This window comes from Amblyraja radiata, chromosome 13 (genome assembly GCF_010909765.2).
Source record: "Amblyraja radiata isolate CabotCenter1 chromosome 13, sAmbRad1.1.pri, whole genome shotgun sequence".
Classification (NCBI taxonomy): domain Eukaryota; kingdom Metazoa; phylum Chordata; class Chondrichthyes; order Rajiformes; family Rajidae; genus Amblyraja; species Amblyraja radiata.
Window position 1 is genome coordinate 41,783,875 of NC_045968.1, and position 72,089 is coordinate 41,855,963.

Below are 72,089 nucleotides of genomic sequence, written 5' to 3' on the forward strand. Positions count from 1 at the left end.
GTAAGGCGGCTGAAGCAGCTCCTATTTACTCGGTCACGAGTGATGGCTGGGGCAGCCTGTCTTCTCAGGCAGCTAGCTCTGCATGATTGTATGGGAAGTTTGTGAACAAAATATGTGAGCTACTTTTAAACGGAAGTAACAGAGGTTTGTGTGGCTTTCAGTTTGGGCTTAGAGAAGCATTTTTGTGATAGCACAATTTGCTGCTTTGTCATTCTCTATAGTACCATAAGTGGGACAATAAATGATTGGTTATTCACACGCTGTTCACTAACGTTATGCAGGGTGTCTTTTATATGACCACTCTAGAAGCCTACACTCATTGTAGTGTGCTATGTATATCAATAAATTATTATGCAAATATTCTTCTACTGTATTCCTAATGGGAGCAGTATTTTTTAAGTTTATTATGCTTTTAGCAACTGATTTCAGCACAAAGAACACTGTCTGTACTCAATCTCTGGCTTGGTCTCTGGGTCATAACTGACATTAGGGTAGCTTGTTATGGGAATGATCTCATAAGCAAAATGGGCATGATTGCATACATTTGAAGTTGACAGCATACCCACCAGAGCGGAGATTTGGGGTGTCATTAGGTATACAAGTACACTGAGCTTGCTAGTACCTATAAGATGAAAGATAGTTTCTTTATGGTTTTTCAAAAGTCTCTCAAGATATTGCTGATGGCTCATTAGCAGCCAATAGAATGGATTATTCCCTTTCATCATACAGCAAGAGGCTTACATAGTGCGTGTTAATAAGTTATAAACTTGGGTTGAATATGTCTGGATATTTGCAGATAGAATTTTGCACCGTTTTGCATGAGTTATTGTCTAACTCAAGGTCAATTGAGACTATGGTCCGGTTAAGAACAATGGTCATGTACGCAAGTTAGCATCATGGTATTAATAGCCCATGCTTTTCTACCATTAATGTTTTATCTGCTTAAGTGTTTCACACACAGATTGGATTACTGCATGAAACCACAAAGCTTTGAAGGCTTCACGTAGTCACTCACGTGACTTCGATATAAAATAGAAAGATTAAATGAGAACTTACCATTTGAAGTTTGATCTTTATTTTATGAGAAGTTGAAGTGAGGGAATACGTGCCCTCCACTCCCAACCCTACTTCTCATAAAGATCATTCGGTAGTTCTAAGGTCGTTAATCTTTCTATAGCTTAAGTTCAGCAACTAGTCTGTGGTTTCATACAGCTGCTCTGCAGATTGACGCGCATGCGGGCTGGTGAGGTCTTCATGTATTCCCTCACTTCAACTTCTCATAAAATAAAGATCAAACTTCAAACGCTAAGTTCTCGTTTAATCTTTCTATTTTATTTTCCATACTTCTCAGAGGAGATGTTAAGTGGAGCCAAATGCACTGCTGGGGTTGTGGGACAGAAAATCAAAGTCAGACATAATTTGAGCCAATTATATGTCTGGTGCAATGCCAGGTACCTACATGCAAACAGTTTGTATACAGTAACATTTAGTTTATGGAATGGTGGAGTGAAAGGCCTTGAAATGGTACAATAAGATCAAATCAAGTGTTGATCAGCGTGATATTGAAATTTACTTTCCAGTTTAGGATCCTCGTTGTTAAGTATTTCACATAACAAGGTCACCAGAAAAAATTAATGAATGTTAAGTATAGCCAAATTTTGTATTAACTCGTTCATGAGGGAATAATCTGTAATCCTGATCCTAAAGATGACCACTACTGAAAATTACAGGTGATGGTGTTTGGTTTATTGTGGGTTTTCTCACATGTTTCTGTCTGAGGTAAATTTACATGCAAATGTTCTTTGCTTACTAAATAAGTGGACATCTAGGCAATATGCCAACTATTCAAATCATCATACATCCAACGCCTTCTCTTAATTTACCAGTCTCCAAATATGTTTTGGACTTTGTTTAAAACATAGTACTCACTAGCTTTAACATGAAGATTTGCACTCCATGAGAGCATCCAAGACATCAGAATGTCCTGAAGCATTTTGCAGCCAATAAGCTTAGACTCTGTTGCATTGTTTCCTTTAGACTTTAGACTTTAGAGATACAACGCGGAAATAGGCCCTTCGGCCCACTGAGTCCATACTGACCACCACGCACACTAACACTATCCTTCAAGCCAAGGCCAATTTACGATTTTACCAAAGCCAATTAACCTACTAACCTGTATGTTATTGGAATGTGGAAGGAAACCGGAGCACCCAAAGAAAACCCTCGGGTCGCACCGAGAACGTACAAATTCCACACAGACAGAACCCTTAGTCAGGATCTAACGCAGTTCTCTTGCGCTGTAAGGCAGCAATTCTACCACTGTGCCACTGTGCCATTGTGCTGCCCAAATTGTTGTCATCTTTATTCATGTTGACCAATGTTCAATGTTCATCTTAAGCAGTTACACCTCAAACACTTTTCAGAGAACTTGACTGAAACAACTGCTTTTGCTTTCATTGGGATTAATGCAATATCCCAGGTGGTTCCTGCAAATCTCTAGACATTGTAAACTCAATATGGAGAAGGAACTTTTGAGAATCATATTAAACAATGAGTGAATGCATCAGCAGCACAAATGGATTCCATGTAAAGGGTGGAAAGAGTGCACTTTTACACAAATTACTCACCCACCACCTTGCCCATCGGAGTGCCTGCTGTTCAAAGTCATCTCATCAAACACATCAGATCCCACTCAACCAGCATGGAACGATGTCATCCTCAATCCTGACGAACAACATAAAAATATAATTCCACATATTCACCAATTAGGTGAAAGATTTCTGATAGCTAACTACATGAGTTTTCAATTTCTAAATACCTCCTGTTGGAGTAAATTGTCCATTTTATACCTTGCATTTTAGTGTTTGTACAATGTTCTATTTTTAATTTAAAATATCTAGAACGTGCTGTTTTAAAAAAAATCTTTCTATTCTTTCTTTCAATTACCGTCTAAAAGCATTCCAGGGGATTTGAGAGACAAACCTACAATAAATCTGTGACGACCACTTTTGTCAACTCTGATCTAAATAATTGATACTGGCCCATCTAATGCACTCCTCTATTTGTTCCACCATAGGTGTTAGGTTAACGGGCTATAATTTTCAAGTTCATGCCTCATGACTTTTCTGAATATCTACGATTATGAATTATTCATATGCGTAGCATACTTACAATACCTTGCATTACTCTTCCTTGTATAAGATAATATAATCAGTAATTACCGCTGCTGTATCATTAAAAAAAGATTTCCGCAGGATATGGGGGTCATTACACTTTATTGCCCCCTGGACAACAAAATGAATTGGAAAATTACTCCACAGAAAATAACTTCTTCCCAACAATACTTGGATTTAAATTTCCTTGATTTGGTACCTTGTAGTAGAAGTGTTGTGATTATGTATGAAAATAATATTTTCTCAATATTATGAGGCATTCACTTTGTTGGGAACCTAGTTGGAGGATTGATCTTCTTTTGGCCAACATCATGCTTTGGAGGGAATTGGGTCACAAGTCAACCATCTTAAAACTTATTTTAATTAACATCCCCCCCTTCCCCTCTCTCTTTCCTGAGGCCCACTTCTGCCCCCAGTCCAGTGCGCATCCATTTCTCCCATCATCTGCTCTTCTTTCCCTCTCCCCTCCCCTCCACACCCACACCCCTCACCTCTCCACCCACCATCCCCTTTGCCCATATTCTTAATTCTGACTTCAATCATCCATCTTCTCCCCTTATCTGACACTTTTTTGTATCCTTTTCACCTCCAGTCTTTATCATTTACTCCACCCATTTTTCAATCAAACCCTCCGTCGCCTGCACCACCTATCTCTTGCCAGTCTTTGTCCTGCCCCCATCTCTTTTCCAGCTTTCTCCCCCTTACTACAACCAGTCTGAAGAAGGGTCCTGACACAAAACTTTGCCTGTCTATTCCCTCCGCAGAAGCTGCCCGACCCACAGAAGCTGAGTTACTCCAGTACTTAGTGTGTTGATCCTGAAATCAACTGTTTAAGTCATTTAAAGTAAAAGGAGTGCAGTTCACCTGGGGAAGAATGAAGCAAGTGAAATGGTTCTTTATTTTCAGGCTCTTACTGGACAACTCCATGAATGGTGTTTCTATAGTTGGCTCCATAGAAGAGATTTCAGAGGGTAAAATGTGGATTAAAAATGACCAATTTCTGGAAGCTGTTTATTCCCTTGGACAATTATCTTATCGAATACTACAACAATGTGGCTGTTGTTCATTTATTTCCATTCCTGATAAAAAAAAATCCATTCTGTACCATTCCCTGCTCATTGTTTTTCACTATTTTATTGTGAGAAGATGTGTCAAAACAAGTTCTGGCTTGGGCCTGAACGATAGGGGACACATAAAAAAAAGAATGCAGTGATACATAAGGGTCCTAAATGCACATAAAGGGAATTTGGAGCTGAAGTTAGCTCTGGTTTATATTGCAAATCAGTAAAACAATGGAGTTAAAGTGCACAAATGCTTTGGGACATGTTCTTGGAATTTCAGTAATTGACCTTTTATGTGTAATATTGACCCAAAGTATAACCATATATCTAAATGAGTTATGAATGTCTGGAGCAATACTCTTGACTATAAACACCTTGGATGTACATAATTGCTCCAATTTCCAACTCTGTATTACATGGAAGGGGAAAATGAATGGATAATTCCAAAACATAAAAATACATGAGTAAGGCATATTTATTGATGCAATAAAATGTTGAATTAATTGCCATTGCAGTAGTATACTTCCACCATTCCAGAAGTGAGCGATGGGACTTACGAAATGCATTGGCTCTCTAAATGAATTATGCGCTTCATTTCTATCTGCTGGAATTTCCATTTCCCTTTTACATTTATTTTTTAAATGCACTATTATTTTGTGTTAAATGCTGTCAGTGCATTCCACATTTCCCAGTGTTTTGAGTATGCCGTTTACAAAGAAGGAACTGTATTTTCATAGTTTTATTGCAGTACCAACGACCTTTTATCCTCTTGAGTCAGCCCCATTTCCCTGCTCTTTCCCAAAGGCCTGTAAATGATATACTGTATCATCTGAACTGTACTATTTAACCTATCATGTATCTTCTTTCTCTTTCTGCCAACACTTCCCAATTCACTATTTGTATTCACATGCAGATAGAGTTTATTCCATGATGCAAATTACTTGTGGCTTGCAGATGGTGGTGAGGCTTTGGGGTGTCAGAAGGTGAGTTACTTGCGGTAAGGAAAACTAGTTTCTGACCTGCATCGATCACCATTATATTTATGTTGTTGGCCAGTTTAGTTATTGGCCAATAATGACTACTAATGATAAAAGGAGAGGCTGGATGGGCTCGTTTTTTTCCCCCCTTGTCTTACAATTCTTACAGCGTCAGATACCCGGTTTCAATCCTAACTATGAGTGCCGTCTGTATGGGGTTTATATGTTCTCCTCGTGACGTTTGTGGGTTTTCTCTGAGATTTTCAGTTTCCTCCCACACTCCAGAGACATACAGGTTTGTAGGCTAATTGGCTTGGTAAAATTGTAAATTGTTCCCTGAATGTGTAGGATAGTGTTAATGCGCGGGGATCACTGGTCTGTGTGGACACGGTGGGCCGAAGGGCCTGTTTCCATGCTGTATCTCTAAACTAGACAGGGATGAGTTGGGCTGAAGGGTCCATTTCCATGCTGCAGAGCTCTGACTATGACTCTTTGACCTGTCTCATCAAGTGATTCAGGTAGATTAAAATAGTGATAGAATTGGGAAGCGAAAAGAGGCAGGTGATATATTGGATAACTCACTAGGGGCAATGTACAGCGGCCAATTAACCTACAAACCCGCATGTCTTTGGATGCGGGAGGAATCTGGAGCAACCAGAGGAAACCCGTGTGGTCAGAGGGAGAACGTGCAAACACCTCACAGAGAGCACCCTAGGTTTGGGTTAAACCCAAGCCTCTGGCATTGTGAGGCAGCAGCTCTACTAGCTGTGCTTAGACTTAGCCATTTTGTCCAAAGGTAATGAATAAACTCTTGCCATGGGAGACAGTGGAGGAGGAATATAAGAATTGTGAGAGTCTTATACTGCAGAGAATGTTCACAGTAGCCTCACAATCGGTTAGCTTGCTCTTTGCTGTCGTCAGTATTGTTTTCACTTTATGGAAATTATAGTGCATATTATAAGAAATTACAGCTGGTAGCAAGTGAGTGCAATTTAATCTTAGGGTTTAGATGTCATCCAAGCATGCCTAGAGCAAATTACAGACTTATTAAACTCTCAACCATCCATAAATCTATTAATCTTCTGCTTTACGAAAGAGCAATTTAAATTGTTTTTCTTCCTTTGCAAAGCCCGTGTTTTATTATACGCCTAATACTTTAAATCTCTGGCATACAGATATATTGGATAAAAGAACAAATGTTGCTCTAATTATTAAAACTAATTAATTTCATCTCATGCTCAACACTCTCTGGTTGAAGGACCAGGCTTATTCCCAGGCTTCTACCAATGTTACTCTTAAATAGAGTGCAGGAATGTGTGCCACAAGAGCTAGGCAAGACTGGTTCTCTACTGCAGAGATATTAAAAACTGCAATGATGGAATCTAGAGCAAAAAACAAAGTTCCGGAGTAACTCAGCAGGTCAGGTAGCATCTGCGGAGGGCAATGATGACATTTTGGGTCTTAACCCTTCTTCAGACAGATTGGAGTAGTGGGGAGAAAGATAGAAAAGAGTGATGGGGACCACAAGGCCTGGGAATTGATAAGATGATACCGGTGAAGGGGTGATTGTCAGATGGTTGGAGTAAGTTAGAGAATAGAAGTGAAGAGTAGACATAGTGGTAGAGCAGCAGTCGAGTTGCTGTCTTACAGCGCCAGAGATCTGCGTTCGATCCTGATTATGAGTGTTGACTGTGCAGAATTTATACGTTCACCCTGCAACCATGTGGGTTTTCTTCGAGTACTCCGGTTTCCTCCCACACTCTAAAGAGAAGGGTCTTAAACCAAAACGTCACCTATTCCTTTTCTCCAGAGGTGCTGTCTGACCCGCTGAGCTGTTCCAGCATTTTTTGCCTATCTTCGGTTTAAACCAGCATCTGCAGTTCCTTCCTACACATATCCATTTTAACTCCCTTTCCCATTCCCAGCACCTGATTTTCACCTTGGGTAGCTTATCTCTCAACGGTATTACAATTGAATTCTCCAATTTTGAGTATACCCATCCAATCCTTCCCCTGTACTCCCCACACCCTATTAGGTACATATTCCCTCCACAGATGCTGCCTGACCCACTGAGTTCCTCCAGCACTTTGTGGTTTGTTGTTCTCTACCTTTTTCTCCCTCCATGCTTATGATGATGGGGGGTTGTAGAGTGAGATAGAAAAATATTGATGCTTATAACTGTGCTTGCATTCTTGTTGTAAGGCAAAGCAACTGTGTGAAAATACACACTTCTGTTTAAGTGGACTACATGCTGTGGAGACACACACAGCTCAGAATCAGGCTCTTTGGCACACGGAACCTGTACCAACTCTCAAACACTGATTAAGTGCCCTATGTAATGTGTTACTTCTATCCAATGTCCACAACATTTCATAAAATAATTTTTGGGCTGACCTCACTTCACATTGATCAGTGATCCAACCATGATGTCAGGAGCAGAGGCATTACACTGTCGTCCAGAATTTGTTTTGGAATTCTGACCCACATTGCTTAAGAAGTGTCTACACAATGAAGAATTCAAAGGTATGATGAAGGTTCAGCAACAGAGTTTTGCCCTCTTGTTATCCTTCTCAACATCTCTGCAGTCTTTAAAAGAGTTGATTAAGTTCCTTTCTTGCTGTTGATATCGTTGAGAGCAAATGTCTATTTGAATCAATATTGTTGATGGGATGAGGGGGTCTCAGAATATACCATGGAATGCTGGCTGTGCCTTCTGTTCCCTTCCTGCACTTATCTCAATCAGATCTTCCAGTGGTTACTTCCTGTAAAAATGGCAACTCGAATATGGTGAAGAAGAAACTGCAGATGCAGATGGAATCTTGAGTAATACACACAGTGGTGGGGTACTGGAGTAACTCGACGGGTCAGGTAGGATCTTGAGAAGAAATGGGTAAGTGACATTTTGGATCTGGACCCTTCTTCAGAATGTGAATTCTTCAATTTGCAGAAGAATCCAAACCCGAAACTTCATCTATCCATTCCTTTCACAAATGCTGCTTGACCCCTTGAGTTGCTCCTGCATTTTAGCTCTGAAATGGTCAATGTGTTGAGGGATTCCCCGCCTAATGTGACATTGCTTGGGTGAGGTTGAACAAGTTCTATCCACAGAAATTCTTTGCCAGCCACTTAACCCAAATCCTTAGGCTTAACCATCTGTCAAAGGTACCATACAATATTGAAAAAGATATAAACGACCAAAAATCTATGGAAAAATGTGACAATATTTAAGAAATAAAACAATTAAGTGTGTAATTATTGAAAAAATAATAGTGAATTATCGGCAACATTTTTTTCTCTCACAGCAGTTCTGTTCATTGAAATAAATGGAGTTACTAATGTAGCATGAGTTCAGTGGGCAGATTCCCCAGAGTAGCCCTCTGGGAATTGAGTGCAGTTTATGGATCTAACATTAGACACACATAGCAGATTAGTGGGCAAAATTAGGGCACATGGTTTTGGGGGGAGAGTGCTGCCATGGATAGAAAATTGGTTGGCAGACAGGAAACAAAGAGTAGAGATTAACGGGTCCCTTTCAGAATGGCATCAGTGACTAGTGGGGTACCGCAAGGCTTGGTGCTAAGACTGTAGCTACTGACAATATATATTAATGATTTAGATGAAGGGATTACAAGTAACATTAACAAATTTGCAGATGACACAAAGCTGGGTGGCAGTGTGAACTGTGCGGAGGATACTACGAGAATGCAGGGTACATAGAATACATAGATACATGGAAAATAGGTGCAGGAGTAGGCCATTCGGCCCTTCGAGCCTGTACCGTCATTCAATATGATCATGGCTGATCATCCAACTCAGTATCCCGTACCTGCCTTCTATCCATACCCTCTGATCCCTTTAGCCACAAGGGCCACATCTAACTCCCTCTTAAATATAGCCAATGAACTGGCCTCAACTACCTTCTGTGGCAGAGAGTTCCAGAGATTCACCACTCTCTGTGTGAAAAAAAAATTCTCATCTCGGTCTTAAAGGATTTCCCCTCTATCCTTTAGCTGTGACCCCTTGTCCTGGACTTCCCCAACATCGGGAACAATCTTCCTGCATCTAGCCTGTCCAACCTCGTAAGAATTTTATACGTTTCTATAAGATTCCCCCTCAATCTCCTAAATTCTAGCGAGTACAAGCCGAGTCTATCCAGTCTTTCTTCATATGAAAGTCCTGACATCCCAGAAATCAGTCTGGTGAACCTTCTCTGCACTCCTTCTATGGCAATAATGTCCTTCCTCAGATTTGGAGACCAAAACTGTACGCAATACTCCAGGTGTGGTCTCACCAAGACCCTGTACAACTGCAGTAGAAGCTCCCTGCTCCTATACTCAAATCCTTTTGCTATGAATGCTAACATACCATTCGCTTTCTTCACTGCCTGCTGCACCTGCATGCCTACTTTCAATGACTGGTGTACCATGACACCCAGGTCTCGTTGCATCTCCCCTTTTCCTAATCGGCCACCATTTAGATAATAGTCTGCTTTCCTGTTTTTGCCACCAAAGTGGATAACCTCACATTTATCCACATTATACTGCATCTGCCATACATTTGCCCACTCACCCAGCCTATCCAAGTCACCTTGCAGCCTCCTCACAGCTAACACTGCCCCCCAGCTTAGTGTCATCCGCAAACTTGGAGATGTTGCATTCAATTCCCTCGTCCAAATCATTAATATATATTGTAAATAGCTGGGGTCCCAGCACTGAGCCTTGCGGTACCCCACTAGTCACTGCCTGCCATTGTGAAAAGGACCCGTTTACTCCTACTCTTTGCTTCCTGTTTGCCAGCCATTTCTCTATCCACATCAATACTGAACCCCCAATACCGTGTGCTTTAAGTTTGTATACTAATCTCTTATGTGGGACCTTGTCGAAAGCCTTCTGAAAGTCCAGATATAACACATCCACTGGTTCTCCCCTATCCACTCTACTAGCTACATCCTCGAAAAATTCTATGAGATTCGTCAGACAGTATTTACCTTTCGTAAATCCATGCTGACTTTATCCAATGATTTCACCACTTTCCAAATGTGCTGCTATCCCATCTTTAATAACTGACTCTAGCAGTTTCCCCACTACCGATGTTAGACTAACTGGTCTATAATTCCCCGTTTTCTCTCTCCCTCCCTTTTTAAAAAGTGGGGTTACATTAGCTACGCTCCAATCCTCAGGAATTACTCCAGAATCTAAAGAGTTTTAAAATATTATCACTAATGCATCCACTATTTCTGGAGCTACTTCCTTAAGTACTCTGGGATGGAGCCTATCTGGCCCTGGGGATTTATCGGCCTTTAATCCATTCAATTTACCCAACACCACTTCCTGACTAACCTGGATTTCACTCAGTTCCTCCATCTCCTTTGACCTGACTTGGACAGGTTGGGTGAGTGGGCAGATGCATGGCAGGTGCAGTTTAATGTGGATAAATGTGAGGTGATCCTCTTTGGTGGCAAAAACAGAAAGGCAGATTATTATCTAAATTGTGTCAAGTTAGGAAAAGGGGAAGTATAATGGCATCTGGGGGTCCTTGTTCATAAGTCAATGAAAATAAGCATGCAGGTACAGCAGGCAGTGAAGAAAGTGAATGGCATGTTGGCCTTCATAACAACAGGAGTTGAGTATAGGAGCAAAGAGGTCCTTCTGCGGTTGTACAGGGCCCTAGTGAGACCACACCTGGAGTATTGTGTGCAGTTTTGGTCTCCAAATTTGAGGAAGGAATTCTTGCTATTGAGGGAGTGCAGGGTAGGTTATTCCCGAGATGGCGGGACTGTCATATGCTGAGAGAATGGAGTGGCTGGGCTTGTATGCTGGAATTTAGAAGGATGAGAGGATATCTTATTGTAACATATAAGATTATTAAGGGTTTGGGCACGCTAGAGGCAGGAAACATGTTCCCGATGTTGGGGGAGTCCAGAACCAGGGGCCACAGTTTGAATAAGGGGTAAGCCATTTAGAACAGAGACGAGGAAACACTTTTTCACACAGAGCGTTGCGAGTCTGTGGAATTCTCTGCCTCAGAGGGAGGTGGAAATTTTCATGAGAGAGATAGATAGGGCTCTTGAAGATAGTGAAGTCAGTGGATATGGGAAGAAGGCAGAAACGGAGTATTGATTGTGGATGATCAGCCTTGATCACATTGAATGGCGGTGCCATATGGCCTACTCCTGCATCTACTGCCTATTGTCTATTGTCTATTGTCTATTCAAGTCCAGTGATTAAATCCACGTTTACATCTCTCAGGAAGTTTGGAACTTCCCCATCAATGTATATTCCCCATCAATGTTCAGCAACATAGAAAGGATGTTACTGACGGGTTAGAAAAGATAGAGAAGTCACGGCTTCCAGGCAAGTAGAGGTTATGGTGTTTGCAGTTTGGGCTATTCCCTAGGTCAGGGGTTCCCAACCTTTCTCGTCCCGTTTGCCCCTGGCAACTTTTCTAAAGTAAATTTACCTCCACCCTGTTTTGTTCAGTAATTTGAGTTTACCCTTCTACCATAATAAAGCAACTGACAAAGGGGAAATTTTAAAATACTGTTTTTAACATTATTATTTTAAGTTCAAATAACAATAATAATGGCACATAACAATGTTATTTCACTTAATTATGAACAACTAATGATAAACCAAACACAGTCAGTCAATGAGATCACATCAATCAATGAGACTTTTGTTCTTCCTTTTCACCCACGATTTTGGAGATTCTTGGCGCAGTTGTTGAACAATACACATTTATTGTCATTTGAGCCCCAGTGAGACTCAAACGAAATTTTGTTTCCACAGCCATACAAACAAAAACAATGTCCTACAGACATACACACAATTAAGTTCACACAAACATCCATCACAGTGAACCCACTGTGATGGAAGGCAAAGTCTTTTCTCTCCCCTGCTCTCAATTTCTCTCCCGATGTCCAAGCTCCAGGCGGGTGATGATAAGTCCCACAGCCATTTTAGGCCGCGCGGGGCGATTTACGGCCCCGCTCCCGGTCTGAAAGTACAATGTCGGAGCCCCAGCGTGCGATGGTGAGTCCCACGGCCATGAAGCCGCGCCAGATGATGTACGGTCCCGGTCCGGGTCGTTCCAACCCCGCGACACGGGCTGGAGAAGTCGTGTTGCGGGAGCTCCGGGAAGCGGTCTCTCTCTCCCCCCGGACCCGCGAGCTCCCGATGTCCCAGTCCACCGGACCTGCGGCTGCGTTGCTGGAGCCTCCGAGCCCCAGGAGTCGAGTCGCAGCAGCGAGTCACCGCCGCTCCCCACGTTCCGAGGCCGGCCAGCCCCACGATGGTGAGTAGTCCGCAGCGCAGTCTCCCGAGCCCCCGGGTCGTTCAGGTTGGAGGCCGCTCCACGGTGCTAGGCCCCAACGACAACGGAGACCCGACAGGGAAAAGGTCGGGTCTCCCGAACAGGGAAGAGATTTAAAACGGTTTCCCCCTCCCCCCCCACCCTCCACATATACACATTTAAAACCAAGCTTAAAAAAACACAAACACTACATTTAACTAGACAAAAATAAAAAAAAGACAGACAGGCTGTAGGAGCCGCTGCAACGAGTCGCGCCGCCACCAGGAAAGAGCAAGTCTCATGTCTTCTTTGGGAACTAATCGAGATCGGTGCTTCGTTTTGATGGCCACCAATGTTGAGAACCCTGCCTCACACAGATAAGTAGTTGCAAATGATTTCGAAAGCTTGCTTAGTCAACAAAGGAAATCCTTCGGTCAATCCACTCTAAAGCTTCGAGAAGTCTCCAAATGCAAGAGTTAAATTTGTCATGAAGAGTTGTTGAAGATTGAAGATCAATCAATTCATCTTTACATGTCATCATCATTAATATCTTACAATTTGGTCTCGAAGGGATGAGTTATCCAAGAGGTAACATTATCAAACATCGTACCATCAAAATAATCATCAAAGTTAATTTTTTAAGCAACCAGTTGCTGACAACTTTCAACGTCAAGTTCAAGAATATTGTCACCGCTTTCGTTCACCTTCCAATCATCAAATTTGGGAAAATATGCGTGATTGCAGCTCTGAACCCTCCGGCTCCACAGATCCAATTTTGCCTGAAAGCCCTGCACTTTATCCCGTGCATCAAAAACGGTAACACTCCTTCCTTGCATTTGAACATTGAGCTGATTTAAATGAGAAAAAATATCTGTCAAGCGAGCTAATGCTCCAATAAATTTCTTATCGCAAAAGTGTTCACTCAAAGGGGATTTCCCTTCTCGAAGAAAAATCTCCATTTCAGTCCGCAATTCGAAAACCCGAGACAAAACGAGGCCTCTCGAGAGCCATTGCACCTCAGTGTGGTAGAGGAGGACAGTGTGTTCTGATCCCACCTGCTCACAGAACACTTTACAAAGGAGATGATTGAGAGCTTGTGCTCTGATAAAATCCACAGATTCAGTGACATACTTCAAAACAAGTTACAAGTAATCTGGAAGGGTTTTGCTTCCCATGTCGATGAAGGACACAGTGGGAAGAAACAATGTGTGGTGCTCTTTCTTTCACAAGTGTTGTAAATCTAGACCTGGCACCGATCATGGCAGGAGTCACATCTGTGCATAGCGAGCCCACATCATTCCATGAAAGATTATTCCGTTCAAGGAAATTATTCATTTTGTCCAGAATGTTCACCGCTTTTGTTATCTCCTCCAAATCTTTGCACATCAAGAACTCTTCCTCCAACTGAACAGCATGCAAGTAACAACAAAAGATCATAAATTGTGCACAGTTCGACAGGTCAGTTGACTCATCCATCTGGAGACTGATTCTTGCTGGACTAGTCTGAATTTCGTCCACGATCTGACTTAGAATATCCTGTGATATCTCACCAATACAAGAGTGTATCGTAATGACATTTCGCTAATGAAATTTTCTGAACTTTCACCCTCGCTTCTTTTCCACAAATGAGTTAAACCATATCCGTGGCACACAGTTTCACAAGTTCTTCCCCAATTTTATGAGGTATCTGTTCTTTCGCTATCCTCGGAGCGACACGATGAGATGCTTCCAAAGCAGGTTTGTTTTTGGGCGCAAATCCTAGACTGGGCAATGTTCCAGCTGCACGAAATCGAGCACGTTTGGCTAGCAAAGATTTCCGGTCGTCATCTGCGTGTGTTGGATGGCTAGAAGTAAAGTGAGCTTTCAGAATAGAAGGCTTCAGAGACCCTTTACCCAGCACTTTGGACCAAAAAGTACATTGTGGTTTCTGAACGCCATCTGCAATGTTGAAATCAAAGCCAAAGTCCACGTATGACTCGAGATAAATTCTCTTCTTGTTCAACATGAAGGATTGTACGATAATCTGTGGGAAAAAAACGGAATGTGAATTACAAAGTTTTTCACAAGAATGATAACATTCAACTTTCGAGACTCAGACAGGAGAAAAGGAGTGAAATGCAATCACAGAGATGCCGTAACTATGGTAACTGCTCAGGCGCTGGGCACAGGGATGAAATACATTGTCACGGAGAAATGTAACAATGAAGGATAGCTCGATGTAGAAACAACATTTCTACCTCTAAACTAAATACAAAAAAAATGTTGACTTATAATTGAAAAAAAATGTACAAATGCAGAATCAGCAAATTTGCCCCCTGGGGGTAAACAAAATTTGCCCCCTGGGGGTAAATTTACCCCAGGTTGGGAACCCTTGCCCTAGGTTGATGTGGCCATTGACAGTATATGAGATGCCAATTTCTAAGGTGGAAAGGTTAGCGAGATTGATTAGTTCATATATTAGGAGGTTCAGAGTTCCACCATGTCTTAGTAATGTGGCTTTATATGGGAAAGGTATTCTCCATTTACCGTTGTCTAGCCCAGGGGTCGGCAACCTACGGCCCCCGGGCCGAATGCGGCCCATAACCAGAAATCATCCGGCCCGCAGGTGGATTTTTTCCCCCGTAATCATCTGGCTCGCCGAGCGCAGCCGAGCTCTGGCTGTACCGCATCCTGCGCAAAGCCGCCGGCACGGCCGTGCATGTTCTGTGAACACGTTTAAGAAAGAACTGCTGATGCTGGAAAAATTGAAGGTAGACAAAAATGCTGGAGAAACTCAGCAGGTGAGACATGCAAGGATTGCATGAGGCTGCCTCACCCGCTGAGTTTCCTCAACATTTTTGTCTACCTGTGAACACGTGATTTGATGCCTGCCATCTGGGGCGGGATGGGGGTGGGACCCATGTGTACACGTGATAGATGTGGCCCGCCATCCGCTCACAGACATGCGTCCTGGCCCCTATGCAGAACAAGGTTGCCGACCCCTGGTCTAGCCTAACAGAGGAGTTTAAGTGTGCTAAGGTGAGATTGGAGTTGCAATTATCAGGGAGTAAGGATACCTCAGTTAGTAATCTGGTGCCAAGTGTAACTAGAGGGAGGAAGTGGAACTAAAAGCAGGCAGTAGAAGAAGCACAAGCAGCTCTGAGGCATACAGACATTGTTAGTAGGGTGCAGCAAGAGAAAGGAGGCATTGAAGCCCTTGTCCTACTTAGGCGATTTTTTTTGGTGACTACAGGTGGCTAGGCTGTCACCACATGGTCGCGGGGTGATGCCTGTATGGTCGTGAGTAGTCTCCTCAAGTCGCCTAAAGAGTCGTAACATTTTTCTGGTCGCCGCTGGATTTTGAAAATTTCTCGGCGACTGTGGGCTTGATGTAGCTTGTCTTCTCCTGTCATAGGTGCTGTCGTAGGTTGTTGCCAGGATGACGTAGGTTGTCGGCAGGTGACGTTGGTTGTCACCGGTGCTGACCGGTGAATTCCATTGGCGACTACCTGCATCAACGGGCGACAGGTACCGGTGACTGAATTGTCTTCAGTTGTCACCGACAGGGTCGTTGCTTGTCATAGATTGTCGCTGGTGGACGTAGGTTGACCTTGGCTGTCCTAGGGTGTCGCTTATGCGGTACTATGTTGTCGTAGGTGTGGTCGTAGGTGAATGTCCTAATGGGTCACTGGTTGGCGATAGCTTGCCGTAGCTTGACGTGGACTAGGTGGTAGGTTGTCGTTGCTTATCGTACACATTGTCATAGGGAGAGGTCCAGTCGCTGCTTTTTCGGTGACCTGCTACAGCTGTGACAGTTGCCGGCAGTCGCTGAAAAAATCACCCATGGGACAGGCCTTTTAGGGCTCAGCACAGGGAAACCAGTGTGGAGTTAGGCAGGTCCAACAGAGAGGAGAAAATTGGTTGTAGAGCAGATACAACGTCAGGAGGAAACAGTGAGATGTGTAAGGGAAGTAGCTCAGGTTAAACAGGGATAATGGATGAACTGGGAAAGTGTAGAAAAGAGGAGGTCTAGCTGGAGGGATCTGTGGTGCATGGTGGCGGGTCATGTAAGGGTTAATTATGATGCGCTGCCATCACTGCAGAACCTCAAACAATGGGAAGGGGGGGGACCCAGCTTGCCCCTTGTGTTCAAAGGTGGAAGCAGAGCAAGGCAGTAGGTGGATTTGCAGTAGGCAGTAGGGCAGTCACGGTGGTGCAGCGGTAGTGTTGCTGCCTTACAGCAAAATGCAGCGCCAGAGACCTGGGCTCAATGCCGACAATGGGTGCTGTCTGTATGGAGTTTGTACATTCTCCCCGTGATCTGCGTGGGTTTTCTCCGAGATCTTCGGTTTCCTCCCACACTCCAAAGATGTACAGGTTTGTAGGTTCATTGGCTTGATTAATTGGCTTGTTAAATGTAAAAATTGTCCAGTATAAAATTGTCCAGTGCTGAGTGATAATAATAATAATAATGGATGGGATTTATATAGCGCCTTTCTAATACTCAAGGCGCTTTACATCGCATTATTCATTCACTCCTCAGTCACACTCGGTGGTGGTAAGCTACTTCTGTAGCCACAGCTGCCCTGGGGCAGACTGACGGAAGCATGGCTGCAATTCTGCGCCTACGGCCCCTCCGACCACCACCAATCACTCACACACATTCACACACAGGCAAAGGTGGGTGAAGTGTCTTGCCCAAGGACACAACGACAGTATGCACTCCAAGCGGGATTCGATTCGATTGAGTGATACTCTACTGAGAGCTTTTCAGCTTACCTCATCCAGATCCAGATTTGGTGGAGAAGAAATAGTGTCATTTTGGGCAGAAAGGAAACATGTGACATGCAGTAAACATATGACAAAAAAAAAAAAGGAAAGAGTGGGATGGTCTGGGATGCCAGAACCAATTGTTGAGACTTCTGAGGTGTTGTGGGCCTAACTCAACAAAACACCAATGAAGGGAGATGCCCATTTGTTAACCCTAATGATATACTTGCATCTACAGGATTTGTTTACTTTTAACAACTAATTAATTTGTAGGTAGCTGTTTTTATTTTGCATATGGAGCCATTTATTGTAAGTTGGTGTATTTGGTTAGATAATACTTTGGTTTTGGGCTTGGTTTTCTTAGTTGGGCGCTTATCCTGGAGTTATAGCAGGTACTTTGTGTTTTAATTGCAATTTAATGTAAGGGTGATTCCATTTCCTGCTGACAATTTTTCAACAAAATCAGGGTAATTGTATTCTAAATCTTATATCTCTCACATATTCCAAGCACAGTACTCAACAGCAGCTTGTATTATTGGTTAAAAAAACTTCCAGCTATCAATAGTCCAACTATCATATGTACTGATAACAGACCAATTATTTTTTTCAAAAATAAGGAACTGCAGATGCTGGTTTACAAAGAAGGAAACAATGTTCTGGAGTAACGCCGCAGGATCTCAACCTGAAATAACAAATGTTCTCCAGGGATCCTGACTGACCCGCTGAGATACTCCAGCACTTTGTGTCCTTCAATGTAATTTTTTACCTGCACAACAGGCTTGTAAACACCATACGCAATACAGATAATATATAATAAACAAAAATAAATCCAAGAAATTAATTGACAATAGTTCAAAGGGAATGAAAACATTCTTTCATGTTTTTACAGAAACAAAAAATCCAGATTTGCATTATTTTCAAGAGAAGAGCAAAGCTGATCAGGATGTGTTGAGTTCAGCCAATGGCGGAAAACATTTTGAAATCAGACTGCAATAAATTCTGGAAGTTAGCGTTCTGACATAAAAGTTGCAATTTTACCAGAAAAGATCTATAAACACAATACTGCAACTGAGAAGAGTGAGAATTTTTTGTTGTTGTGCCAATTGCAATGATTACGTTGTTGGACTAGCATTTAGAAATATGAGTTTGAAAACTATTTGAATTACAATAATTAAGTATTAATTAGTAAGGGGAGAGTTTAAAGGAAATATGCAAGGCAAGTTTTCTTTCACCCAGAGAGCGGTAGATACTTGGAATGCGTTGCGGGGTGGTGGTGGAGGCAGATAGTGTAGTGGCATTCAAGACCATCAGATATATGAACATTTCAGTGTCAGTTATATCTTGTGAATGAATAAATGTAACAGGTTATGTTTCATGCATGGATTAAGAACTCTGTAACATTTTTTTCCTCCTTTTCATTACTATGTTGTTATAGAAAACTATTTTCTTCATATGCAGTGAATTATTATTCACACAGCTTTGTTCAGACGGTTGAGAAGTTTGAGAAAGTTTCAATTATCAACTGAACATGTATCCATTGGCCTGGGCAATTAAGCAGCAACAGACAGAAGCTGATAATTTTGCTGTTGATTTTGTAGGTGTTGCAAACTTTTGATTGAGATGCTGTGATATAGTGCAGTTAATCGCACGCTTTAAATTGATTTTAAATGTACTTTTCTGCCCAAACATAATTGGTTGCAGATGTAAAACAGGAACATATCCACCCATTCTTAAATCAGCAAAGTGGAGGTGATCATCCAGAATAACATTGGCACTAGGACGAGGATAATGTAGCTACAGACCAAAGTAAATATAATGCATTTTGGAAAAATTGCTGAGATTTAATAAAAAATCATTTATGAGATATGACAAAACCAGTATTTATTTCCTATCTTCAATTCCGTTTACGGTGGTGCAGTGGTAGAGGTAAAAAAAAAGCCTTATAGCACCAGGGACCCAGGTTCGATCCTGACCATGGGTGCTGTCTGTACGGAGTTTGTACGTTCTCCGTGTAACCACAAGGGTTTTCTCCTGGTGCTCCAGTTTCCTCCCACGCTCCAAAGACATGCTGGTTAATTGGCTTCTGTAAAGTTGTAAATTGGCCCTAGTGGGTCGGGTAGTGCTAGTGTATGGGGTGATCGCTGGTCGGTGCTGACTTAGTGGGCCAAAGGGCCTGTTTCCACGCTGTATCTCAAGTCTAAAGTAGTGTGTAGCCTTCCTTTTGACCTGCTGCAGTCCTTCTGCTGGTGAGGCATTTTTGGTGCCTCTGGATATTGAGTTTCAGAATTCAGCTCGAGCAATGGTAAAGCAACAATAGCATACTTTCAAGTCAGGGTGCTGTGTGATTTGTCGGAAAAAACACCAAGTAATGGTGCTCCTGTGCATCTAAATGATAACATTTTAATAGAATGTAGGAACATAGATTGTTTGAAAACAGGATTGCTGGTGAAAAAGGCTATTATTTGTGATTGCAAATGTGAGATTGATTATTTCCACTGATAGGTGAATAAAAAACAAGAGGCTGTTAGTTTATGATTTGTTCCAGAAATGTGTTTTAAAGCTTAAAAATGTTTTCATATCACATATCAGATACATTGAATATTAAATGGATTGCTGTATGATTTCTGAGGATGAATCATTTGGGATAATTAACAAGCACTTGAAGAATAAAAACATTAAGTAATTGTGAAAAAGCAGGGAAGTGGGATTACAGTGAATAACTTTACATTGTCGGAGCCTGAATAGGTGAAATGAGTAGGATGAAGTGAGCACTTCCACAATAATAACTATGACTTTTGTGTGATGTTAAGTGCTAGCAGCATAAGAGATTCTAAATATTACACTGTGATATTTTACTTCATTGGCTGGTAAGTGGTTTGGGAGTTCTTCAAGTTCCAATGTTACCACAAAAATAACAAATATTTCTGTGGTTGCTAGTTAAAATCTGGCACTGTTTAAAACAAAATAGTAGAACAGAAAGCCTGTGATGAACATGCCTGGAAGAACCATTAGAACTGAGAATGCAGTTGTCATTTGGTGGCAATTAAATGGTAAAATTACCAAAATTCCAACAATATGACCCCTGGAGTTTTTTCTTTAATGCCAGATTCTATAATTGCTTTTGAAATATTAAAACTGCTTCTTCACAAAGCAATTCACATTTGATTTTGCATTCCATTAATAAAATAAATAAATGAAGGCAGTCTCCACCTGTTTACTCTTTGTACTTTGGACATTTAAATACATTACTTGAACTTAATATACTGAAATTTGTCTTACCTAGCTTTTCAATGTAACATTGAATTAAAACTAGTCAGTGAAAAATTGTAATAAATTTACAGTCTCCAGAGTCCATCCAGTTTGCATATTTAGTTGACTAATCTAATCCCTCCTGCTGTTATGGGTTGTCACTTTTAAATACCAAGCATCCCATTCATTTGCATTTAAGAAAAAAAAAGTTATATTTATTTCTGCAAACAAAAAAAAGCATTTAATAAACATTTACGACAGATATTAGTTACCCAGAATTGACCCACTTTATAGTTTTACTTTATTAGTCTAATCTCCCTTGATCCATGGCACTGTAATTGATAATATATTACAAAAGACATTCATCTGCTTTTCTCTTCCCTGTCTCAATCAGCACTAATAAAAATACAGTGTGTTGCCCCACAGTTTAACAAGTCATTCTTTATTTATAATCTATTATAGCTGTGTCAAGTAATATTGCACAGAATAACTGTGTATAATGCTGCCTTACAATATGATTTATAGCTATAAATCATAAGCAATCAAGTGCAGTAACTTTTTAATAAGCTAGCAGTGTACTTCATGTTATTTGTATTTTTGCATGCTGTGTAATGGTCTGACATAATGTCTTTTACTTTTTATTGATAATTTGCATTGATTATCTCCTACAATAGATGTACCTCTCATTATGTTGCATGATCTATGATGTAAAATTAAGAATAATTGGTAAAATGGCTTTTGCGATAGGCAGAGCTACTGTATTTTGACAGGGTGGAGAATTCCCCATAATCAGCCTGGGGCAAAATTAAAGTTATGGAGTCATGCAGCACTGAAATAAGCCCTTCAGCCCAACTCTTCCATGCCAATCAAGATGCCCATCTAAACTTGTCTCATTTGCCCACATTTGGTCCATCTTTCTCCAAACATTTATTTGACTACCACCTCGGGCAGCTCATTCTATATACACTCTATCTTCAAAGTGCAAAGGTTGCCTCTCGGGTTCCTATTAAATCTTTCCCCTCTCACCTTAAACCTACTGTAAGTCCTGTGGTTCTTGATTCCCTTTTCCCTGGATAAAAGAGTCTGTCTATCTATTCCCCACATGATTCTTTCCTCTTTTAACTGAATAAAAAAAATGCAGCATGTAGGCTTTCAAGTGAAATTGATGAGGTTGTCATAATCTACAATTTTTCATTCTTTCCTTTGCTATTGCAACGAGGCTTGCCACAGACGTTGATAAACTACTTGGTTTCAGTGTTGCTTTTGGAGGAATTAATTCATTGATTGTAAAATTCTGAGAATTATGTTAATTTAGACAAGCCCAAAAGTGAAACTAATTTATTAGCGTAATGCAAAACAAATTGATTGAGGAACTCAGTGGGTCAGGCAGCATCTGGACACGGACAACCAATGTTTCTGGTTGGGACCCTTCTTCAGAATGATGGAGTGGGAGATGAAAGCTGATAGGAAGAAGTGAGGGGAAGGGATGGGGCAAGAATTGGCAAGTGATAAGTAGATCCAAGTAAAGAGGGGATGATTGCCAAGATTGTCAGGTTGGTAGGGAGGGTGGAGATAGTAACTGATGCTGGGGGTGATAAGTGGAAAGGACAAAGCGTTAAAATGGCAAAATCTGATAATAAAGGAAAGTGGGGAGTGCTGGAATGGAGGACCTTGAGTAGGGACGGGTGAGTATCGAATGGGTTGGGGAGGGCAATGGTGTCGGGTGATAGTGATGGGGGGTGGGGGGAGTAGATGGAAAGAAAAGTGTGCAAGGGGAATGGGAAGGGGGGGGGGGAAGATGGATGAACGATGAGGCAAAGAGGGGTTGTTCCCTGAAGTTAGATAATTGTGCAATAGGTTGTACCCCAGTAGTGTTGTACCCCAGTGGTGCTGTTTTTCCCATTCGCATGTGGCTTCACCCTGGCAGTGGAACAAGCTGAGGACAGACAGTTCAATATGGGAATGGGAAGGGGAGTTAAAATGGTGAGCAGTAATGCACTGATAATTCACGGTTCTAAGTGCTTCAAGTAGCAGATCTTCGTTAATTAGAGAAAAGAAAGTCACAAAAAGCTGGAGTAACTCAGACAGCATTTCTGGAGAGAAGGAATGGGTGAAGTTTCAAGTCTAGACCCTTCTTCAAACTGAAGAAGAGTGCTGACCCGAAAACTAATTAGAGTCAGCCTCATGTTCAAAAGAAGCATGACCACTTCAAACTTAATTTGAGCTATTTGTTTTCTAATTTTAGAACAATTTCAGAACAATTTACTGAGATCAATATCAACAAATTGGCCACTAACTCTCTGCATTTTCCACACAGTATTCTGCCATAAAATCAATACCAGCAATGCTGCAAATTGCACTTTGTTAAATTATTTCAATTGTATTTACATGCAATACTGTAAGTTGCCAATTAATGGAGATTTTGTTTAAAGGCACCATCTGCTCAGTTACCTGTGCATTACTCATCCATCAGAAACAACATTTGCAGTTATGAAGGAGCATTGTAAACTCTGGCAGACACTAGATACCATGCTTAACAAATGCATTGGTTAAAATTGCTTCAGAATTACCATTTTTAAATGGCTTAAACAAGAGAAAATAATCAGGGTGGAGACAAAATGCCGGGGCAACTCAACAGGTCAGGCAGTATCTCTGGCAAAAATGGATAGGTATTGTTTCGGGTCGGCACTGTTCTTCAGTCTGAAGATAGGCCCCGAATTAAAATATTACCTATCCATTTCCTACAGAGATGCTACCCGACCCGCTGAGTGTCTATCTTTGTTATCAACCAGTATTTGCAGTTCTTTTTTAATAAAAAATCAGGGTAAACAGGTAAATATATGCAGTACTTATCAAAAAAGGGATTAATGTTTAACATAAATTTCCTGGAAACATCTGATGGAATTCACTTAGTTATCATCAAATACCTTTCATAGCAATTGTAAATTGGGTGGCATGCATTTGTTCCAATATTGGTTTGCATTTATATAGTGACTCTGTAGTAGCTGAATATTCATAGCGGCTTCATTGGAAAAGAACAGATCATTACAATATTGTTAAGTTATTTCAATGTAAATTTCAGTCCACGTCACTTGCTATCTTGACTTAAAATATCCAGCCTGCCCCAGGTTATGAACGCCCAACTAATGTGAAATCTGTACATGCAAATAAGGGTCTCGACCAGGAATGTCACCCATTCCTTCTCTCCAGAGATGCTGCCTGACTTGCTGAGTTACTCCTGCATTTTGTGTCTATCTTCCATGCAAACAAGTATTTGGGAGGCCGGTGGGATGGATTTGCCGTCTGCTGCAGGGCTGCAGGAATCTTCTGTCATGTGGATTCTTGGTTCATGGCAATATAATTGCATCTTGCAGAGACATCCGAGGGTTGAGTTAAACGTCCGAGTTTGACTGCATGTGGTCCTTGGTTGGCTGGAGCAGGGTTGCAGGGTAGCTGCATTTCTGACTTGCAATCTATTTGTATACAAAGAGCTCTCAGAAACTGAACCTTGTAGTAACCTAGGTAGGACCTGCATTATCATCATTCCTTTATCATTGGATCAAAGACCAAGAAAACTTACACTATGTCACCAGGCCAGTATCAACATCACATGGGTTACAGTTATTCAGGATAATACCACTGTCAAGAAACTTAACACCACAACTGAACCATATTTAATTAAAGCTGCGTGGCACAGTGGCACATTACTAGAGTTGCTGGATGTGGAGAGGATGTTTCCACTGGGAGAGTCTAGGACCAGAGGGCATAGCCTCAGAATAAAAAGACAAACCTTTAGAAAGGAGATGAGGAGGAGGTATGTGTTAATGTTTTCTTGTTTGTTTTATGTGGGGGGTGGGGGAGGGGTTGGGGGAATCTTTTTTTCAATCTCTTACCTTGCCGGAAATGTGATTGTTTTCCGGGTCGTATTTCCGGTCGCTCTGTGGCCTAACATCATGGGGCTGGAGGCCTTGCAGGAGCTTGAGCCCCATTGCAGGGTGTGGACTTATCATCGGAGCTGAGTCTTTGCTTGGGATCGATGCTCGAACCGCGGCCTCCGGACATTAAAATCGGGAGCTTGCCGTCTCGGGAGAGACTGAGTCGGGAACTACAAAATCGGAGAAGGTTTCGACTAGCCCCGACCAGGGGTCGATCGCCCAGCGCGGGGAGCTAAGATCCCCTGATGCAGGAGCTTGATTGCTCCGATGCAGAGGGCCCGCTGCCGACTACGGGAGTCAAGATCATCCCGTCAACGGAAAGCTCGAGGCCCCCGACTGCGGGAGAACAAAGAAGGGAAGAGATTGATCTTTCTTTTCGCCTTCCATCACAGTGAGGAATGTGGAGGAGTCACTGTGGTGGATGTTCATGTTAAAATGTATTTTGTGTGTTCTGTTGCTTTTTATTAGAATGACTGCATGTCAAATTAAATTCCTCGTACATTGCAAAACATACTTGGCTAATAAAGTATGATTATGATTATGATTTCTTTAGACAGAGGGTCAGATTTCCAGCATCTAGTTTTAGCTTTAGTTTTAGGTTTAGAGATAGAGCGTGGAAACAGGCTTCTCGGCCAAACAAGTCCATGCCGATCAGTGATCACCCTATACACTAACACTATCATAAGCACTATCATAAGCACTAGGGATAATTTACAATTTACAGAAGCTAATTAGTCTACAAACCTGTACGTCTTTGGAGTGTGGGAAGAAACCGGAACACCCTTGGAAAACCCACGCGGTCAATGGGAGAACATACAAACTCCGCACAGACAACACCCATAGTCAGGATCGAACCCAGTATTCTGGTGGTGTCAGGCAGCAACTCTACTGCTGCACTGCAGTGCAAATAGGATGAGGACCACATCCACAGGGCCTGAAAGGAGAACTGCAACTAATTTGATCCAGACTGGGAAAGATTGTCTCAAATACGTTGTGCATACTGAAGCACCCAGAGACTAAACTATTATTTATATGCTTTAATTAATGCTATCTTTCATTATTAAAGAAGGAATATAATACGTATATCATGTCATTCTGATCTGAAGGCAATAGTTGTTCTTTTAAATCTGTCATCAGTTTAAAAATTGTTTAATGTGACTTACTGCGTGTGCTGGTGTTGCAAAATAATTTGTGGTAAAACTTCCCGGATATTGTAGAAGCAGAGAAAACAGTTTCATTAAAACAATTTCTTCAAAAAAATAACTCTTGGACAAACTGTTCAATATCGCTTCCACCCAAAATTATATTGTTCTTTTATGGTCGTGTGCTCCGAGATACAGTGAAAACATTTGTTTTTGCATACTCTTCAGGCAAATCATGGTCATATATAACTACAAAATGTAATACTTAAGAAAACAAATTGCAGAATATTGTGTTACATCTACACAAAAAGTGCAGGCAAAAAAAGTGCAAGAGTTGCAACGAGGTAGATTGGAAGATTAGGAAACCATCTCTGGCTTATGAGAGGTCTGTTCTAGAGTCTGATAGCAGCAGAGAAGATGCTATTTTTGCATCTGGTAACATATGCTTTCAAGATTTTAATCCTGTCCACACTTGAAACTGTCACAGTCTCTCTGCCAACCTGTTCATTTATTCCATTTTCTCCAGTCAGATCTCTTTCCCTCTCACATCATCGGAGTGAATTTTACCTGTCATATAAATGCCAGGTAAATGTTTGTTCTTTTTGCATTGTTCCTTTGAACTCTCCCAATGGTTCATTCCCATTTATCACCTTTTTTTTCCACCAAACTTCCCAACTGTGGCACATTCTGGTTATTTTTCTTCATTGCTTGCAATGCATAGGTGACAGAGAGCCCCATCTTTCCCCTCACAGTCCATCTTGCGTCTTCTTGCTCCATGGATTATACTTGGAGCATGATCGTTTTATTAAGAGCCTCAAGGCCACACAAATGCACTGCAGAGAGAGTGGACCACCTTATAAACTGCCAGCTCTCACAGCCTTTTACTGCCCCAGCTGTGGAAAAGTCTACAGTTCCCATCTTGACTTTGTTTGCTACGTTGGAAACCACAGAACTGGCGTGGAAACAGGTCATTCTCTTTCAAGTGGGACTGCATAACAGGAAGAAGGCATTTGGTGGAACATATGTGAAAGGAAATGTGCAGAGCAAGTCTTTTATTTTGAGAGTAGTGGGTGCCTGGAACATACTGCTAGGGCTGGTGGTAGAAGCAGATGCAATAGTGCAATAGATTGATCTAACGCAGACAAAAGAACAAATCTTACAGTTGTTTTTTCCATCTTAATTGGTTCTTTATTAAAGAAGTTGTACAGACAAAAAGATGAACATACTAGATCCTCTTTACTTTTATACAAATTGTTGCTTTCCGTTTTACTATCTGGTAAGAACTGTGTTCTCTTCAACTCCCGTGGCTGGTCTGATCTGGTCACTCCCTCTCCAACTATGATATATGTTACGCCCATCTATGTATCAAATGCCCACCCACAAGCATTCAAGAAAATGCTGCTAGAAATATCTAGACAAAATAATATAATATGCCAACAGTAACTAGCCTAAGCATGAATCGCTCCTAAACACCGGCCTCTAATTGTTCTACATATATAACAAAACAATTGCCAATAAACAATAAACATTAAAAGGAATTATATAAGCTTTACATATTATCAAAAACAAAAGTATGTAACATGTGTTGGCATTCTTGTCTTCTTTTCTTCCTTCTTCTTTGGCTTCTTCTTTGGCTTCTTGTAGCAGACATATCTTTGTTATCGGACTTATCAAGATGTTGCTCTTAGTCTGAAGTCATACTGTACGCACAAGACCTTGTGCTTCTGGTATGATCTCCAATATTCTGCCCATAAGCCAAGAGTCTTGTGATGCAGTGGAATCGGCCAACTACCTGTCTATTGTCTATTCAGCCGACCACCTACACACAGACCACCACCTACTGTACAAATGATTGCTTCTTTTGATACCATGTTTACCAGCTTCTAATATTGATAGCTCTTCTTTGAATCTTTGTCTTTGACGGAAAGAGATGACTGCACTTTCTGCTTGGAGAAGATCTTCAGGACATAAACACTGTCCGCCAAATGTTGCTTTAAGGACTTGCATCTTTTTTTATCAACCTTTTCCTTTAGTTTCCCAGGATCTTCTTCAAAGCTACTCATAGCAATCCCCTTTCTTTTTCGAGTCAACTGCAAGAGCATTGTCTAATTTGTTCCAAAGACTAGGTCGATGTCAAAGTCTATTTTAGGAATCTTGATATCCTTCAAGTATCCTTCAGGTCTTCCTGTCAGGAATGTTTAGATGAGAAACAGGCAAGGTTTTATGTGTGAACACATCAGATAGTTGTATAAGATTGTCTTTGTCCAGACTAGATATTTCCAACTCTGAGATGATGACTGTTCAAAGGCTTCTCTTGATTCATGGTATAAGCAAGAGAATCGTATCCTTTTGTCCTGTAATGTTCAGCCTTCTCATCAAGCTTTCTGTGCAAAAGGTTGTTTAACCTCCATGATCCAAAAATGCCTATGTTTGTAACACTGATTCCTCCTTGTGGCTTTTTACCTGTACCGGTACCATGGAGAAGATGCTCCGGCTTCTTCTCTGTGTTCTTCTGTTCAACATGAAGTATTTCTGGATGATCTTGTTTGCATACGTCACAAGTCATACGGCTCTTGCAGTCTCTGCTCAGGTGTCCTTTCTTCAAACATCCAAAGCAGACTCTCTTCTCCCTTAAGAAGTCTATATTTCCTTTGTGCCCCTTCTTCCTGATCTGTGGACACTGCCCTCATGTGTGACCACTTTCATTACAGAACAAACAAGAGCATTGAGTATTAGTGATAGACACATCTCTTCTCATTCCACCTGTTGTCGGATTTTCTTGCACTGCTGTTTCTACAGGTACTACAGTGTTGCAAAATTGTTTCCTTTCGGTCCCGATCTTTCTATTGTTTTAGTAAAAGGAAAGTTGATCTGATAATATCCTCACTTGCTTCTCCATGAAGTCCACCTGGTCAGAAAATTTAGCTCGATGTCCATACTCATCCTGTAGTAGACATGCCCTATCCCTCCACTTGTCTGAGCTTTTAAGGCAGTTTTAGAGGGATGTTCTTTATATAGGAAGCAACACTCATTTCCTATATATAGCTGAGTTGTTCCATAACATTGCACCAACCTCTGCAGAAACAGCGGGAACGCATGCAATGCCTTCACATCCTCTAGCTTGACCACTGACCAAGCAAAAGCCTTGACTATGTATGCATTGGAAATCTTATGTTCATTACCAAAATATTTTTTTAAGCAGATCTTTTGCCTTTTGATAGCACTCGGCTGGAGGCAAATGTCAGCAACTGTGGACTAGCTCCTTTTGATATCCTCTTGTGTATTGCTCTAGAAAATGGAAGCAATCACTTATCAGTACTTTTTCTTTCCACTCCTTTCTCAAATGCCGTTATGAAAACTTCATACTGCAAAGGATCACCATCATAAACAGGAATGTTTCTTGGTGGTTAAGTAGGAGAGATTTTGTTCAGCTAGAAGAGTAATAATCTCATTCTGCTTCTTCATTAAGTACCAGATATCAAGTTGGTTTCCATCATTCAGTACAGGGGGAGTAGTGCTCACATGCCCCATTCACACCCTAGCTCACATGAGTCTGTACACTTTGCTTTTGAAGAGAGTGTTGAGTTAGATGGGTCATAGCATGAGCTCTAACATGTGGTCCATAAGCTGTTTGTATTGGTCTAACAACCTGTTGCACCTGATCAGGCAAGTATTCATCTGCCCGTATATTTAATTTAGTTGATGCTTCCCTTTGAGCAGCTCCTTTTCCCACATAAGAGCTTCTCTCGTGAGATACTCTAGAGCTGCTTCTTGAACCCGTGGGAACTACATTAAACCCTGCATTGGTTGTCGCCAGCTCCGTCTCTAATTCCAACTGTTCCATCTTGCTTTTAAAATATTCCTCTTGTGCCTCAAGCTCAAGATCAAGCTTGGCATTGGTTGCTGCCAGCACACACTTTCTTTTCAATTGCTTGTTTTGTGCCTCAAGCTTGTGTTTTTTTCTCATGGCGGCTGCCCGTTCCAAGGGAACAGCCCTATCTGCCTGAACTTCAATATGAGCAGAGATCCTTGAAGATGCATATGCTGCAGAACCAGATTTGTGGCTTGATCTTTGTTTTGAGACATTTGAAATACTTTCTTCAGGTCCAATTTCCTCTGATTCCAGAACACTTTGTTGTATGGCACTTTCAACTATAGAGTTTGTAGTTTGCTGTCCAACTTCAGATAACCACCTTTCTACATCTTGTTTAAAAACATTAAAATATTCCATTCTTTCATGAAACCACTGATTTTGCCTTCCAAGCTCCCTTTCAGGCAGTGGTACTTTCACCAATGACTCGTGGTTTTCTCTGACTTCAATGCAGAGCTTGAACCAGGTTAGATTGTACTTCATTCACATTCTCATCTGATTTCATGAGCTCCTTCAGCTTTTCATTTAACTTGTTAGGTTGATTACATATCGTGTTTCTTGACTTCTGATACATTTCCATGAACAATATCTGGCCCTTGTCAGTGAGTTTAATGGTTCTTATTTATTTTCTAGAATCAAGTTCCACATCTCCCTCTTGTGGCTGAGCTTTGGACATACTGGCTCACTAGACGTATTGACGTAAAGCCGTATGCTTACAGGTTGGAATTCAAAATAACTGAGCGGGAATTCAAAACAATAGATGGCGTTGTGATTCTCCATAGTGACAGCCATTTTCCAATACAGCTTGTCTTTAAGCATCCGCTTTCCAATACAGTTCTTTTTATAGCAGCTGTTCCAATAAAGCTTAATACTGTACGTTTAGCCAGGGGCGGAAAACCCGGGGGGTGGGGCCAGAGGGGACACGTCCCCCCCATGTTTTGAGAGGTGGGGGACGTCCACCCCCAAGTTTTTGTAATCCGTATTTTAAAACCGGGTGAAATCTCCGCTTTCCGCGAGACAGTGGGGGTGGGACTGATGATCGAGGGCGCCGATTGGACGAGTGAGACGTCGGTCAGCAGGCAATGGGGGCGGGACATTATGATTTGGCGCGATGTTTGGAGGAGGGAAGAGTGGGGGAGGGGGTGGGACTGAGGATAGAGTGCGGTGATTGGAGGAGGGAGACGTGGCACAGACCTGCGCCTCATCCGCAGCCAGAGAGGTCGGCAGCAAAGATCCTCCGCTATAGGATCTTTGGTCGGGAGTCAGACGGGCGCGGTGCCCACAGCCAGCGCAGCGAAGCAGCGCTAAACCCAGCTCAACTCTGCCTGTCCCGCCAGGTGAGCCTACAGCCCTTCCTGGACTTGCTGGAAATATGGCCAGCGTGGAGAAGCAGCACTGGTATCCCTTCAGTCCAGACAGGGCTGTAGTTAACCCGGTGAGACAGGACGAGTTGAGCTGCATTTAGCGCTGGATTGAGACTCCGAAGCCTGTGTGTGTGTGTGTGTGAGTGTGCGCATGCGCGCGTGGCCACCAAAAAATTGGGTCCCCGGTCCCCTCCATGTTTTGATAGCGATATGCGTTTAGCTATACATACTCATGCTCCCTGCCTGTTGGATTTCGAAGTTTCCAATCTCCGTTAGTCTGATAAGCACCGGTAGTGATCTTATCCTGTTGACGGCGTCAGGCAGATCCTTTGTTCCAGGTTTTCACAAGCCCCAGTTTCACTCGTAGAGAAAATGTAATGGCAATTTCTAACTTTTTCCATGTCCAACTTTCCGTTGCCATTACTACATGGGAATGTGAGAGAGATCTTACACAGACAAAAGAACAAATCTTACAGTAGTTATTTCCAGCTTGATTGGTTCTTTATTGAAGAAGTTGTACAGACTAAAAGATGAACATGTTTGCTACGTTGGAAACCACAGAACTGGTGTGGAAGCAGGCCCTTCTCTTTCACGTGGGACTGTATAACAGGAAGAAGGCATTTGGTGGAACATATGTGAAAGGAGATGTGCAGAGCAAGTCTTTTACATTGAGAGTGGTGGGTGCCTGGAACAAACTGCTAGGGGTGGTGGTAGAAGCAGATGCAATAGTGCAATAGATTGATCTTACGCAGCCAAAAGAACAAACCTTCCAGTTGTTATTTCCAGCTTAATTGGTTCTTTATTGAAGAACATGTTCCCTTCATCTCCCGTGGCTGGTCTGATCTGGTCACTCCCTCTCCAACTATGATATATGTAACACCCATCTACGTATCAAATACCCACCCCCAAGTGTTCAAAAAAATACTGCTAGAAATATCTAGACAAAATAATATAATATGCCAACAGTAACTAGCCTAAGCATGATTGGCTCCTACACATTCCTTTAAGGATTATTTTATATGATGACTGGTGGATTCTGTTGCATCAGGATTTGGGGATAGAAAATTATAGACCAACAAACTGGCAAAGAAAGTTCTGATTAAGGACATACAAGAACCTACAGATGCTGGAAGCTGAAGCAATTGATAAACTGCTGGAGGAACTCAGCAGGCCAGGCACTTTCTATGCAGCGAGATGGATGGTTATCATTTGAGGGCAAGACCCTTCAGGACTAAAAGAGTAGGGTAGATTATCAGTGTAGCGAGACAATGTTGAGGAGGAAAGGGGCTGTCCCACTTGGGCGACCAAATCCGCGAGTTCTGGCGGGTTTGCCCTCGACTCGTACTTGCAGCATGGTTGACACGAAGTCCTAGGAGGTCATTGTAACTCTCCTTCATGCTCGAGAGCAGTCCCCGTGTACTCGAGGCCTCAGCTAGGTCGCGGCGTATTTTTCAACATGTTGAAAAATGCCCGCGAGTAAAAAAAAGTCGCCATGGAAAAAATCAATATTGTTTTTACTTGTAGGTTTAATCGTAGTAGGTCGTAGTAGTTCGGCATGTCAGTCGTAGGTAATTGAGGGTAGTCGAAGGTAGTCGAAGGAAGTTGTAGATAGTCTTCATCACAGTCGAAGGGAGGTCGAAGGGAGGTCGAAGGGAGGTCGAAGGAGATCAAAGGAGGGCGTCTTCACTCTCCACTATGCGGTGTCCAATTTTCCTGAAGCTAGTCGAACCTAGTTGAAGCTAGTCATCAACATAGTCGAAGGAAGTCGAAGGAGGTCTTCAACATGACATTTTTTCAAACTCTCCTGAACTCGCCAATTAGGTCGCCCAAGTGGAACAGCCCCTTAAGGGAAGAACTAGGAAGTGATAACTGGATCCAGGTGATGAGGTTCTAATTGGCAGAAAGAGTCACGTGGGGAGGGAAAAGTTGGATCGGTGACAGAGGCTCAAAGGGATGTGGAGATAACAGAAGGCTGCAGATTATGGAATATGTTTAACAAAATAAAGGTGGACCGCAATAAGGGAGGAATGACGGGTTGATGGGAACAGTGGAAGACGGGGATTAGGATACATTCCCATACTGACCTTTCTGCCCTGGACCTCCTCCACCGTCAGAGTGAGACCACACGCAAGTTGGAGGAACAGCACCTCATACTTTGCTCCTGCAACTTACAACACAGCGGTATGAATGGTGATTTCTCTAATTTCATGTAACTCCTGCATTCCTTCCCCTCCCTTCTCTCCCCTTCACCCCAACCCTAGTCATTCTACCAATTCCACTGTTCACATCCTTGGATCTCTCGTTACCACACCTTCCCCACCCAACAATGGGCCATTATGGGGACCAAACTTCCTGAGGTGATCTGTCGCCAGCCCTGTTTGTTCTGTCCTTTTCTCACCTCACGTTTATATTACCCCCTCCCCCCTCACCCCCACTCTCCCGAACTCGACCTCTACTCTCAGTCAGAAGAAAGGTCCTGACTTGAAACATCACCTATCCTTTTCCTCTAAGATGCTGGCTAACGCATTAAATTACTCCAGCATGTTGTGTGTATCTGAGGGGATTAGGGACTTTGTGGGAGCAGTGTGTTGGTGATGGGCAGATGGGGTAGGTAGAGGAGGGGATTGAAAATCGGGGGCTGGGTGGAAAGTTGGAAAGAAGGAGATATATGCAGGGCCAGATTTAGATGAAGAGAGGCCCTAAGCTGTTCCACTTGTGAGGCCCCCTCCGCGTTGGTTTTCAGCGCTGGCGGCGAGGCAGCGACCAGACAGCCATGGCGGCCAAATCTCCCACAATTCAAAGTAAGGGAGAAAGTGCCCAGCGCCGACCGGTTGCCGTTGCAGTGCGCATGCGCAGGGCGGACGATTATGTGCTGGCCATGGTTGTGCGCATGTGCAGGGGGGAGGACGTGCCGGCGGATGAGGAGTGAGCGGAGCCGGGCAGCCCGGACACGGATGGCGGGGGGAGATGGAGAGAGAGAGAGATAGAGAGGGGGGCCCGCCCAGAGTTGAACGGTAGGTGTCCTGCCTTGGCCGGAGGCCCCCCTAGACCTCGGGGCCCTAAGCTTAAGCTTGTCTAGCTTATAGGTAAATCCGGCCCTGGATATATGAGAAGACCTGGGTTGACCAGTGAGACATGAGAGAGACGGAGGGAGAACAGGTTACCTGTAATTGGAAAATTGGGATATAGATTAGTTCTGTAAGCAGTTTCATAAATAAGGTACCTTTGTTTTGAGGTTAAATTCCTGACACTATGCACTGCCTTAGATAGTAAGGAAGATATTGAGACATTTAGTACCCATTCTAGTTGATGACCTGCTGTGCCATGGGTGAACCTATCAAGGCCGGCACTTTGCCGGAACTGATTGATCATGGACTTTGGTGGATCTGTGCCGAGACTCCAGAAGCCAAGCAGCTGCTTTTTCTTCTCTGCTTCTTGTTGCTAAAAGAGTTTAAACCAGAAGAGGAGGGGGGCAAAGAGAGCTTAGGAAAAAGTTGCTGGGGAACAAAGTTCACATGTGACTTGCAGTTAAAGGAGTAACATGAATGTTTCATAATATAATGTGCTGACAGATATCTATAGTTCTGTAGCGTGAAAAGGAAGAGAAACAGATGTCATGGCAAACATTCAGCTGGCATCTGTCTTTCTATTTCTCTCCCGCTCTCTCTCTGGTTACTCATACTCTGTACATCTGGAAAGGTCCCTCCTCTGAAAGAAAAAGCCTGTGGTTGGGAAGTGGTAACACCTGTGGCTAATTTTGCATGTGTTATTGGTTCCCTCTTCCTCTGCGAAGAATACAACAAAAACAAAAAATGCAGGTATTTAAATCTTTCAACAGGCACCAGTTCCTGTTCACCCACATCCTCCCACACCAAATCAGCCGCCATTGGAAGGAGGAGGACTGCGTGAAGACCAAATAAAATATTCAAAGCAATCATATTAATGCTGACTCAGCTGGAAAGGAACATGTCTTATCCGCTAACACTACATTCTACACTCTGTTTCTTTTCTCCTTCGGCACTACCTTTACGATTTGAATGTACTGATGCATGGGATGATTTGCTTGGACAGTACGCAATGCATTTTCTTTCACTGTTTCTTCGTAGATGAGATAATAATGAACCATTTACCAATTACTTTCGAAGATAGACACAATATGCTGGAGTAACTCAGCGGGTCAGGCAGTATCTCTAGAGAAATGGATAGGTGATGTTTTGGATTGACACCCTTATTTGTGTCTTGACCCGAAACATTACCTATTCCTTTACTCCAGAGATGCGACCTGACCCGCTGAGTTATTACAGGTTTTTTGTCTCGATCTCTGGTGTACACACCATCTGCAGTTCCTTCCTACCAATTTCTTCTAATTGCCCTTGCTATCGAAGAGGAACATCTTGCCTATGTTATTGCTACAGAATATGCACAAAAGAGAATAAATGGGTAGCTGATATTTGGGCTGAACATAAATCACATGACCACAGCCACGCCACCTCCATCACAAGCATGAAACTCACCTTTATTTATCTCGCCCCAACTCATGACACTGGGCGGCACCGTGACGCAGCAGTAGAGTTGCTGCCTTACAGCGCCAGAGACCTGGGTTTGATCCTGACTATGGGTACGGAGTTTGTACCTTCTCCCTGTGACCGCATGGGTTTTCTCCGGCTGCTCCGGTTCCTCCCACACTCCACAGATGTTCAGGTTTTAGGTTTATTGGCTTCTGTAAATTGTAAATTGTCCCAAGTTTGTAGGATAGTGCTAGTGAATGGCATGATTGCATATCGGCACAGACTTGGTGGGTTTCCACATTGTATCTATAAAGTCTAAATTAAAGTCAATGAATGTGTACTGCAGGACCTTTGAGAAAATTGTGTTGATATGTTATTCTATCTGCTTTGCCAATTCCCCCCTGACATAAGAAATGAATACACTTTAGACCTTTTCATTTCTAACTGCCGGCGGGACATCAACGGCCTCAAATTTTAGACTCCCCTTACCTACTCTAACCTCTCCCTCCCTGAACGTATCGGACGCCCTCCACTCACTCTGCAGCAACCCCGACTTGGTAATCAAACCCGTCGACAAGGGAGGTGATGTGGTAGTCTGGCATGCTGTCCTCTACTGGACTGAGGCCAGGCAACAACTCTCAGACACTTCCTCCTACTTATCCTTGGACCATGACCCCACAGACGAGCACCAGGCCTTAATCTGACTCACCATTACTGACTTCATCTCTTCCTGCTCTCTGCCCTCTAAAGCCTCCAACCTTATCGTTCCCCAGTCCCGCAAGCCCTGATTTTATCTTCAACCCAAAATCCACAAACAGAACTGTCCTGGCAGACTCATTGTTTCTGCTAGTTCATGCCCCACCGAATTAATTTCCACATACCTCTACTCCACCCTATCCCCGCTGGTCCGATCCCTCCCTACCTACGTCCAAGACACCTCACATGCTCTTCGTCTCTTCAGTGACTTTCGTTTTCAAGGCCCCCACTCCCTCATCTTTACCATTGATGTCCAGTCACTCCACACCTCCATCCCCCACCAGGAGGGTCTTAAAGCCCTCCGTTTCTTCTTTGACCGCAGAACCAGCCAATTTCAATCCACTAATACTCTCCTCCACATAGCAGAGCTGGTCCTTACCCTCAACAACTTCTCCTTCAACTCACAACCAAACAGGTGTCACCCCGCGGTCGTGGTCTAGTTTGCCGTCGCAGTGTCGGTCTAGGTCGGGGTGACACTTGTTTAGTGGTGAGTAGTCACCCAAAGAGCCGTACCTTTTTCTGGACACCCCTGGATTTTCAACATTTTGAACATTTTCGGCGACCTGCTGCGCCTATGCCGGATGCCGGCAAGATGCCGAAAAAAATGTGTAAGTGGGACAGGCCCTTAACGGTATCAAGAACCAGACGACATAGGTTTAAGGTGAGGGGGGAATGATTGAGGGGTAACTTTTTTGCACAAAGTATGGTGGATGTATGGAGGGAGGTAGATGAGGCAGGTATTATCGCAATGTTTAAGGAACATTTAGTCAGGTTAGGGTAGGTTTAGAGGGATATGGATCAAAAGCAGGCTGGTGGGACTAATGTAGATGGGGCATGTTGGTTGATGTAGGCAAGTTGGGCCAAAGGGCCTGTTTCCACGTTGTAAGTCTATCAGAGATGCTGAAATGTCTCTATCATTGGCTTTATAAGTGTATGACAATTTGTTAGCCGTTGGCTGCTTGTGGCTCATCTCATTAATACGTTCCATAAAACCTCAATCAAACAAGAAAGAATGAGACAAGCTGGAGCTCAGATGTGGATGATTCTAACCTACGGCTTGGCTGCTGCAACCACTGGTGAGCCTGAAAGTGTAGAGGCCACATGAAGAAAGGGGCCAGATGCAAAGTAGTATCAGACCACGTAACACTGTAGAACGGATAACTGCATATTGCTGTTCGTTATTTCATTTTGCTCTATCTTAATACAGGTAAACCATTGATTTTCTGGCACCTTAGGTTCTAGAGCCTTGCCAGATTATCCATTTTGCCGGACCAACAGAGGTCACGTAATAAAAATTCAACAAAACACTTCAGACCCATTAATTACATCCCTCCCATGTCTCTAAAACATGGGCTGCTAGAAACTTAAATAAAGAATTAATAATTAACAAAGAAGTAAACAATTAAATAATTTTACATATTTGATCAAATTGACTTGTTGAAGGTTTTAATATTTTGTTTCAATGAGGCCAGCGAGTGTCCTGTCATCTTCAGAGCCACCTCTTATATGAAGTTGGCTCATTTAGCTCTCTAAATCAGGAAAGGCTCCGTGCAAGTGTGTAGAGACTCGATCAGTGATGGAAATGGGTTTTAGGAACTAGGGGTACTCTAAGGTCCATGAGGCTGAGGTTGGGAAGGTAGGTGCTGGGGGGGGGGGGGGGGGGGGGGTGGGAGGGGGGGAGAGGGGATTTTTTATGTGCGGTCATACCCATGTAAGAGTACAGGAATGCATAACTTGTTTGTTGTGTACTAATAAGATAGTTTATTGTATATTATATGTCATAGCTGCTTTCTTGCATCTCTCTCTCTCAGACAGACGAAAGCAACAATCATAGAGTGGAATAGATGACATTTTGGGTCGAGACCCTTCTTCAGACTGACAGTCAATGGAAAGGGAAACAGAAGATATAGGCATATCTTCCATTCATTTGTCCTTAGTACCGTCTATATCTCTTGTTCCTCTTTCTCCTGACTCAGTCCGAAGAAGGGTCTCCTCCCGAAATGTCATCTGTTCCACTCCATGATCGTTGCTTTTGTCCGTCTGTTGCTCGCCCTTGAATTAAGTAGCGCAGGATAAAGCTGTGAATTCATGCCATTCCCCTCCCATTCCCAAACGGACCTTTCTGTCCTGGGCCTCCTCCATTGTCAGAGTGAGACCCAGTGCAAATTGGAGGAACAGCACCTCATATTTCGCTTGGGTAGCTTACACCCCAGCGGTATGAACATTGACTTCTGTAACTTCAAATAGCCCTTGCTTTCCCTCTCTCTCCATCCCCTCCCCCTTCCCAGTTCTCCCACCAGTCTTACAGTCTCCGACTGCATTCTATCTCTGTCCCACTCATCCCAGACATCAGTATGAAAAAGGGTCTCGACCCGAAACGTCACCCATTCCTTCTCTCCAGAGATTATGCTGTCTGTTCTGTTGAGTTATTCCAGCATTTTACTTAGATACATAGAAAATAGGTGCAGGAGTAGGCCATTCGGCCCTTTGAGCCATTCAATGTGATCATGGCTGATCATCCACAAATTAGTACCCTATTCCTGCCTTCTCCCCATATCCCTTGATTCCACTAGCCCTAAGAGCTCTATCTAACTCTCTTTTGAATGCATTCAATGAGTCGGCCTCCGCTGCCCTCTGAGGCAGATCATTCCACACATTCATAACACTCAGGGTGAAAAGGTTTTTCCTCATCTCAGTTCTAAATGGCCTACCCCATATTCTTAAACTATTACGCTTGGTTCTGGACTCCTCCAACATCGGGAATATGTTTCCTGCATCTAGCGTGTCCAATCCCTTAATAATTTTATGTTTCTATAAGATAGCCTCTCATCCTTCTAAATTCCAGTGTATACAAGCCCAGTCGCACCATTCTTTCATCATATGACATTTCTGCCAGCCCGGGAATTAATCTCGTGAACCTACGTTGCACTCCCTCAAAAGCAAGAATGTCCTTCCTCAAATTAGGAGACCAAAACTGCACACAATACTCCAGGTGTGGTCTCACCAAGGCCCTGTACAGCTGCAGAAGGACCTCTTTGCTCCTATACTCAAATCCTATCATTATGAAGGCCAACATGCCATTAGTTTTCTTCACTGCCTGCTATCTCTTGCATGCTTACTTTCAGTAACTGATGTACAAGTACACCCAGATCTCGTTGCACTTCCCCTTTTCCTAACCTGACACCATACAGAAGAAGGGTCTCGACCCAAAACGTCACCCATTCCTTTGCTCCAGAGATGCTGCCTGACCCGCTGAGTTACTCCAGCATTTTGTGTCTACCTACCATTCAGATGATAATCTGCCTCTTGTTCTTGCCACTAAAGTGCATAACCTCACATTTATCCACATTATACTGCATCTGTCATGCATCTTCCCACTCACCCAACCTATCCAAGTCACCCTGCATCCTCACAGCATTCTCTTCACAGTTCACACTGCCACACAGCTTTGTGTCATCTGCAAATTTGCTAATGTTACTTTTAATTCCATCATCTAAATCATTAATGTATATAGTGAATAGCTGCGGTCCCAGCAACGAGTCTTGAGGCACACCACTAGTCACTACCTGCCATTCTGAAAGGGAACCGTTAATTCCTACTCTTTGTTTCCTGTCTGCCAACCAATTTTCTCTCCATTTCAATATCCTATGCCCAATACCATGAGCTCTGATTTTGTCTACTTATCTCCTGTGTGGGACCTTATCAAAGGCTTTCTGAAAGTCCAGGTACACCACATCCATTGGCTCTCCCTTATCCATGTTACTGTCTACCTGTTAGGGATAGCATTTATTTCTTTTCAGTCATTTTTGAATGAAAATAATTTCAATTCATTTCAAAATGTACAGGTCTATTACCAAGAAGATCTTGGAACATTTCACATTGTTTGTCAATGCTCTGCATAGTCTACTCTTCTGCCTCACTTTCCCAAAGTTAACTTAAATTTAGAGTCTTGTTTTCTGACTCATCCTTCTCCCTTTTAACTGGTATATCGAATACCATTCAACGTGACTGCTAGCCAAGCGTTACTGCACCATTAACTAATTGACTAACTCAGACTAATTATTCATTATTTTTGTTAGCTGAAGGACATATCGTTCCATTAAAATTGAACACGATATTCTAACTATGGCACAATCAATGATTTATACAAGTTTTCTATTAGCTTCTTAACCATTATTTCCCATTTGAAAATGTAGCATATCATTTACTTTTGAAGGTTTGTATATCTGAACCCTAATTTTATAAATGTGCACATTTTATACATCTGTTTTCTCCAAAATCCCTCCCAAAATACATCATCGAGTTTTCGAGAGCGGAGAGAGGCACGGAGGCAGAGAGAGGCATAGAGGCAGAGAGAGAGTGGCACGGAGGCAGAGAGAGAGAGAGGCACGGAGGCAGAGAGAGAGAGAGGCACGGAGGCAGAGAGAGAGAGAGGCACGGAGGCAGAGAGAGAGAGGCACGGAGGCAGAGAGAGAGAGAGGCATGGAGGCAGAGAGGCAAGGAGGCAAATCAAATAACGTGGAATAATAAAATAACGTGACTTTACCTGAGCCCGTGCTCGCGGTCCGGTAGCCCTGACAGTGAGTTTAAGAAATTCTCCCTTGAATTTTATTCAAAGGAACGCTGTGTTAAAACACAATTACATTTACTGAGGAATGTGGATCGATGTATTGATGACACATAGTATAACTACTGTTAACTATTGGCTGTTAACAGGTGCTAACAGTGGCAATTCACAAACCGTTTTCGTCTGAGTTGAATAAAGTGATAAATGGCTCGAATCTTTCTGCAGTACTCATTAAATCCGAGCTGGAAATTGAAAACTAGAGGAATGCCGTACCCCTGCATAACCCCCCATTTCCATCACTGCTATCGATCATTTGCACAAGTTCAGTGTGATCCAGATCCCCAGTATTTATCCTAATTTATTCCTGATGCGGGGCCTTGACCCAAAACATTGAAAATTAATTCCATTCCACCCTTTCTGCAGATGCTGTTCAACATGTTGAGTTCTTCCAACAGTTTGGTGTTTTTTGTTCCAGATTGGTGCAATTATTCTTTGAAGCACCTCCCCCAGTGCCGTTCAGTTTTAAACCTGATATAATGTGAGATGCCAGAAGGTGATTGTGAAGGGGGAAGAGGCAGATTAAATAGTTTAATCATGGAAGAGTTGTAGCATGGAAACAGACCTTCATTCCCCACCTAGACCATTCTAACCATCGACCACCCATTTACACTAGTTCGGTGTTATCCCACTTCCTCATCCAATCTCCAAATATTAGGAGGAATTTACAAAGGTATTAACCGACAAACCCGCATGTCTTTGGGATGTGGGAGAGAACTGGAGGAGATTCAAATGGCCACAGGGAGGACGTACAAACTCTATACACATAGAGGCTGAGGTCAGGATCAAACCTGATGATGTAAGGTAGGATCTCTGGTAATGTCAGACAGCAGCTGTACCAGCTGTACCACTGTGCTGCCCTTGAATGAACAAAATTGTGCTGGGAGAGTTTAATATAGTGAATGTAGTGTCAACCACTTAAGATTCAAGAGCCAATATAATGTGAATGCAATGACAAATAAATTAGAACTTTAGAGAAGAGAAATGTTGATGTTCATGTACCCAAGTGTCTAAACATCGGTTCATAGTTGAAAGAAACAAATCAAAAACAGTAATGAAATGTCAGTGTTTATCATGAGTGGCGGCTGTTATTTATCAGTGTTTGGTCAGGATCCATCTGGAGTTCTGGTTTCAGTTTTTGGCAACGAACTTCAGGAAGGATATATTGGACATTGTGGGAGTGCAGCCCAGATTTACAAGAATATATCTGGGCTTTTGAAGAATCACCACTGCTGCCTTCAGCTGACAAATGTCAACAGTTTGTATATCCTCACTGGAATAGAACCATCAGACATCCACTGAGCTGCAGCCAGCCAGAGAGAAAGGAAACATCAAACCGAGGATGCCGAACATGCTTTCCACAGTCACACTGCTGCAGAAAAATGCCTGACATTGCACTGCATTTAAATGTGTAATTGAAAAGTTGTACAGAGGACAATTAACCTGCCGACCCTCTTGCCTTTGGGATGTGGGTGGAAATCGGAGCACCCGCAGGTATCTTTTACTGCGGAGATTGATAAGTTCTTAAGGGTGTCAAAGATTACGGGCAGAAAGCAGAAGAATAGGGTTGAGAAGGAAAGATAGATCAGTCATGGTTGAATGGTGGAGCAGACTCGATTGGGTTTAATGGTCTAATTCTTCTCCCATGTCTTATGGTCTTATGGAAACCCATGCAATCACAGAAAAGAATATGCTGTGTATCTGATGCGTGATGCTGCGATCATCAGTGAGATCTTTCTTGATCTGTGGAGGCACAATGAACTAAATGGGCCGCTTGGGTGTGGTAAATTTGTATCATTTTCTGATCTTGCGAAACATATAGTGAAATGAAGTTCTTGGTATACCCTACCCACTTGAGGATGCCTGCTGCAGTGATCTAGTTTTTGCGAGACCTAACAAATCGACCCAACACAGCGGTATAGCGGTAGAGTTGCTTCTTCATAGTGCCAGAGACCAGAGTTTGATCATGACTACGGGTTCTGCCTGTATGGAGTTTCTATGTTCTTCCCGTGACTGTGTGGGATTATTCCGGGTGCTCCGGTTTCCTCCCACACTCCAAAGTTGTACAGGTTTGTAGGTTAATTGATTTTGGTAAAATTGTAAATTGTCCCTAGTGTTTAGGATAATGCTAGTGTACAGAGTGATTGCAAATTGGGCAAACTCGGTGGACCGAAGGGCCTGTTTCCGCACTCTACAGGTATCTCTAAAGTAAAGTCTAACAATGGAAATAGACACAAAATGCTGGAGTAACTCAGCGGGTCAGGCAGCGTCACTGGAGAAAAGGAACCGGTGACATTTCGGGTCGAGGCCCTTCTTCAAACAATGGAAAAATATCTGTCTTTGAAGGATGGATATGAGAAAATGAATTAGGGTTGAATGGTCCAGATTTTATTTTGGGGATAAGAATAAGATCATTCCTGGTAATATATACAGTAAAACAAAAATCTGGAATTTGCTGTCCATCCTGGTCCTCCACAAACGTTGTGAGACTTGCACGCCTGAAATAAAATTGATCTTGTGGAATTCCATAAGACGTGAGCATGGTGACCAGGCTGTTGTCGGCATAGATGTGCGTTTTTAGCTAACACTAGACTAAGTGGTACCCGTTGGATCCCAGTCATATGGGAGAAATGGTCCACCAACGAAATCCATTACCCAATGCAATATTCCACCACTCACCCATACCCCCAACGCAACCCCATTCCCCCAATGCAATGTTCCACCACTCACCCATAGCCCCTAACTGCACAGGCGTGGCTGACGGGTTCTCGTTGTGATGACCCTGATCCCCCCTCCTCCCCTCACCCCCCCCCCCCCCACTACATCTCTTGCACACAACCCCCACGCCACGCACTCACTCCATCCCCCCTCAACCCCCCCATTCACTCTTAACGGCTCTCTGGCGGTGCAGCATTTCCCGCCCATTGCATTCTCATTGTGACGTAGAACACGTGAGGTATTACTGCACAGGCGAAGCTGACGGGCACGGCAAGTAGAAAAGGGATTTATTAAAGCTTAAAATGTGAATAACTCGTAAAATATGACAACAATTTGAACATTAAAGATGAGATTTATTCAGTTCATTCTTTCCTGTTGCGTCTCTTGTTGCATTCTGCAGCCAGTGGAGGTGGACGGCTTCAGGCGGGGGCTGTCAGGGGCCGGTGGGTAGAGGGGGAGCACTGCCATGGCCTAATGCGCTGTGGCCTACCACTGCCTACCACTGCCATGGCCTACCACTGCCTACCACTGCCATGGCCTACCACTGCCTACCATTGCCGCTGCCTACCCTTGCCGCTGCCTACCCTTGCCACTGCCGTGGCCTACCGCTGCCATGGGACCGGTGGGGAGCATCCTGCAGCTGGGGACGGGGGGGGGGGGTATGTGGGGGAGGGGGGGGGGGTTGTGGGCGGGGTGTGTGTGGGCGGGGGGGGGGAGGAGAGTGTGTGGGCAGGGGGGGTTTGGGTGGGCGGGGAGAGGGGGTGTGTTGGCGGGGGGTGTGGGGGCTGTGTGGGGGAAGATGGGAGCGGGGGGGGCTCTGGGGGCGGGAAGGCTGTGGGCAGGGGAGGGGAGTGTGTGGGCAGGAGGGAGGGGAGTGAATGGGCGGGGGGGGGGAGGGGAGTGTGTGGGCAGGAGGGAGGGGAGTGAATGGGCAGGGGGGGAGGGGGTGTGTGACCGCTTAACCGCTGGACCACTGGTCGCTGGTCGCTGGTCGTTCCCCTCCGGCGGGTTCAGATTCTCTGCTTTCCGTTTGGCTACATTTCCCGGGCCGGGCTGGACCGTTTCCAGTCCCTCCGAAAATTGTGTCCAGTTGGAAACCTCCACTGGCCATCCACAGCTCCAGTAAAGGCGCGATGGTGCAGGAAGGGGCGGACCGTCCCGCGGAGTGACAGGAGAAAAGACCAATCGACGCTGTGCTGAATGGCAGGAGATCGATCTGCGCACGCGCGAGTTTTAAGATTATTAAACCTTGCTAACGTTTACATTGGACCACCGATCGGAATGAAACAGTGCAATCGCAGCACCGGAGAAGCTGGCAAAAAATCATAGCGCTATCAGAGATCAGAGCTTTAGTTATGTATAGATTAGATGTCCAAACTATCAAGTTCAAGTTCAAGTGAGTTTATTGTCATGTGTCCCTGTATAGGACAATGAAATTCTTGCTTTGCTTAAGCACACAGAAAATAGTAGGCATTTACTACAAAACAGATAAATGTGTCCATATACCATGATATAAATATATACACATATGAATAAATAAACTGGTAGTGCAAATAACAGAAAGTGGTTGCTAATAATCAGAGTTTTGTCCGAGCCAGGTTTAATAGCCTGATGGCTGAGGGGAAGTAGCTATTCCTGAACCTGGTTGTTGCAGTCTTCAGGCTCCTGTACCTTCTACCTGAAGGTAGCAGGGAGATGAGTGTGTGGCCAGGATGGTGTGGGTCTTTGATGATACTGCCAGCCTTTTTGAGGCGGCGACTGCGATAAATCCCCTTGATGGAAGGAAGGTCAGAGCCGATGATGGACTGGGCAGTGTTTACTACTTTTTGTAGTCTTTTCCTCTCCAGGGCGCTCAAATTTCCGAACCAAGCCACGATGCAACCGGTCAGCATGCTCTCGACTGTGCACCTGTAGAAGTTAGAGAGAGTCTTCCTTGACAATCCGACTCTCCGTAATCTTCTCAGGAAGTAGAGGCGCTGATGAGCTTTTTTGATAATTGCGTTAGTGTTCTCGGACCAGGAAAGATCTTCAGAGATGTGCACGCCCAGGAATTTGAAGTTCTTGACCCTTTCAACCATCGACCCGTTGATATAAATGGGGCTGTGGGTCCCCCTCCTACTCCTTCCAAAGTCCACAATCAGTTCCTTGGTTTTGCTGGTGTTGAGGGCCAGGTTATTGCGCTGGCACCATATGGACAGTTGCTTGATCTCTCTTCTGTACTCTGACTCATCCCCATCAGTGATACGCCCCATGAAATAGATTCTCTCATGTTAAATTGTTATAAAAGATAACTTTATGCATTGAAAAGGAACAGCACATTCCAGAATGGTACAATAGCGAGATTGCTTAGTTTAGTTTATTTATTGTCACCTGTGCCAACATACAATGAAAAGCTTTTGTTTACGTGCTATCCATAAGAAAAAGACTACACATGAATACAATCAAACCATTCACAGTGCAAAGGTAAAGGTTAAATGGTAGAACATTTTGTGCAAAGATTTAAGAATGATAAAGTTTAAAATTCATCCAGTGAATTGGCCACAGAAGGCAGTGGAGGCCGATTCACTGGATGAATTTAAAAGACAGTTAGATAGAGCTCTTGGGGCTAGTGGAATCAAGGGGTATGGGGAGAAGACAGGCATGGGTTACTGATTGTGGATGATCATCCATGATCACAATGAATGGTGATGCTGGCTCGAAGGGCGAATGGTCTCCTCCTGCACCCATTTTCCATGATTCTAGGTTTCTATGATTAAAATGTCAAAGGTCTCCAATGACGTAGAGGCAGGTCTTGTCAGGAAACAGTAATTTGTGATGCAGTCGAAGAGAGTTGGGCCTAGGACACTGCACTGAGCAATTGTTACAGTGAAATAGCGATTTTACGAGAATGATCCCAGGAATGATTGGGTTAACATATGATGAGCGTTTAATGGCATTGTGCCAGTACTCGCTGGAATTTAGAGGGATGAGAGGGCACTTTCCTAATAGTGAAAGACCTGGATTGAGCAAATGTGGAGAGGATGTTTCCACTAGTGGAATAGTCTAGGACCTGACGTTACAGCCTCAGAATAAAAGGTCACACCTTCAGAAAGGAGATGAGGACTCATTTCTTTAGCCAAAGGTGGTGAATCTGTGCAATTTTTTTTGCCACAAAGGGCTGTGGAGGCCAAGTCAATAGATATTTTTAAGATAGAGATTGACAGCTAGCAAGGATGTCAAGGGTTAGGGGAGACAAATGTGGTTGATGATTAAATGGCGGAGTGCACTTGATGAGCCGAATGGCCTAATTCTGGTCCTAGGAATTATGAACATAAACTTATATTTCTGAGTTACAGAAGACGTTTTCTGATCTCCAACTGCCTTCCTTCACGGTGGATATGGTCCCTGCCAGTGCAATTGTCTTGAATAACCCTTGATTGCTAGAGTGCCCTGATTCCACACATCAGCTTAATTTGTTTTGTGAGGGAAGAAACATGAAGTTCATTAGGGAAAATGTAACACACTCCTATCATCTGATGCAAATGATGCATTAAATTAAAGAATACTTTGCAAGCAGTGGCAACATGTGTCACTCGCAGTGAAAAAAAATTGAGGATAACTTCCATTGCACTGAGAATCTAAGCAAATTGTGGACTGCACAATGTGTTTATTCTAATTCCCACACCACTTATTAGCTTAAATGATAGTGTGAATTTGTGTCTCCATGCAATTGTGCTGAGACTAACTAACTTCCCGCTGCCAATTGTGATTTGAGTAAATAGCAAGGAAAACGTTTTAGGTTTACAAGTGATTAATATATCTCCCTTTTGCCTGATGTTTGGTTTTGCAATACTTTGGTTTCCATTCAGTTTGTTTCTCCTTTACTGTGGTCAGTAATTTAGTCCTTTGGAAATGTTAATGTAATCTTTGTTTTTAATTAGGTAGATTGATTTTGAATTTGCTCCTTAGATGTGGTCTGTGGAAGTCTGAGATTAACTTCCCATCTCTAATTACCCAGCATTGGTCTAACTGAGATATTCGCCAGACAACTTCAGGGAACAGACTGTATTTCCACAATATTTAGCCAAATCATATATTAACAAATCAGTTTGGATTCAAATGTTCTGAATTTTGTGTGTGTCTTCAGTCATTTCTACAGCCAACACAATGTTGACACGTCCAAGTCTCGATGTTGGATGATTTGCTGGAGAGTTTAGAGCTATGGTGTGCACATAATATTGCTGCTCTGATCTTACTTGGAAGCATCATAGGCATGGGAGGCAATGCCCACAACCATGACAAGTTGCTGTATACGATACACACCACATCCATAAAGCATTGCTGACAGAGGAGAAGATACAAAGTTTGTGGAGTCTATGTTATCTTGGTCACTAACTCTGAATCTCACCGGTTAATTCTTTGAAGACCCGCTCAATACTGATTTGTCTTTCTCACAAACCCTTACATATCACATTGGCAAAATACAATGCGCTTTTCAATCCTTTACTTTCCTTTGTACGGGTGGCCATAGCTTGATCTATGAACATCTGAAAATAGCACAGAACCTTTGGACTGACTATCTGAGATGTCGATTACAAGTGCTACTGGCTACCATTACCTAGAAAATGGTTTACTACCTATCTGAGAGCATTGTCTGCATAAGACATTGTGGATAATCATTTTATTCTGTAACCAAGACCTAGTTTGTTACCTAATTAAGTCATTCTGTAACCATCATTCTGTAATCAAGACCTAGTTTTACTGTTAATCAGGTTTCTGTGTAATCATGTCAGCTGAGAATGCAAAACTGTACCAAAATCATGCTCAGGAGATCAGCTTTGACTGGTCTCCTGGTGTACACCAGTTTTAATAAATCACCCATTACTTCAAACACCACCTCCACGTGGCCTTTCCATTTGTTCCCTGCATTCCACTCCAGGATAATCCAATTTTTCATTTGCATAACATTGGCACTTTAGGAGTTAGGCAAAGGACTTTCTAAGCCTTGGTAATTAACCCCCGTTGAGATAAATGAATGGGTGTTACGGCATTTGATAAATATGGAATGGTGTTCATAAATTCATGTTCATAAGTGATAGGAGCATAATTAGGCCATTTGGCCCATCAAGTCCACTCTGCCATTCAATCATGGCTAATGTATTACAACCCCTCTCAACCCCATTCTCATGCCTTCCCCCCATAAACCCTGACATCCGTATTAATCAGGAATCTACCAATCTCTGCCATAAAAATATCCATTGACGGCCTCCACAGTCTTCTGTGGCAATGAATTCCATAGACTCACCACCCTCTGACTAAAGAAATCCCTTCTCAGCTCCTTCCTAATGGTACGCCCTTTTATTCTGAGGCTATGCCCTCTGGGCCCTAGACTCTCCCACGAGTGGAAACATCCTTACCACATCCATTTTATCCAAGCCTTTCACTATTCGGTAAGTTTCAATGTCCCCACTCATCTTTTGTCCTGGTGTTCAGAGTTGATGGTGAATGTGGTAACGTTTTGTGCTCATACACGGCAACACCACTGCACCACGACAGATGTTTGCTTTACATACTTTCGCTATCACCATCTAGTTTACTTAGAATAACTAATAATTAATTGTATAAATTTTTGTTGTTTTTGTTGCATCTGAAGTGCCCCTAACGCTGCAGCAAGTAGGAATTATATTGTTCCGGTTCATATCCAGAGCATTTCACAAATAAACGCTCTTGACTTTCTCGACTCTCTCCATTATCTTGAGACAGTTATAATCTGCCACTGAGAAGTGGGAGCTTTAAGGCCTGTATGAAGCATGATCTTGTGACTACTGCTTGCTTTACTTTACATGTATTTGGGTCATGCAATCTCACAATTATACTGTGAATGAGTTAATTGTTTTTATTATCTCTTTATCATTAGAAAACATCTGTCTTCCGTGCAACAAATTACTTTGAAATGCAGTGGATGTTGTGCAGGGAAACATTCCACCAATGCCCCCAAGCAGCAATGAGATGGAATTCTGAACTGGGGGTGAAAATATGGTTTACACAGTGGATATGAGTGCCTCAATTGTTCTCTCTTGCAATTAGATGAGCCTGTTGTACAAATGACCCTGAAACAAGTAATATAGGTCAGACAAACAATGGAGAAATATTTGTATGAAGGAAATGCAGATGATGGTTTAAACTGAAGATAGACACAAAAAGCTGGAGTAACTCAGCAGGACAGGCAACATCTCTCGAGAGAAGGAATGGGTGACGCTTTGGGTCGAGACCCTTCTTCAGATATTGGCTGATTGATACATGAGTGTCCCTTCACAATCCACCAGGAGGAGAAGGATCTAGCTTTAACTCTTGCTATTTGTTCATCTGTTGCATTTTAAACAAATCTTTATTGATTTAATCACAAAACATAGAGCCATGGAGAAGGAAACAGGCATACCAGGTCTGCACTGGTCATTAACAACCCAATTACTCTAATAGTAGATTAAACCACTTTAAGTTAGTTTAGCTTAGAGATAGAGCATGGAAAAAGGCCCTTCGGCCCACTGAGTATGCCGACCAACGATCAACTGACATTAGTTCTATCCTACACCTTTGGGAAAAGTTACAGAAGCCAATTTACCTACAAACTGGCATGTATTTGGAGTAAAGATGTGGGAGGAAACCGGAGCACCTGGGGAAAACGCACACGGTCATAGGGAGAAGGTACGAACTCCATATAGACAGCACTGGTAGTCAGGATCAAACCTGGGTCTACAGGCAACAACTCTACCACTGTGCCACTGTGCTGTTGTGTCACCGTGCCACTGTACCACCATGCCACTGTGCCACTGTACCACTGTCCCACTGTACCACTGTGCCACTGTGCCACTGTGCTGTTGTGTCACCGTGCCACTGTACCACCATGCCACTGTGCCACTGTACCACTGTGCCACTGTGCCACATACTCATCAGATCCCCCAATTCTACTACTCAACTACATACTGTGGATAATTTTAAATGCCAATTAACCTTCCAACTCACATGTCTTTGGGATGTGGGAGGAAACCAGAGCACCCAGAGGAAACCCATGTGTGAACTCAACACACCCAGCTAAAACTATCGCACAAGTGAAACAGTTGGTCAATTAGAGTGATGCAATCTCTACTTATCGTTCAGAAGGCAGTTCAGTTATTTGTGTGACAGTATTGAGGAGGTGAGGTGTTTGAAGAACGACATCAGGATAACAAGATGACGTAAAAGAACATCTCCAGAGTTTGTAGAAAGCACCAACAAAACAACAATTGGGTTTGCAGTTGCCTTTTTTGAGAAGATTTATTGTTGGCTGCCTGCCTTTCACCTTCCCTCATCACTTTTATTAATTGTCCTCAATACTTGTCCTCACTTTCACAGATGAAACCTACGACTGTGATGAAATATTGTATATTATCTTCTCTCGTTTTCATTGATTTTGGCCAATCTTGCTTGCGTGCTCTTTTCATTTATTCCACAACTTGAGTTCAAATGTTGTTTTGGATGTTTCTTCAGTAATCTTAGGTTTCAGAATAATATTACACTGCTTTAAGTTAGGATATACCCTGCGCTTCTCTCACTGAAATAGCTGGCCACCTTTTCTGCATTCCAAAGATTGCGGGATCAAGAACTGATGGCATGAAGTGTATGCCTCGGGTGAGGGAAGATAAACAAAATGCAATAAAACTTGGTGCCTCTTAATGTCACAAAAATGATTCATGGACGTAGAAAGAACCACGTTTTTCCATATGGTGAGAGCTCACATTATATAAGTAAATCAAGTTCCTTTAGCCAGAGGGCAAAAATCACAGACTGTTATTTGTAAATGAATTGAGTTTAAACAAGGTGTTTGCAGAATTATGGAGGAGAACTCCACAGCCAGCTGTGTGATGTAAAGGAAAGCAACTGTGCTGTATCTGAGAGCGAACTTGCACTGGGGAATGGGCAAAGTTGGTTACAACACTGAGGAGGCAGCATCAAAGGGCCCTTACCAGCAGGTGGCGGCAGCATGACATTGGGGGTTGGGAGGGGCTTGTTGGGAATGGGGCATGGAGGTTGGGAACAGCCCTGCCCTCATCATAAACCTGATTAGTATAATGTTGTCTCTCTGAATCTATCACTCTTTTTTCCATTCTATCCTTTAAATTCTTGTTAAATACCTCCATTTAATCGGACAAACCTAGCACATTGCTTGAATGGAGTGCCCATTGTCTTTATGAAACAGGTATATGCATAATGAGTGGACTTTTTTTGAAGTATTATTAGAAACAGCGACAATACGCTAAACAAAACTAAACTGGTTTTGACTAGCGTAATAAATATTTTTTATGGAAAAATAATAATATAACAAATTATTCTTCCTCGTTGATTTGTTTGCTGTTATCTTTGGTCATCTGTTGCTGAGACCTCTGTTGTTTGTTACATAGATAAATGATTTCAATGAGAATCTAAGTCATCTGATTAGACAGATTGCAGGCAATCTGAAAATGGTGTGGATAATGAGGAAGGTTGACATAGAATAGATTAGTTAGAGATAAGGACGGTGAAATGGCAGATGGAGTTTAATTTGTACGTGTGAGTTTTGCACTTTCAGAGGTCTAATGTAAGAGGAAAATAGACAGTAAAGGGCGTCATTTGCGTGTCATTTACGCGACATCATTTCCGCGACATAATTTCCGCGTCACGATGCACGCGTCATGACGCGCACATGGCATGCATTACGTGCGCATGGTGAGGCATGGTGGCGTAGGCGGTGACGTGCGGTCGGGCGCAGCACCCCAGGATTTTGGGATTCACAAAATCTTTGCGCGCCACCAGCGTGATGCGCAAATGACACCCAAGTGGGACAGGCCCTTACATTGTTAGATCCCATTGATGTACAGAGGGATCTTGGAGTGTGAATCAGCTTTCCAAAAGTGGATAGCATGTTAAAGAAGGCATATGGCTTATCTGCCTTCATCTGACACAGTGTTGAATATAAAAGTAGAGAAGTCATGATGCAGCTGTAAAGTTTTGATCAGGCCACATTTGGAGCATTGCGTGCAGTTCTGGTTGTCCCAGTACAGGAATGAGTGGCACTGTGGCGCAGCGGTAGAGTTGCTGCCTTACAGTGCTTCCAGCGCCGGTGACCCGGGTTCGATCCAGAGTACAGGTGCTGCCTATATGGAGTTTGTACGTTCTCCCTGTGACCTGCGTGGGTTTTTACCGAGATCTTCGGTTTTCTCCCACACTGCAAAGCCGTACAGGTTTGTAGGTTAATTGGCTTTGTAGGTTAATGAAAAAATTGTCCCTAATGTGTGTAGGATAGTTTCAATGTGCGGGAATCGCTGGTCGGCGCAGACCCAGTGGGCCGAAAGGCCTGAAACCACACTGTATCTCTAAACTAAACTAAACTAAACTAAAACTCAAGGAGGGATGGGGAGGCTGTGGAGAGGGTGCAGAAGAATTTTAACAGATTGCCAATTGGATAAGAGGGTATTAGCTAGCTGGAAAGGTTGTACAGATTTGCATTGTTTTCTCTGGAGTTTTCGCTGAGGGCGTGAACTGATAGAAGTACATATAGAGGCATGGATAGTATAGATTGTCAGAGTCTTTTTCCCAGAGTGGATATTTCTAATAACAGGGAGTATAGGTTTAAGGTGAAAGGCGAAATGTTGAAAGATGTGTGAAGCAAATGTTTTTATACAGAGTGGCAGGTGCCTGGAACATGCAGCCTGGGGTTGTGGTAGAAGTAGATATGATATCTATGTCCAAGAAGCATTTATACAGCACATAAACAGGCAGGGAATGGTGGAACATAGACCACAAACAATAAAACGGGATTAGATTAATTTGGCGTCATGGTCCGCACAGACTTTGTGGGCAGAATACTGTCACTCTGTTGTATGTTCTGTTCTATATGCAAGTGTCAGGAAAAAAATTAAGTAACGCTTCATCTGGTGTCTAATGTAAAAGTAAGTAGGAAAAGCAAAGAGGAAGTGTTGGCTATGGGGTGTTTAATTAAAAAGATTTGCAAAAATAACAAAAGGAATTAACTCGCTTTCAAGAGGTGTTTCTGCTTTGATATGGTTTCAGTTGCAGTTATAGCTGGCGGAGAGCTACATTTGGCAGACTCTGCTAACACTGCAGACCGACCCAGGCCAGAGCAGCACACAGGTGCGGAAAGTAGAAGAAAAACACAAAGTGCTGTAGTAAGTCACTGGGTCAGGCTGCATCTGTGGAAGGAATGAATAGATGACATTTTTGATCAGGACCCTTCTTCAGACTCGTGACCTGAAACAATACCTTTCCATTCCCTCCACAGTTGCTGACAGACCTGCTGAGGTATGCCATTGATAGACACTAAATGATGGAGTAACAGTGGGACAGGCAGCATCTCTGGATAGAAGAAATACATGATGTTTTGGGTTGAGACCCTTCTTCGGACTGGTGCTTTTGTGCTTTGTTTTTTTGCTCAATATTCCAGCATCTGCATTTTCTAGTGTCTCCATTTTATTGCATGTAAAAGAGTTTTGTTTTGGTTTGAGATTCAGCATGGAAGCAGGCCATTCAGCCACCGAGTCCGTGCCGACCTGCAATCCCTATATACTAGCACTATTCGACACACTAGGGACAATTTACAATCTTTACTGAAGCCAATTAACCTACAAACCTGTATGCCTTTGGAATGTGGGAGAAAAACGGAGCACCCACAGAAAACCCATGTGGTCACGAGGAGATCACAAACCCATAGTCAGGATAGAATCTGGGTCTCTGTTGCGTACAGCAGCAACTCTACCACTATGCCACCGTGCATTGTGTGCTAGCTGACTGGTATTGAGCCTGTGCAGAAAGGCCTTGGAAGCTGACTTCACCTGACTGTGGTTGTCATGTTCAGCGAGGCAATTCATTGCACGTTTTATGAAGATCAGAGGAGATTTCAATGCATCTTTAATGACGCAACTTCTAATCAAATAGAGGTCTGAACCACAGTTGGTGCAAATGGAAATCAGTATGAGATAGAAGGGGTCACTCTCTTCACGTAGTCTAATATCAAATTTAAATATATGCCTTATCTGTAGCATTACTTCCTCTTAATACCAAACTGAAACTACATGGCTGCATCACAGTTAAAATGAAGTGTGGGCAACATTAAGGGTCAACAAAATGAAATGGATTTTTAATAAGTAACATTCTTCTTGACAGGAATGAAAGTCTTTTTGCTGAGATTAAGGCAGAGAGGAAAGTATAATGGGGAAATGCGATGGAAGAGTTTCAGCACAGCAGGATACGCACCTCACCAGTGTGATTAATGGAAATGTTTCACTGTAGTTTGGCTTAGTTTCATTTTAGAGATAAAGCGTAGAAACAGGTCCCAACGACCAGTGATCACCCGTAGGATGAAGCCACAGAATTAGACCATTGGGCCAACAAACCTGTGCCTTTTTTTTTTTTTTTTAAAAGAGTAATCCAATCTAGATCCATCTTAACTCTCACCCTAAATAATAACAAATTCCAAAATATTAATGAATGTCGCTGGCATACAAATTGTCCAACAGCTTTGCAAAACATTTTTGTTTAATAGAGACAACCAGCCAATCAGGAAGAGTGGGAATCTATATTTCTGACTAATATTTTGAGAATCATATTTGCTCTCTGTATCTTCCCCTTTGCTCTATCTATTGTATTTAAATTTGAACTGAGTACATCTATGTATGGTATATCTGATGTGTCTGGATAACAGGCAAAACAAAGCTTTTCATTCCATCTCAATACATGAAACCTTTAAGTTTCACAAGAGGCAAAGAGTGGGAATGAATGGAGCATCTTCAGGTTGGCAGGCTGTGGCTAGTGATTACAAGTTTCAGTGCTTGACCCTCTTTTCTAAATGGGCTGAAATATCCTATTTATTATTTTGCTGACAATACTAAACCCCGGGAGATTGTGAGTACAGTGGGGGAGGTAGAGAGGTTTCAAGTGGTTATGAAGAAGCTGAATGGGTGAGAACATGGTGGATGGAGCATAATGTAGAGAAATGTGACGGCATGCGTTAAATGGTAGAGATTGGGTAGCAAGGTTTAAAGGGAAGGAGGTGTGCCTGTATGAGTGATTGTAGGTCAACATGGAGATTCAGACATTTATCAAGAGGGTAAATGCTATGCTAGACTTTATTACAAGGATGTAATATTATGTTAGACTTTATTATAGGACTAAGGAATCTTATTGCAATAATATAGGGCATGGTGCAGCAATGCCTGTTTTCATTGATAGCCATGTATTTGCATGCCTCTAGTTGGATGTGGTCTGAAGAAAGGTCCTGATCTGAAACATCATCTGTCTATTCCCTCCACAGATACTGCCTGATTTGATGAGTTCCTCCAGCACTTTCTGTTTTGCTTAAGCTTCCAGCATATGCAGTTTCTGGTGACCCCATACATGAAGCTTTCTTCTGCATTAACTTTGGGTTCTTGCAGTCAATAGATTTGCATCCAACTGTGCCACCGCTTAGAACGTGTTCCACACTCAGCCGAATCTTCATGGAAACAACCATGGTAAAAAGATTAATGTAGAGAAATGACAGTGCAACTCACCCAAAGTAGCTCTGAGAAATATTAGTTGCTTCCAAATTGGCATTACATAAAGGACAACCTCACTCACTTCATGGCCAGCATAAACCACAGCAGGGAGAGCTCCTGAACTGCACAATTCAGATAGAATTATCACATTTTCAGGATTTAGCCATAAAAAATATTTTTCTTTCTTTGCAGATTGGAACACAGGACTCCACAATCCACTGTTTAGCTTCACATTTTTCTACATTAAGTATGTAGTTGTATTATTGATACAATTGTGAGAAAAGAATCGGTGGGTGAATTTACAAGTTCATAACTACAATGTGAACTTAATACGCACAGCAAATCTCTAAAAAAATCCAGATGCATGGTCCATCATTTGACTTTATTTTATGGTGCCATTCAGTGAGGTGTAGATGGATTTCTGAAACAGCTGCCTATTCATATATCACTGTGACTGATGGAGAGGACTTGAATGTGGAATGGAATTAAGTTATGCATTTACACGATGTTGAGCAGACCTCAGTGTAGTATATAAGGAAAGAGGGGGCTTGGAACTGCATTGAACTGGAACTAGATATTTGTGTGTTTTAACTGTAAAAGTAATATACACCAGGTGCAACGTGCTTCAATTTTGAATGGTTAGAATCTTCTATTTAACAAATAGAAATTGGCATAATAAAGCTGTATATACCAGACATAATTATGATATAAAAAGAATGTAATAATGGCATTTAAAAGACACGGACAGGTACATGTATAGGAAATGTTTGGAGCTGTATAGGCCAGGTAAATGTGACTTGCTTAGTTAAAACTTGGTCAGCATGGACAATTTGGGCTGAAAGGTCTATTTCCGTGCTGTGTAGCTCTACGATGCTATGACTATGTACAGTGTTCGATTCTGTTACTCCTGGAATGCAGAAAAAAAAAACTGCATTCTAGACGTTTGTTTGTCCAACTAAATTGGGACGACATAGTGGTGCAGCGGTAGATTTGCTGCCTTACATTACCAAAAGCCCAGGTTTGATCCTGACTATGGGTGCTGTCTGTACGGAGTTTGTTCATACTCCCTGTGAGCGTAAAGGTTTTCTCCGGGTGCTTCGGTTTCCTGAAGATTCCTTTTTGAAGCTGACCTACATTGTTCCTCATTATCACAACTTAGGAACGTGCAAGAAAGTCATCCACATGGATGGCAATCAAGACTGATATTTTGGAATAGAAGCAAATCATCAAACTCCATGCTTGTTCTTCTCTAAATCTTTGTGTTACGTTATTATGCCCCTGTGGGGCAGGATAGTGCTTCACTTGTGAGAACGAGAATTATCTGGCAAGGAACATCTGACTCAATGGAAAAATGCTTGGGGCATTAGTTTGCCATGGAGGGCTCCAATCAGATCTAAATGATGCATGGTCACCACAGTCATTGATGCACAGATGTTGCTTTTGAAGCTTTGACATGTAGTGACTGCAGAACTCAAATCAAATTATAGATCACATCTAAAGCATCAACAGCGATGCAGAAGACAATATGATTCCCAGGAATTAGTGGACTCCACTGTCCATCCAGCCTTATATATCAAGATTAATTTCTCAGTTGTCATCCTCTGTGACCGATTCTCCCTTACATAGAAACATAGAAAATAGGTGCAGGAGTAGGCCATTCGGCTCTTCGAGCTTGCACCACCATTCAATATGATCATGGCTGATCATCCAACTCAGTATCCTGTACCTGCCTTCTCTCCATACCCCCTGATCCCTTTAGCCACAAGGGCCATATCTAACTCCCTCTTAAATATAGCCAATGAACTGGCCTCAACTACCTTCTGTGGCAGAGAGTTCCAGAGACTCACCACTCTCTGCGTGAAAAATGTTTTTCTCATCTCGGTCCTAAAGGATTTCCCCTTTATCCTTAAACTGTGACCCCTTGTCCTGGACTTCCCCAACATCGGGAACAATCTTCCTGCATCTAACCTGTCCAACCCCCTAAGAATTTTGTAAGTTTCTATAAGATCCCCCCTCAATCTTCTAAATTCTAGCGAGTACAAGCTGAGTCTATCCAGTCTTTGTTCTTACGCAGCCATCCCCATGTAAGGAGTACCTGCGTCAAACTATCTTGACTCTTTTTCACTTTCCCTTTGAGCACTCTATTCTAGAATGAAACAATCTCTCAGAAGTTATTGTGATTCAATGGGCCATCAGGTTATTTAAGAGGCTTTTAGATAGGCACACAAATATGCAAAGGGAAATGGATCACATGTAGGTAGCTGAGACGAGTGTGTCTTGGCATCATGTTCAGCATGGACATTTTGAACCAAAGGGCCTGTTCCTGTGCTGTACTATTCTATGTTCTATGAATGCAACAGTATTATTTCCTTAGGACCATCTTCTCTGGAGTAATTCATTCTTCCTCTTCAACCAGTATCCCAAATGTCTTAAACCAGGGATGATTTTGTGCAGACCTCTCTGTACCTTGTTGTATGTTGTACATTGTAAGAAACGATGGATGTACCAAAGCCGCGCATGTCATTGTGTTGAGTCAATGTGTTGTATTATAAATAATGGGGCAGATCTTTTACCTAAAAATCAGCAGATCAGCCAGCTTTTACACCTGTAAATAGACAGCACATGGGTTTCTTGAGTAGAGGCTGATGTCCAGAATTCTGCTCATTTAAGACATTCACTGCCATTCAGTTAATTCACACTTGATAATCTGTGGCAGAAGCCACTCCCCTCTCATTACAGGAACTATTTAACCTCAGAGAGACTATGCTGTACTGTATCTCATGAAACATCTTGGAGCTTGCCTCCCAATGGAACAATTTACTTGGGACCAGTGAAATAAATAGTGTAGCCCAAAGTTAGGCTAGTTGATTGTCAGAAAGAATAAAGCTAGTTACAGCAGCTAGCTTATATATTAGGAATGCCTTCCAATAAAACTAAAGCATATCAGCCAAGATGATGCAGCCAACAGCTTTCATGTGAACATCTGAAAATGTATAGTTAAGTTGGAGAACTGTCGCATAAACAGATTGAGCAACGACCTGACACTCAAACTCAAGAAATGCACATTGAATCGCCAATAATTATCTGAATAATTTAATAGGTCAATTGAATAGTATTGCAGATAAGTCATTGTGATAGCTTTGAGATACAGGTTGTGGGAGCGAGTATCATGAGAAGCCCAATTGTCCATGCCCTCAAACACGGCACTGTGACATTTCTCATTTTGACTTCTATGTAAAGATTTGTGGTAGGTTAAAATACCACCTGCAAATTATATATTTCCATCAAATGACTTTTGTTTGTTTTATTTCCTTCTTTCACTTCATTGTCTCTTAAGCCCTTTAATCATGTTTTAATTGCCACGTATATCTTCACTTTGTATTTCCTTTTCCATTTGATCTAATGTGTTTTAAATGTTTTCCATTGGGTTTTTTTCCCCAGTTATAATAAAAGGCTATTCCAAAATGTTAATATGTCCATTCGCTCTTCAAATGCTGATTCAACTGTGGATAGCTTCCAGCAACCTATTCTTTTTGTTTGAGGAAATACTCTATGATATTCATATGAACAGATTATTGTTATCACGGCAACTGACCCAGCTCTGTTACATCTGCTACAACTTATTTTCTTTTAGATAGAAACAAACCAGCTAAGTGTTTGGCCTATTCTTTTGTGGAATTAATAGGGGAAGGTTGCTTCATTATACAAACTACATTTGTGAGCCAAGCATATTGTAGTCCATTATTTGTGCAATTTTGATGTTCACAAGTGTGATACAGAAACCTTCTCCATTCCTCCTTCAGTTTCCACCTTAATTGCATAGGGCTAAAAAATCAACTACAAAGTGGCAAATTTCTAAAGCCTTACAATTCAAAATCGACTTTATTGCACTAACAATCGTTTCTGCCTCACTTTTGTTCTTGTCACTCCAGAAAATTATTTGGGTGGTTTATATTGCTAGCCCCAACTTAATTCTTGCTTCAGTTACGCATGGGTTGACATCATTGTCTGAGCAATGCTGCTTTTCAAGTATTAAAAGAGAAAGGAGAATAAGTTGCTGATCGCTCATGTGACAACCGTGCTTTACCATTACACCATCCAAATTCCCATTTCACTTTTGACTCCATGAATCCTGGATAGTTCTCCAACTTACTTGTTCCTTGGACACTCCAGTGTCCAGATTCTCTGAGATAGCACTGATGCATAGACCCACCTAACTACTGACATGTTAAGACTGTAGAAATGTAATTTTGTTCAAACCAAGCTGTTTGAATGACAATAAAAGGCATTCTATTCTATTCTATTCTATTCTATGTTGGTTGTCTACTCCTGGCTATCTGGAAAACTAAATAGTTCTACAGTAGTGTGTAGTAATTTTGAGTAAGAAGATTTAGTGAATAAATTTATGACATTTTGCAATTAATATTAGATCAACTGTCAGTTATTAGGAAAGAATAAAGTGAATGGATGTGTGTGAAAATGTGTGCATGTGGGTATGTGTCCGTGAATGCCAATGCATGTACATATGCCTGTACACTCACAGAGAGTGCTGAGTCTGTGGAATTCTCTGCCTCAGAGGGCTGTGGAGGCAGGTTCTCTGGATGCTTTCAAGAGATAGATAGGGCTCTTAAAAATAGCAGAGTCAGGGGATATGGGGAGAAGGCAGGAATGGGGTACTGATTGGGGATGATCAGCCATGATCACATTGAATGGCGGTGCTGACTCGAAGGGCCGAATGGTCTACTCCTGCACCTATTGTCTATTGCATGCACATTAGCCAGTATGGGAGAGAACGATGTACCATGGAAAATGGCTGATATTATCAATACAAATAGATTAAAAGTGCTACGTTGGTGATACCAGTATGAAATGTAAGTTATTTTCACCACTGGTATGACTAGCTATTTAGGGGATGTCCTATTTTCTATGTGAGTGGTTATAGTGAGAAATGCAATTTAGTTGTCAGGAGAGAGTGAAGTGATAGGACGCGAGTTCGTGTTCTGGCTGATAAGAAAGCAATTGAACAATTACATACACATGTGATGGTCATTAGGAAGAGTAATAACAAAGGCATAACAAGCACAAGCAGACCTTTATAAAGAGAAAACAGCGAGGGAGTGTATTTACATGTATACACACTTGTGCATATGCTGGCTTTTGTGTGAAGGTGCATTGAAGTCGTATCTGTGTGTGCGGTGTTTTGGTAACATGGTAAACATGCTTGAAATATGTTGCAGTTGTTTTGTTGCAAATTGTCTCATTTCCATCCAATGGTGAACATATCGCCAGCCAGTTGTTTCATGTATTACTGAAAATCCTGTTGGCTCAGCAGCAACCATGGTCGGGGAGTTACCATGGTTACAGCTGGCGTTTGCCAATGGTCAGACCATAGTGGTTTAATTATTTTTAAAGTGCTGATGGCTTGCAGGGAAGTTATTACTAGTTAGGCTGTCATGTTGCACATGATTTCCGCAGGTATGTGCACTAACAAACATCGTCACCTCCACTTTACACAGGGGATATACTGTATCTACACCAACATACAGCTTGACATTGATACAACACAGTTACGAGCTAGTACATGTGTGATATAACTGTGGTCTTCACCACACTATAAGACGCTACCATATAGCTGCAGTCACCCAAGAAATTACATTTATTTTCTAATGGAAATGTAAAATGGACAATGAGATAATCTGTAGATTTTACTTCGGAGTCACGTGAGTGACTACGTGAAGAACCCCACCAGGACGCATGCGTGTCATATCGCTACACGCATTGCGAAACATCAGGCGCGGTGGAACGACGTTCCCCCGCAGCGGCAGTTTAAAAGCCGGAACCTGCAGGTAAGATTTACTCTGCGGTCTTTTTTCTGTTTCCTATACCAACTTACAGGTGGGGAACATGGACAAATCGAAGAAGACGAGGGCTGCGACAAAGCTGGGGAGGAAGGACCGCGGAGTAGCGGGCAACCAGCAGCAGCCAGCGGCACCTAGATCACCGATAGTGGGATCAGCTGTGCCCGATGTCGCCTCCGCACCGGCCAGATCCACGCGGCCGGGCGGTAAGGCTAGACAAAAAACAAACAAGGTCGTGGACTCAGAGGAATCCGACTTTGAACAACCGCGGGCGGCCAGCGACCGTGAGCGCTGGAGCCGGATGGAGCGGTGTGTGGAGCATTTGCTCCAACGTGACAGGCTCCGGGAGATGGAGTCGGGTCACAGTGGGCTCTATGGCAAACCCACATCAGTACCTCTTGAAGGGCTGCACAGTGCTTCTACCTCATCAGAGGGGAGCACTGCGTGTCAGTTCTGGGCTGACCTGGAAGAGGGGTCCGCAGAAGAAAGGTCAAGTGTGCAGGGGGTGCAGGAACGAGAATACCTACTGGACATGGTGTCCAACTTTATACAGCCAGACCAGACTGGCCAAAACCTGGAGCAAAAGCTAGCTGCCAGTATAGACTATATGTCTCTCAACCAGTTACAAGAACAGGCTGTACTGGACACCACATCAAGACACCTGGCACCGGGCAACTGCATATCCCTGAATGTTCCAGTAGAAAACACCTGTATATGGAAACACATTGGAATAGGAGTCAGAAGTATGGATGTCAAACTACAAAAAGTATTGAAACTCCTAACAGCAGGGATAACTGCATTTGCCCGCACAGTGGATGACAAGGACATGTCCCAGGACCAACAAGATGCACTGGCACTACTTTGTAATACTCAATATGAGATAAATAACATCAGGAAGAGTGCCATCCAACCCACATTGAATCCAAAATTCGCGGGTCTGTGCAAACCTGAGAACATAAAACCACCAATACTGCTATTTGGAGGCAACCTATTGAAACAAGTCAAGGAGCTCGATGAGGAAGCAAAAACCCTGGGACTAATAAAAGGGACTCCATCAAAAACCTACTACAGCCATAGACAGCACCCCTACGCACCCACCAGCAGAGCAAGACTGACTGGTGAAAGCTCGAAGGCCCGGTACACTAAACATTAGTTTTTTAGGCCATGGCCCAGGCCGGCCTTCTTAGAAGATACGCGGACCTCCAACACAAACCAAACCACAAATCCAGACACCAGAGCATCAACATCAGCGAAGAACTTACAGGAAGAAGTAAACCTGCCACTGGTAACTATGGAGGTAGGTGGGTCTGGTTCCCTACAAAATACAGGGGGCATGGAGGTTGGGGGGAGATTACACTCCTTTTTGAATGCATGGAGCATGTTAACAACCGATATTTACATTTTAAGCAGTATCCAGGGATATACGATAGAATTTATACACAAGTACAGCCCTCCAGTTCAACATATACCGAACCGAATGTTCGTACTTTCTGGTAAAGAAAAATCAGAGGCACAAGCTGAACTGGAGCGGCTTTACGCAAAAGGTGTAATTGAAAAAACCCAACACGAACCACTAGAATTTGTGTCCAATATATTTACCAAAAACAAAAAAGATGGTGGTTGTCGCATCATCATAGATCTGACCAAATTGAATACATTTGTACAATATATTCATTTCAAAATGGAAACCTTTGTTACTGCTAAACAATTAATTTCCAAAGGTTACTTCATGGCCAGCATCGATTTAAAAGATGCTTACTATTCAGTGCCTATACGAGGTGACCACAGATGTTACTTAAAATTCAACTGGATGGGACATCGCTGGCAGTATAAAGCACTACCAAATGGTTTATCATCAGCCCCCAGGCTGTTCACAAAAATTTTGAAACCAGCCCTAGCGTTTCTACGGAAACGAAAACACATGGTCATGGCATATCTCGATGACATACTTATTGTGGGCAAAACTTTGGAATTGGCCAAACAAACTGTAACAGCCACAAAACAGTTATTTGAAAAACTGGGGTTTATTATCCATCCAGTTAAATCTAAATTAACGCCTTCCACTACTATGGACTATTTGGGGTTCACCATTGACTCTGTTCACCATTGACTCTGTTCACTCTTTCCTAAGGGAAAGGCAACAGAATTAATAGAGGCTTGCAATAACCTCATTGACATCAGCAAACCATCCATCAGATTGGTAGCAAAAGTAATTGGCAAAATGGTGGCTGCTTTTTCAGCCACACAATTTGGACCTTTACATTACCAAAACTTACAGAGAGCAAAAATACAAGCACTCTAAATCAATGCAGGTCACTTTGACAGACCTATGAAGCTACCAATCAAAGCTAAAATGGAACTAAAATGGTGGATAGATAACATCTGGCTTTGTTCCAATCCAATCATTGTCAGTAACCCTTCTATGGTACTACAAACTGATGCCAGTGCACTTGGGTGGGGTGCCACCAATTCCATCACCAGCTGTGGAGGTAGATGGACTGCTCAGGAGGCATCAGCTGATTTACATCGGTGAGACCAAGCGTAGGTTGGGCGATCGTTTCGCCAAACACCTCCGCTCAGTCCGCAATAACCTACCTGACCTCCCGGTGGCTCAGCACTTCAACTCCCCCTCCCATTCCCAATCCGACCTCTCTGTCCTGGGTCTCCTCCATTGCCAGAGTGAGCAACAGCGGAAATTGGAGGAACAGCACCTCATATTCCGTCTGGGGTCCTTGCGTCCTTATGGCATTAACATTGAATTCTCCCAATTTGGCTAGCCCGTGCTGTCTCCTCCCCTTCCTTAACCCTCTAGCTGTCTCCTCCCACCCTCCCATCCGCCCGCCCTCGGGCTCCTCCTCCTCCTCCCCTTTTCCTTCTTTCTTTCCCCACCCCCCATCAGTCTGAAGAAGGGTTTCGGCCCGAAACGTCGCCTATTTCCTTCGCTCCATAGATGCTGCTGCACCCGCTGAGTTTCCCCAGCAATTATGTGTACCTTCGATATTCCAGCATCTGCAGTTCCCTTTTGAACATCATTATTACTCACACTGGGCCTAAACTACCTAGAAATGTTGGGTGCATTCCATGGCCTAAAGTCATATTGTACTGGGTCATATCACCAGCATGTTAGACTACAGCTGCCGTGAAGAGAGAGTGGACGCTGGCGCGCTTTGGCTGCCGCTGCTCTCTCTTCACACTGTGTTTTTGATTTTCTGTTTTTGGATTGAATTCTGTTTTTAATTTGTGTCTCTGTGATGTCTCTGTTACTTGTTATATTCCGATTATATGTTATTCCGATTACTATGCAAGGTGTCCTTGAGATGTCTGAAAGGCGCCCATTAAATAAAATGTATTATTATTATTATTATTACAGATAGACAATACCACCGTGGTAGCATACATCAACCACATGGGTGGAAACAAATCGACATCATGTGACAATCTGGCTAATACAATTTGGCAATGGTGTATCCAGAGAGATATTTGGATATCAGCTACTTACATACCAGGAAGACTAAATTTAGTGGCTGACACCAGGTCACGCAAATTTAATGAAAACATCGAATGGATGTTGCATGAAAAAGTATTTGCTGATATTACAGCACAATATGGAACACCAGATATCGATCTATTCGCATCCAGACTTAATCACCAGTTATCAAATTATGTTTCATGGGAACCAGACCCTGCGGCAGCGGCGACAGATGCATTTTCGCTGCATTGGGGGAAATTGTTTATTTACGCATTCCCTCCTTTCTGCCTCATCAGTCGGGTATTAAGGAAAATACAGCAAGACTCTGCGTCTGGTATTTTGGTAGTACCCGATTGGCCTACTCAACCATGGTTCCCAGTGGTACTAAACATGGTATTAGAACCATGTATCACCATCCCACATAGACCAGATTTATTGCTTCATCCCGTAACAAGTGATAGCCACCCATGCCATAAACATTTGAATTTACTCATTTGTAGAGTTTAAAAACACCACTACTACAACTGGGACTGACGGACCGAACAGTGAACATGATCTCGGCGGCCCAAAGACAGTCCACCAAAAACCAGTATCTGGTCTATATCAGGAAGTGGGAGATGTACTGCCACAAAAGCAACATCACCTACAGAGATATGAACATCCCGTCTGTTCTGGAATATCTGGCAGGCCTCCACTATGATGAGGGGCTCAGTTATAGTGCCATCAACTGCGCCAGAAGTGCCCTATCAACTTACCTATGGCAAGGGACAGAGCGTCATTCTGTTGGGACTCACCCACTGGTAACAAAACTTATGAGGGGAATTTTTAATACCAATCCCCCAAGAACCAGGTACTCCCAAATATGGGATGTAAGTATTGTCCTGAAGATGCTCAGGAATTGGTCTCCAGCAACAGCTCTGTCCCTACACACTGACAGACATTAAAAACAGTCATGCTAATGGCATTAGTCACGGCACAAAGGGTACAGTCATTACATAAATTAAGACTGGACAACATGACTGCTACATCTGAAAATATCACTTTTCATATTTATGAAATAGTAAAGCAGAACAGACAGGGATCAGCAGGCCTCAACATAGAATTTAGGTCATACCCAACAGATGACCGTCTCTGTATAGTAAGACATCTGTCGTTATACATGGAGAAAACGAAAATCATCAGAGGCAATGAGAAGGCACTCTTAGTCAGCCATAAGCAACCACACAAAAGAGTGACGGTCCAGACCATCTCAAGATGGCTAAAACAGGTGCTAACTCAGGCTGGGGTGGATACTAATATTTTTAAATCTCATTCCACCAGGCTGCAGCTACATCGACAGCAAAACAGTTGGATGTCCCAATGGACCAAATCCTCAAGGCAGCAGGATGGTCAGGGGAAAAAACATTCCAACTGTTTTACAATAAACCAGTCATGAAAACTGGAATGTTTGCAGAAACAATTTTAAGTTCTGTAATTTAATTTACCCCATAAATAGGGGTTATAATTTTGTGTTAATAAATTTTATGAATTTCAATGTCGAATTCATGTCCAAATTATGTTGACACAATTCCTCCCACAGTTATCAAGGCAGATGTGATGCATGGACTCGTTTCCACGGCATGAAATCACAGAGCTTTAAAATCTTCACGTAGTCACTCACGTGACTCCGAAGTAAAATAGTAAGATTAAACGAGAATTTACCAGTTTGAAGTTTGATCGTTATTTTATGAGGATTAACGTTGAGGGATTACGTGCCCTCCGCTCCCACCCTTGATCATATACTCAACTGGTATCTCTTCTCTAATCTTACTATGTTTAGTCATTACAGTTATCTGTGATTTCACACCGCTGCTTTGAAGAATGACACGCATGCGTCCTGGCGGGGTTCTTCACGTAATCACTCAACGTTACTCCTCATAAAATAACGATCAAACTTCAAACTGGTAAGTTCTCGTTTAATCTTACTATTCTATACCAGCTGATGTTTTCCATTGATTCCAGTGAAACTTTGCCCAAGTTATCCACTTCATATGCAGGCACCGCTGATGGTAGATTGGAACTTGAAATGTGATCTTATATTTTTAATGACTTGTAGGTATAATTTTCTTTATTCATTTCATTTAGCTGGGGAGAAGAATAGAAAAATACCTGCAATGGGTGGATGGTCTTGGAAGGAAAGATTGGACTGGGAGTTTAGAAGAGTGAATGAGGATTAAAAGATGGAATTGTGACAGGATGGATGTGGAGCTACTGTTGCCTTGCGTAGTGGATCTAAAACTAAGGGACACGATTAAAAAATAGAGGGGCACTCATTTGGTACTGCGAGTTTCTGTCAGAGACATGAATCTTTTGCACTCTCTTCTTGGAAGGGAATTTGATGCACAGTATGAATGATTTTTAAGGTAGAGGTTGATAGATACCTTATAAGTAATGCTGAGGTGTTATAAGGCACTGGGAGTATTATGAGCAGTTTTGGGTCCCATAGCTGAAGTTTTGGGTCCCATGTGCTGGCGCTGGAGAGGGTCCAGCGGTTGTTTACATAAATGATCCCAGGAATGATTGGGTTAACATATGATGAGCGTTTGACGGGACTGTGCCTGTACTCGCTGGGGTTAAAGAAGAATGAGGGGGGACTTCACTGAAACTTACCAAATCATGAAAGGCCTGGATAGAGTGGATGAGTAGAGGATGTTTCCACCAGTGGGAGAGGCTGGGACCAGAGGCCATAGCATCGGAATAAAACAATTTACCTTTAGAAAGGAGATGAGGAGGAACTTCTTTTGTCAGAGGGTGGTGAATCTGTTATTGCCGCAGACAGCTGTGGATACCAAGTTAATGGATACTTTTAAGGCAGAGATTAGTAGGTTCTTGATTAGAAAGGGTGTCAGGAGTTATATATTAGAGTCCTAATCAAATGAATTGTAACTTTGTCAATCCAATGAAAGTATAAGTGTGTTCTTTGTTCAGTAGCATGCATCTCACTCCCTATTTTGCTGTGGAAACCTAAAGTACATATTTTTTTATTGTAGGTATACAAACTACAGGTCCATCTAGCTTATGAATAGTTGACTTATGTAAGGTGGGTACATAAAATGAACGTTTGGGAGACAAACAGAATGGGCTTGCAATTTTACCAAAGGTTCCCAGGAATAGAACACTTCTGTAATCTGGGGAGGACCCGTGTATTGGACTAGAAATTGAATGGCAGTGTAATACTTTGTAAAGTGATAAAACACATGCAGCCACACTAAGGTTATGTGAAGTCTCACAGCAAATTTCTATCGAACATTAGGCCAAGGATTTAAATATAATGCAACAGGTCTACACGCTTGTGTGCACAAACCTTTCCCCTGCCAGGTCCTGCCTTTGGCTGCAAATCTTCGGTCGGGGGATGAGGTTGCAAGGGGAAGTAGGAACAAGTTGGACAACTTGATCAAGCTGGGGTGAGCATGAGTGATCTATTTGGGAGGCTGTGTTGGTCATGAACAAGGGTCTGTTGGAGTGGTGATTAAATGCCCTGAGGATAACGACATCAAGAAGGTTGGTGAGAATGGGCAGGAAGAAAATCATTTGAAGGAAGATCCAAGTGGAAGATAATGGGTACATCGAATTCTCCTGTAGTTGACCAAGAAAAACTGAACTCAATTTAAGTCGTGTGAAAGCAGATTTTAAACCTTTGAGTAAAGCCAGCTCCAATGTTCGAGGCAGACGTGACATGCAGGGCGACCTTGTGGCAGTAATGATAAACTTGGCATTAATTCAATTTTATGCCATTATGCATAGGCATGGAAGGTAAGGTAAGTTGTGGAAATAGTGTTTTTTTGTGTAAAAATTAATCATGTGGCAGAATTATTGCAGGAAACGTAAAAGTTTTTAAGTCTTCACTCGGCTTCAGACTTCTTCAGATATTTCAGTCTGAAGAATTGTCCCGATTAGAAATGTCCCTTTTCTCCAGAGATGCTGCCTGACCCACTGAGTTACTCCAGCACTTGAGTCTATCCTCGGTATAAACCAGCATCTGCAGTTTATTTCTATACATAAGCCATCACAACCTTTATGTCCAACAAGGCGAACAACAAGAAAATGCTCTTTGGCAATCTTCAATGGGCTGATATCACAGTTATTCACCACCAGTGTTTATGAAGAGATGTGCAAAATTATATATATATTTTTTTAATTTTGTTGCAACTTGGCTAACAGTTCTGCATTGTTGCAACACATTAAAGTAGTTATCAATGCATCAGGCTTGATGAGTGGCTGTCAGTGTGCACTGTTGATGGGAGCTATGGAAAATGTACAGAGAGAGAATGTGACAGGGCTGGGTGTCTCACTGGTGTCAGCAGGGATCAAGTACTTTGGAGGAAGATTGGCACCAGAAAAAGCTCATTGGCCTTAGGGTGGAAGCTGCGAGAGAAATTGATTAAAACAAAGCCTTTTAAAATGGTATCAACTGGTTCAAAGCATGGTGCTCACTACCCACTGTGATAGTGTGTAAATCACAGGACAGATTTCTGCCACCGATTTGGAATTTTATGTGGTTGTAACGGAGCCTGGAAATGAGCAGTGTATACCATCACCCTCACACGACAGTAAGTGACAGCTAGAAGCATGTAAAAGAATCATCAGCAGATACACACTGGCTGCATTGGGACAGCTGAAAGGCTTCTTTGTACATGAATAATACCTCTCTCTGTCACGGTTTTGATGGGCAGTTTTGATCCCAATTTATTACAGATCAAGCTTCAATTCTTCTTTGTGTGGAAAGCATTTGGACTGAATATTAACACCAAAAGCCCATCAGCCGACATGGGAAGATGGGGGAGCCATGCCACAGATTGTGATGCACTATTACAATGCCGACTCTCAGGATAATTGACTTAACCAGCTTGCATTAAGTACCATTTAAAATGGGATGTTGGAGCATTGCAGCAATGTTATTTATTACCCCTATTTTACCGGTGGTGATTGGAGGGGGTCTGTGCTGCAGTGGGAGATATTTTCCCAGTGAGGAACGAGGCGTTGAGTCACCTCAAACCATGTTCCCTAAATCTCGGCAGCTGGATTAAGAGCAGCCATAGCCAAGGGCTGGCAGCAGGGTGCTTGCTCCTCTTCTCAGCAAAAGAGTGATGTGTACAGCACACTGGGGGGGCGGTGGGAACAGTGAGGGGAGAATAAATAGATGATTTCACCATCCTGTCATGGTAACTAAAAAAAACAAAAGCCGAAAGAAAACCTTTCCTTTTTACAACAGCAGGAGTTAAGAAGGCCGACTTTTTGTTTTGTTTAAAGACCTGAAAAAATGTCCGCTGTCAACATTGTGTTGTAGATGCGAGTTACTGCAAGGACTGGAACTAAAAGATGGGTGACTTCTATCATGAATGGTTAATCTGCACAGAGAGGCGAGTGAGTAAACTAAGAATCTGGCAACGTTTACCTGGTATCAGTCTCACCTCTGAGGCAGGTAGTTGCAGCTTCAATCTCCATTCACCAAAATGTGCGGAATATCTAAGCTGAGGTACATTGGGAGTGTTACTCTCTCTGGTGGTGTCATGCCTGATTTTCCAATGCAATAGGTAAGATCAAGTTTCCAACAGGTCAACTTCTTAGAATTATACAGGCCCTGCAACCCAGTTCCTCCATGCCAACCAAAATGTCCCATCTAAGGTACACCCATTTGCCTGTGTTTGGCCCATATCCCTCTAAACCTTTCCTATCCATGTACTTGTCTGATTGTCTTTTAAATGCTGTTATAGTACCTGCCTCAACTACCTCATTGGACAGCTTGTTCCATACACCCAAGTGAAAAGTTATCCCTCAGGTTGCTATTTAAATGTCCTTCTCACCTCTTTGCATGCCAAAAGTGTGCGGCAGATTATAATGGATCAGATTGTACAGTAGGCATTGAATATATACACAAGAACCATCTAAAACCAGATACTGTTTAATCCACCATTTTAAGCTACACAGTTGCCTTTTAGCTTTCAAAGTAATTATCTCCAATGGTTAGATATTGGGAGATCATCCACTTGTATCTGACTTCCCACTTTCATCTGATCTCAAGCACCAGAACATGGAGCTTGGTTGAGAATGTTACTGGTCCCCTCAGGAAAGAGGAAACACAAGAGAAACATGAAGAGGGAGTGCGGGATCAGTGCATGATGATGATAAGGAAGAGTTGATTGAGCATGTATGTGCAAGTGAAAGATCAGAAGGGCAGGAAGTGCAGAAGGTAGACTCAAGGAATTTCAAATGCTGGAATCTTGATCAAAACACAAATTGCTGGAGGAACTCAACAGTTCAGGCAGCATCCAAGGAGGGAATGGACAGGCAATGTTTTGGGTCGGGATCTGAAAGCTTTCGCCCTCCTATTCCAATCTGTTGAAGAAGGGTCCCGTCCTGAAACGTTGCCTGTCCACTCCCTCCCCAGATGCTGCCTGACCTGCTGAGTTCCTCTGGCACTTTGTGAGCGTGGAAGGAAGGTCCTGTTATAAATATATTCTGCTGAAGGGTTGCAGACACAAGTCATTGCCTGCTTTTCTTTTCGGATGCAGCTTGACCTGATGAATTTTCCCAGCATTTTCTGTATGTTTTGCAGATGCTGAAAATCTGCAGTATTTTTTTATTTTCAATGTAAATATATTTCTTAATGATGCAGAAAGAAGTCAGTTGGCGCATTGACAGATAACAATAAGTTTCGTTCCCCACTTATCTCCTGCAATCTATCTAGCCTCGCATGCTCTTCCTGATTCTCCTACCATCTCCTTTTGACAATTTACAGTGGCCGATATGTTAATATCTCA